At 45.2% G+C, this 65,380-nt stretch overlaps 2 pseudogenes; one reads left to right on the plus strand and one right to left on the minus strand.

Moving 5' to 3' along the window:
• Positions 1 to 241, plus strand: part of LOC126263468 (small nuclear ribonucleoprotein-associated protein B-like) — a 584-nt pseudogene extending 343 nt beyond the window's left edge.
• Positions 242 to 50,871: 50,630 nt separating this feature from the next.
• Positions 50,872 to 50,989, minus strand: LOC126263954 (5S ribosomal RNA; annotated as a pseudogene).
• Positions 50,990 to 65,380: the final 14,391 nt, after the last annotated feature.

The raw sequence follows: 65,380 nt of genomic DNA on the forward strand, positions 1-65,380 counted from the left end.
GCCAGATCTTGAAGCGTGTGGAGTAGCTGTTAGAGGTGTACCCTGTGGTGCCACAGGTGTTTCTGCAGGGTTATAAGGGCCAGTACGAGAAGTAGGAGGCCAATCTCTGCCGGTTATGACTTCTGCTAGCAGAGGAGCTCCTGCTGTTTCTGCACCTCAGCAGATGAGACCTCAGCAGCCCGAACCGCCACCAACGCCTGTCGGTGGTCCACCACCTCCACCTGGCGTGAAAGCCTCTTGAGCAATGTTGCGTGGATGTCCTCCAAGGTCACCTTACTGATGCTGATTGCTTAAGGAAGAGGATAAAGGAGCCGGCCGGTGTGGCCGTGCGGTTCTAAGCGCTTCAGTTTGGAACCGCGTGACCGCTACGGTCGCAGGTTCGAATCATGCCTCGGGCATGGATGTGTGTGATGTCCTTAGGTTAGTTAGGTTTAAGTAGTTCTAAGTTCTAGGGGACTGATGACCTCAGATGTTAAGTCCCATAGTGCTCAGAGCCATTTTTGAAGAGGATAAAGGAAAACCATAATTTGAGGGCTCATTTTCAATTTGGAGTTAGCTTTATGTATGTATCAGATTCCACAAATGTTAAAGTATTTATAAGACTTCTTGTTATGATAAACGAAGGCGCAGTCTTCACATTTTTTTCTACGGCCCGCAAAGAAATCCCTTAATGTTTCGAATCGTCTTCTATTCTTCAGCTTTCGCTATATGATGATCTACCTTGTTAGCTTTAAAAACCATGAATATATTAACGTATATTTAAAGTAATACCTCTCAGTTATGTTTATTTAAAAATCCAAACATATCCCTCTGTATTCATTTGTTGTGATTATCAGCTTTGTTTGCATTTAGTCATGAAAGAAATGGCAAAGTGCTGATGCGGAGCCCGTCCGCCATCGGTGGGACTAGCAAATTACCAAATCTTTTATTGTCCAACAGCTAACCTGTAGTCTCTCAGAAACGAAGTCAGACACTCAGTTAACTATATGGCCTATTGTGGTTCACCGATTGCAGTTTGCAATCTACTTTACGTTGGGCCACGTTTGTAACTTTGCTTTTATTTCCAACACCAGTCTGGAGTAATAGAAATTAACGTTACTGAGTTTACTACCTACGGGGAAGTGGTACGTGATTTTTACCATATTCCTTACATTCTTCATCTCCCTTTCAACTTTTCTACCAGGAAAGGTAGCGGTTACAAGGCTAACGGCTAATCAGTGTGCGGCGTTGAGATTCACGTTGCCCTTCACACACTGTGCCCGTTGTTGTTATCGTTATATATTCATTACTATAATAAACTTCACACCCCACCAGTCAGGATTTTTAGTTTGTTGTTCATGGAACTCCCCCCCCCCCCCTACGAAAGTACAAAAATTTACGACTACACGAATTTTTTCCCCTAGTTTTCCTTTGCTGACTGGACTATTATGGGTGCTTAACTTTTTTATATACTTGTGACATTCGTTTGTCGTGATGGGACATTCACAGTTGTCATTCATCATCAGTGATACAGTCTGCTACAATTGTAAAAAATTATTTATTTCTAGAAAGAAAACGACAACGTGGTTTCAGAGCAAAGCCCCATCTTCAGATGAATATTGAGTACCCAAGGGATGCTTAACTGGGGTAAAAATAGCTTAAAACATATTTAAATTGAAATTTTGTCATATTATGACATGGTTGGAGACGGTGGCTGTTATTTGAAAAGAAATGTTGATGGTGTTGAGACAGAAATTAGTCACAAATTTATTTTAAGTTCCTGTATTCAAAAGGTACCATTATCGGTTTCGAATCATTACAATTCATCGTCAGACGGCTTTCATGCTTTCATTAGAACATGTGGTGAGTTTTATATTAGTTAGTTGCCCTAAAAAAAGCGCAAGACATGCTCTAATGAAAGCATGAAAGCCATCTGACGATGAATTGTAATGATTAGAAACCGGTAATGGTACGTTTTGAATATAGGAAATTTGTGGCTGGTTGCTGTTTCAACACCATCAATATTAAAACTGTGCCAGAATGTGGGCGATCTGCATTGTAATAAACTCAGAAGGAAAACTTCAAAAAGCCAAGATCGCTAGTAAACCATTAATTTCGAAGACCGTTTTCGCTAAGACTATGTTACCATCTTCGGATCTTACGCTCTACAAATTCACATAATTTCCCCCATCTGTGGAATGTGTGGTGTCACATCACGAATATGCTTCTCAAGATCATGAAACTAGCTGGATATCAGCATTTTCATGAACCTCACACGCATGTTCGTGATATGACACGATACATAGCACAGAGGGAGGAGATTATGTGAATCTGCAGAGCGTAAGGTGCGAAGATGATGGTACCGCTCTTCATGAGGATGTTTGGTTTGTGGGTCGCTCAACTGCGCGGTCATCAGCGCCCGTACAAAATCTCAATTTTTTCTCAGTCCAATTTTTTTTCATAGTCCACTCTAGCCACTGTCACGAATGATGATGATGATGATGATGATGAAATGATGAGGATAACACAAACACCCAGCCCCTAGGCAGAGAAAATCCCCAACCCGGTCGCGAATCGAACTCGGGACCCCGTGATCCAGAGGTAGCACCGCTTGCCACTAGACCACGAGCTGCGGACGAAGATGATGGAAACCTAGCCTTACCGGAAACGGTCATAGAAACAAGTGCTTTTTTAGCGATCTTGGCTTTTTGAAGTTTTTCTTCTGAGTTTATTTAACTTTTTTGTCAGAGACGCCAGTTCTACATCTACATTTATACTCCGCAAGCCACCCAACGGTGTGTGGCGGAGGGCACTTTACGTGCCACTGTCATTACCTCCCTTTCCTGTTCCAGTCGCGTATGGTTCGCGGGAAGAACGACTGCCGGAAAGCCTCCGTGCGCGCTCGAATCTCTCTAATTTTACATTGGTGATCTCCACGGGAGGTATAAGTAGGGGGAAGCAATATATTCGATACCTCATCCAGAAACGCACCCTCTCGAAATCTGGACAGCAAGCTACACCGCGATGCAGAGCGCCTCTCTTGCAGAGTCTGCCACTTGAGTTTGCTAAACATCTCCGTAACGCTATCACGATTACCAAATAACCATGTGACGAAACACGCCGCTCTTCTTTGGATCTTCTCTATCTCCTCCGTCAACTCTACCTGGTACGGATCCCACACTGATGAGCAATACTCAAGTACAGGTCGAACGAGTGTTTTGTAAGCCACCTCCTTTGTTGATGGTATACATTTTCTAAGGACTCTCCCAGTGAATCTCAACCTGGCACACGCCTTACCAACAATTAATTTTATATGATCATTCCACTTCAAATCGTTCCGCACGCATACGCCCAGATATTTTACAGAAGTAACTGCTACCAGTGTTCGTTCCACTATCATATAATCATACAATAAAGGATCCTTCTTTCTATGTATTCGCAATACAATACATTTGTCTATGTTAAGGGTCAGTTGCCACTCCCTGCACCAAGTGCCTATCCGCTGCAGATCTTCCTGCATTTCGCTGCAATTTTCTAATGCTGCAACTTCTCTGTATACTACAGCATCATCCGCGAAAAGCCGTACGGAACTTCCGACACTATCTACTAGGTCATTTATATATATTGTGAAAAGCAATGGTCCCATAACACTCCCCTGTGGCACGCCAGAAGTTACTTTAACGTCTGTAGACGTCTCTCCATTGAAAACAACGTGGTGTGTTCTGTTTGCTAAAAACTCTTCAATCCAGCCACACAGCTGGTCTGATATTCCGTAGGCTCTTACTTTGTTTGTCAGGCGACAGTGCGGAACTGTAGCGAACGCCTTCCGCAAGTCAAGGAAAATGGCATCTACCTGGGAGCCTGTATCTAATATTTTCTGGGTCTCACGAATAAATAATGCGAGTTGGGTCTCACACGATCGCTGTTTCCGGAATCCCTGTTGATTCCTACAGAGTAGATTCTGGGTTTCCAGGAATGACATGATACGCGAGCAAAAAACATGTTCCAAAATTCTACAACAGATCGATGTCAGAGATATAGGCCTACAGCTTTGCGCACCTGCTCGACGACTCTTCTTGAAGAAGGGCAAGGCCTAGTCTGACAGCGTTCGTGATCTGTGTATCAGGGCCATTAACACGAAACTCATGTGCGACGAGTGTTGATAATACTTCACATTGTGTGCGCAGTGCAGTCAGCGAGTGCGCGTAACAACACTTCTCATAGCACCTGAAGTTGGTCGCGCATTCCACTTTGTCGCGGGGCTGCATCTCAATTGTGTGAGTGACGCGTGAGGGAAGCGGCCGTCTCCGAGGCCAGGGCGCGGTGAAATGTGGGCTCAGGACAGGAGGACAATGGCTCTTTCCCACGTCGTCGTCCTCGGAGTGGCCAGATGCGTCGGATAGCGGCTCCTTCCGAGCGGGCCACAATGCAAATCGGAAGGGCCCCGGTTTAAAACAAAATATATATACGCGGGGCGGGCGCAGGAAACAGCAGAAAGGCAATTAGGCGACTCGCAATTTGGAGGGCCGCGCCGCACCGCTCGGTATTTATGGTCGGGGGCGGTAATGAGGGCAGCTATCTGATGGCCGGCTTCCCGCGACCAGCGGCCGCGGGATATTTCATTACGCGCCGCTCCTCGCCTCTGTGTGCCACTGTCGCGGGCGTTTTTTCATTAAATAATTGCGCACTCGTCTGCCGCTCCACACGGCGACTGCCGTGGCCGTGGTCGCTACGCGGGGTGCTCCGGTCACGTCTGCACCCTCCCATAAAACACTGAGGGCGCCACTGGGCGGGCAGGACCGGATTCATACGACACTAGAAGCGACTGGCGATATCGCAACCCCATTACGGCACCCTGTACCCATCCTCTTGGCGAGGAGCAGTTTGGTTTTAGACGGAATACGGGCACCAGAGATGCAATAGGGCTCCTACGAATCTTGGGAGAAAGGTTTATTGAAATCGGAAGAGACCTATATATGTGCTTCATCGATCTAGAAAAAGCGTTTGACAATATGGTTCGGGACAAGCTGGCGACTATAATGAGGGAAAAGACAGTGGACTGCCAAACCAGAAGACTTGTAAACTCACTATATCTTAATCAAAAAGTTTCAGTTAAGGTGAGAAGAGAAAGTACAAACTGGATCGGACTAGGAAAAGGAGTAAGACAAGGATGCTGTCCATCACCTACTCTTTTCAACCTCTACTAGGAAAATAAGACTGACCAATGCTCATTAGATGACAAAAGAGTAGAAATTGGAGGAAGAAGAGTAGGGTGTTTGAGGTTTGCTGATGACATGGTCCTTCTAGCCACAGGGGAAAAAGAATTACAGGATTTGGTGGACACCATTGAAACTAACGGAAAAAAATGTGCAATGAAAATTAACACAAATAAAACAAAAGTATTGGCACTAGGAGGAAATAAGGAAATAAAAGTTATGCTGAATGGAGAAATGTTAGAACAGGTGCAAAATTTTAAGTATCGTGGAAGCAGGATAGACACCGACTGGAAGTGCACCACAGAAATTAAAACAAGGATAGCAATGGCAAAAGAGGCGTTTTACAAGAAAATGAGAATTTTCTGCAGCGGTCTGGACAGAGTGTTCTTCTATATGGTGCTGAAACATGGACTATGACGTAGAAAGACAGAGAAAGGCTGGAGGCTTTTGAGATCTGGACATGACGGGGGATGGAAAGAATAAGTTGGATGGACAGAGTACAAAATGAAGAGGTACTGAGAAGAGTGGTAGAGAAAAGACAGTTACTAGATGTAATAAAGAGAAAAAAAAGAAATTGGATTGGGCATATATTAAGAAAGAATGACGGACTGAGAAAAACAGTCCTAGAAGGTAAAAGGTAGCGAGGAAGGAAGATCCAGATACTGGATGACATGATGGACGGTACAACATACAGCAGCCTTAAGAAGGACGCAATGGATCGCAGAAAATGAAGACACATAGGACCTGCTAATATAGCAGATAACTGATGAGAATGATGATGATGATGATGATGATGATGATGATGATGATGATGACCCATCCTAGTTTGAAATTGTACTATGTGTCCAAGAATATATAAATCAGAATGGCACCCACTAGGTTTACAAAACAAATAGTAGAATTCTACGAAAACAGAAGCAGGGCCAAAACTGAGCAAGTGAAATGTATTGCTGCGATTAACGACGATCTTAAAGCAGCCGCTACAACTCACGCAGACTTTACAGATAGGAAAACATTCAGACAAAAGACATTTGATTGGAAAGTTGGTCAGAGGAAAATTAGGATACGGACTGGAACACCGTGGTCTGATGAAAAAAAGAGACATCATTGTCTACCAGGTGCCATATCGGAGAACAGACGTGCTCTATGTGCCAATAAGAAAGTTTTTGTTTCGACTGCCATTAACACTGAGACACGACATTTTATTTGTGGTAATAGTAGTACAGATATACAGTAGTAAAACTTTAGGTGTTAGTACTGAAGTCAAGGAAAGCCATTTTTAAATTAAGAGTGTGAGACTAACGCGAATTCTTTACAGACGAATGGAAAAAATGGTAGAAGCCGACCTCGGGGAAGATATGTTTGGATTCCGTAGAAATGTTGGAACACGTGAAGCAATACTGACCCTACGACTTATCTTAGAAGCTAGATTAAGGAAAGGCAAACCTACGTTTCTAGAATTTGTAGACTTAGAGAAAGCTTTTGACAATGTTGACTGGAATACTTTCTTTCAAATTCTGAAGGTGGCAGGGGTAAAATACAGGGAGTGAAAGGCTATTTACAATTTGTACAGAAACCAGATGGCAGTTATAAGAGTCGAGGGACATCAAAGGGAAGCAGCGGTTGGGAAGGGAGTGAGACAGGGTTGTAGCCTCTCCCCGATGCTATCCAATGTGTATATTGAGTAAGCAGTAAAGGAAACAAAAGAAAAATTCGGAGTAGGTATTAAAATCCATGGAGAAGAAATAAAAACTGTGAGGTTCGCCGATGACATTGTCATTCTGTCGGAGACAGCAAAGGACTTGGAAGAGCAGTTGAACGGAATTGGCAGTGTCTTGAAAGGAGGATATAAGATGAACATCAACAAAAGCAAAGCGAGGATGATAGAATTTAGTCGAATTAAGTCGGGTGATGCTGAGGGAATTAGATTAGGAAATGAGAAACTTAAAGTAGTAAATGAGTTTTGCTATTTGGGGAGCAAAATAACTGATGATGGTCGCAGTAGAGAAGATATAAAATGTAGACTGGCAATGGCAAGGAAAGCGTTTCTGAAGAAGAGAAATTTGTTAACAGCAAGTATAGATTTAAGTGTCAGGTAGTCGTTTCTGAAAGTATTTGTATGGAGTGTAGCCATGTATGGAAGTGAAACATGGACGATAAATAGTTTGGACAAGAAGAGAATAGAAGCATTCGAAATGTGGTGCTACAGAAGAATGCTGAAGATTAGATGGGTAGAGGTCACATAACTAATGAGGAGGTATTGAATAGAATTGGGGAGAAGAGGAGTTTGTGGCACAGCTTGACCAGCAGAAGGGATCGGTTGGTAGGACATGTTCTGAGGCATCAAGGGATCACCAATTTAGTACTGGAGGGCAGCGTTGAGGGTAAAAATCGTAGAGGGAGACCAAGGTATGAATACACTAAGCAGATTCAGAAGGATGTAGGCTGCAGTAGGTACTGGGAGATGAAGAAGCTTGCACAGGATAGAGTAGCATGGAGAGCTGCATCAAACCAGTCTCAGGACTGAGGACCACAACAACAACGAGACTATTGACTACTGTTTCTTGCACAACTCTATTCTTAGGATCAGATATTGCAAAATTTACTGTATATCTCCTTGCATAGTTGAAGGAGAAACTGCGACATCCTCAACAGGTCGATTTCAGATGAAGTATAAGATGGTACACATCAGCTATGGTCTTTCCTTTTTTGAATACACGAACATTTTTTTTCCATTGTTTCGTTCTGATTAAGAATCTTCAATAGCTGCTGTACATGGACAAGTTGAAACACTTTGATCACACTGCATTTGGAGATCTTACACTCCTGCATTCACAACAATGTTTCAGTAGCAACTATAAATCAAAGAAGTCATTTGAATATATCGGAATTACATGGAATGGGTTCTTAGCTTTAGCATACATAAGAATCTTCACTCTTAACTCCTAAGGGAAGAATAATTTCTTGGCGTAAGGACCGTGTCTCACATGTACTACACAATGGTTGAAACATTTTTTCCATGATCTAATACTACGGAGAAAAGTAGGGGCATAAAACACAGTAACGAGAACACAATATAACTGAAAACCCGTTTTGTAACAAAATGCCATTTAGAACGTTTGTCACTTCCAGTCTTTTGTGTCTGCATCCCCTGTCCAAGTTGCATAGAAGAAAGGTTACTTATTAAAATAAGCACTGCAACAAAACGAATTATATGCACTGAAATGAACTGTATGAATCAATAGAGACGACATCAATGTAGGTGAAATGGCATCATGTGATGTCAGTGCAGGCCATTCAGATATTCTGAAAAACTGCAGTATTATGAATATGTAATGACACTACAGTTTAGACAAACAAAGAATAGAAGCTTTTGAACTTCGGTGCTGCAGAAGAATGCTTAAGGTTATATGGTATAACTAACGAGAAGTACTAAATCAACTTGGACAGGAAAAAGGGGAGGACAGATCCTAAGGCGTCAAGGAATCATCAGTTTGTTAGGGAAGCGAGGCCGGGGGTAGGCGTAAAAATTGTTGAACAAGAAAATGGTCTGAATATAGTACGCAAGCTAAAATGGATGTGTTTTACAGTAGTTAGCCATAGGTGAAGAGGCTTGCATAGCGTAGGCTGTTATGGAGTGCTACATCTAACCATTGTTTAGAATAACAACCACGACAACAGCAGCAACATATAACCTCTCCCTAACAGGAATTCACCTTCCACGAAGAACGTTCGTTTGAGCGCAAAAGTTCCTCTTTGGTTTCTCCTCCAGCTTTTATTTTGTTTCAGAGATAGTTTGAATCATCCCCTCATGATTGCGAGTCCAGTGTGCTAAGCATTGGCCACCTCGCTCGATTCCTTCTTTACTCTCAGTGCGCATTGTGTACTTAGTAGACTGTTCATTATATTCCAACATATTACGTTATTCTTGCTCAGTTTCTGAGAATATAACAAAGCCATTACTGAATCTAATGAATACTTATTTCATCCTGAACTTCAGTCCCACATCTGAATCTTTTTCACACTTCCTTCTTCCCTCCTCCTTAACTATACTGAACATATGCGGAATCACATCGATTTTCATATTTAGTGTGGGTATATCCATCGAAAAGTCTCCTCCATGAATTGTGGGAAGCTCTGCAGACAGCTTGCTTTTGCACAGTCAATGAAGCCCATCAGCTTTAATACGTTCTTGAAGAAACCATCTTCAGCCGTCATATATTAGAAATAATACATTGAAAACCACCAGCTGCGCCAACACAACTTATTCATCTGCCGGTTTCGGTTCATAAAATCATCATCACTGGAGGGAAAGCTGGACACCCTGTGTCAATCACATACTTCACTATAACTTGCCTCTGTCTTGGCCCGTGCGACATTTGCTATCACTAAAGCAACTTACGTCAGAAGATGACGATCACAAACGTGAAATATGGCATATGATGAAAAACTTGAAATATGGTTTACTTCAAGTTTCTGATGGTCATCTTCTGACATAAGTTGATGGAATGATTAGCAAATGTTGGACGAGCCAAGACAGAGGGAAATTTCAGTGAACTACAGTTGTACCGACATGCACGTGTAAATTAGTGATTTCCGTCTACCCCTCTAGCGGTTTTACGAATCTAAACCTGTAGAAAAACAAAGTTCTGTCGGTATAGCTGATGGTTTTCAATACATTGTTTCAAAAATGCATCATCGTCAGCTGGAATCACTGCTAGGCTGTCTACGACTTGTGTGTGTGTAGCGAAAACTGATACTCTACGTACTATAAGATGGAAACAGTAATGTTAGTGGATAGACGATGATCTCATGGTGGGAAGTAATCATTGCAACAAAAAAAAAGGAAAAAAAAACAGTTCATCGTACTGCAACACAAACTGTTTTATTGTTCTGACGAAATTGCCACTGTTTGTTACAGCAATCCCTGTTGCACGTTCTACTTTGCTAATATTCTGGGCTAAACATTGATATTTTACAATTTTAAAAATGAAAGAGGAACGAGTGTTACGATTTGCAGAACTATCGTCGCGGAACGTAATGTGTTGGCTGCAGCGTATTTGTGTACAGAACGAGCTGCCCTGGCCGGGCTGCAAGCCGACTATTAATATACATCGGAACTCATGAATTTTTTTCTTGGCCGAGCGTGTAGCACGAACGTAGTTGCGTTGCCTTATTAAAAAGCAATGCCCCGCCTCTCCAAATGAATAATAGAAACCGCCGTGCGTATTTTACGAATATTCGGAGGGCGGGCGCAAATCGCCAAAGTATTTCCGTCACAGTAAACTGAGGACTCAACGCACCAAGATGGACGCCGAGCGTCGCCGTTCCGTACCGTGGACGCTGCCGAAAAAAATTCGGCAAACGCACCGAACTCAAAATCATTCAAATATTTGTTAATATTCATAAAGAAATACTTGAATATTCGTTTGTGTGTGTGTGTGTGTGTGTGTGTGTGTGTGTGTGAGTGGAAGCAGAGCTTTTCAGGAGCTAGTGAAGCGGCGCATATTTGCAATATTGGATGGAAGGCCGGTTCCGCATATATTCGGCCAGCGTAGCCAGCTCAGGTAGCGCTCACGTGTTTTTTTGAATATTTACAAGAAATATTTTACGTAGCGAGCGGCATTAAACGGATTATCGACGGTGGAGTGGGCGCAGCTCTCCGAAAACGCAGTATCCACGGCGGTGATCGGGCCCGAAGTTCGCCTCGAAAACGGGACGTTCTGGTCACAGTCGTGTTTCCTTCTCGTCTTCTGTACTGATTGTCAGAACAAGGGAAGAAAACGTAATGACACGATAAGAGAGAATTTAAGAAATTCAAACGTATTTTATCTTACCTGTTGAGGGAAAGTGTGTGGGAGTCTTTCCTCGCTAGTCTGACAGATTTATCCACGTACATAACAAACGAACTTGGTTCAACTCAAGATGGTGAAGCCCAAATCGTCTTGTGGGGGTATGTTTATTGAAAATTCCGATACCCTTGCAACGTGAGGTCAACCAGCTGGAGGACTTTCTTCATTGCTGTTTTGTCTAAAACCGACATGGTGAGACCGTGGCTGTGTACAATTAATGTAGGTTGATTCTTGCAAAGAAGAAGACAGCAACCAGCCACTATTAACACTGCTATTTATTTAAGTAAATAGCGCCGTAACAGCTTTCGAACGGGCAAGTTCATCATTAGACGGCTGTTCACATGATTTGCAAGATACACTTTACACAATCGTCATTTTTCGATTTTTTTTATTCTTCCACTGTGGCGAAATATTCTTGTGTGTTGGTGCCCTACGGTAGAAAACAGTGTTAGAAGCGCGCTATGTGGACATAACTAATCTCCAAACGATGAAATACGGAGTAAATAAATATGTGAGGTTCAGTGGTTATGATGGAGTGTAGCCATGTATGGAAGTGAAACATGGACGATAAATAGTTTGGACAAGAAGAGAATAGAAGCTTTCGAAATGTGGTGCTACAGAAGAATGTGGAAGATTAGATGGGTAGATCACATAACTAATGAGGAGGTACTGAATAGGATTGGGGAGAAGAAAAGTTTGTGGCACAATTTGAATAGAAGAAGGGATCGGTTGGTAGGACATGTTCTGAGGCATCAAGGGATCACAAATTTATTATTGGAGGGCAGCGTGGAGGGTAAAAAACGTAGAGGGAGACCAAGAGATGAATACACTAAGCAGATTCAGAAGGATGTAGGTTGCACTAGGTACTGGCAGATGAAGAAGCTTGCACAGGATAGAGTAGCATGGAGAGCTGCATCAAACCAGTCTCAGGACTGAAGACCACAACAACAACAACAACAACAACAACAACAACAACAACAAGTGGTTATGGTAGTTACATCGAACATTCCGTGCGATTTTGTTGCGAAGTTGCAAGATTATATTTTTCAAATATTCCAAAATATATGCAGCACTTATATAATTTGTACATCACCATATTGTGCAAAGCACCACACACACACACAAACCAAAAAGTATTTACCACATGTGAAATTATCATAAGTAAATCTGCAATGGTGGTCACACCTCACGTTAATGTCCACTAATAGGTGTCCGTATACTTTTGATGAGTAAGTGTATTTGAGTGTGTGGTGTGACGGCAGACACTTTGTTGCAGGTCGGTGGAGCCATGGGCCGGGACGCCGGGCTGGAGTCTTGAGCCCACGGTCAGCGGTACCAGCTACCCGCCCATCCACAACCCCCGTAAGTACCTCAGCCACGTGTCACAGCAGCTGTTCTCACAACTACCTTACACATAGATGCCAAGCGAGGCCAGCCGTAGCAACACAATTACCATTTACCGACTGTGACTGCTGCCTTGTAAATCTAATCTCTTAGCATGAAAGAAATATCAGTGTCAAATCTGCGAAAGCCAAGTGGAGACAACGGTTCTGCTTTCCCAGAATTGCAGTATTTGTGGATGAAGACGAGAACGTTTAAGCTTTAAAATTCACAGTATGTCGCAAGAATGGCAGCCATTAGAAATTTTTCGAAACTACAGTTATTCGCAATCCTTTGATACACTGCAATGAATTTTATTTTGATTGAAAAATATAAAGACTGTAGTATGTTTTCTTTGTTTGTGGAAAGCCCAGAACGTCAACAATCAGACACCATTACTCTTTTTTTTTTTTTTTTTTTTTTTTTTATCTTGCAATAGCTGCGTTGACTGGAATGCTCTCTTTCAAATTCCGAAAGTGGCGGGGGTAAAATACAGGGAGCGAAAGGCTATTTACAATTTGTACTGAAACCAGATGGCAGTTATAAGAGTCGAGGGATATGAAAGGGAAGCAGTGGTTGGGAAGGGAGTGAGACAGGGCTGTAGCCTCTCCCCGATGTTATTCAATCTGTATATTGAGCAAGCAGTAAAGGAAACAAAAGAAAAATTCGGAGTAGGTATTAGAATCCATGGAGAAGGAATAAAAACTTTGAGGTTCGCCAATGACATTGTAATTCTGTCAGAGACAGCAAAGGACTTGGAAGAGCAGCTGAACGGAATGGACAGTGTCTTGAAAGGAGGATATAAGATGAACATCGACAAAAGCAAAACTAGGATAATGGAATGTAGTCGAATTAAGTCGGGTGACGCTGAGGAAATTAGATTAGGAAATGAGAAACTTAAAGTAGTAAAGGAGTTTTGTTATTTGGGAAGCAAAATAACTGATGATGGTCGAAGTAGAGAGGATATAAAATGTAGACTGGCAATGGCAAGGAAAGCGTTTCTGAAGAAGAGAGATTTGTTAACATCGAGTATAGATTTAAGTGACAGGAAGGCATTTCTGAAAGTATTTGTATGGAGTGCAGCCAGGTATGGAAGTGAAATGTGGACGATAAATAGTTTGGACAATAGGAGAATCGAAGTTTTCGAAATGTGGTGCTGCAGAAGAATGCTGAAGATTAGATGGGTAGATCACACAACTAATGAGGAGCTATTGAATAGAATTAGAGAGGAGTTTGTGGCACAACTCGACTAGAAGAAGGGATCGGTTGGTAGGACATGTTCTGAGGCATCAAGGGATCACCAACTTAGTATTGGAGGGCAGCTTGGAGGGTAAAAATCGTAGAGGGAGACCAAGTGATGAATACACTAAGCAGATTCAGAAGGATGTAGGCTGCAGTAGGTACTGCAAGATGAAGCTTGTACAGGATAGAGTAGCATGGAGAGCTGCATCAAACCAGTCTCAGGACCGAAGACCACAACAACAAAACAGCTGCGTTTACAGAACAAATTTTAGGTTTGGCTTTTTTAAAGTGAAACAAAAATTGCTTTTGTATTACTTTTCTTCCCAAACACATATCAGTACATTGTTGAGGTCTTAGTATGCTGAAGTGTCAGTTACTGTTTTGCTATCCTTTTCTTTTACAATAGCAAATACACTATTGATGATGGCTCAAATGTCATTAAGTATGCTTTCTTCATATACGTTATCAGAACCATGAATTTATTAAGAGTAAGAGAGAGTTCTGTCTCGGCTATTACTGATTGACTTGCAGCTATTTTCGTTTATTGCCTTTTGCACGATTGCTCAATTTCAGCTTTGCAGGCCAGACTCAAATGCTTTCTAAAAATGGAAACAAAAAAATACAAATGTAGAACATTTCACGAAAATTGGCCGTTGAATGAGCATGCTTTCTATTTCAAAAGGACAATGTCTATTACTCATAATTGCATACATACACTGCTAAATATGCTTTCACCTGCCATTGTGGTTATTGCGACCTAAGCCTGCATGCTTTCAGTGTTTTTATACCTTTATGCGTGCCTGGAACCCAAACACATATCATAAAATTTTGTACTTTTGTAGTTTGTTCTTTCGGTTTGTAGATAATACTTGAGAATGATCTGTAAAGCAGGAATTACACAATCGTGGAAAAATAGTTATTAAAAATAGTTGCAAATTAACCAATAACAGCCGAGGTGTGTCTAACTTTTGTTGTCATGAAGCAAGTTGAGATATGAAAACTAACATACTAAGCATTTTTGTTTGGGTAAACAGACTGAACCTAAGCTTATAAAGAGAAACGTGATCAATACAGATGATCTGAGGCATTTGGTTATCAGTATCCTCTTTCTGTAACGTGCCGTACTTTCTTCTTCTTCTTCTTCTTCTTCTCCTTCTCCTTCTCCTCCTTTTTTTATCTTCCTGCTTTCCCAAATGTCTCACTGGTTTACTTTCTGCTCCATGGTTTGACGGCCGGTTATCTCTGGTCTTTCCGCTGACAACTTTGCCCATTACAGGGTGTAAAAAGTTTTGCATGCATATTTCTGAAATTGTTAGAGGAGCTAAAAAGAAACACTTTCGTTGTATAACATAAATGTCACAGGTGCACCATTTTTCCCGCTAGGATTCCTTGAAGGATTTGACGTTGTACTTTCCTTAGGCCAGCCTTCACAGTTGGGTTGACTGCTTCGTAAGCAACGCGTTAACATCGGAATCTTATCTGCAATACGACTATGTCTTCCTGCTAGGAAGTTGAGTATACATTATTGCTAGGAATGTCCACGTCCCTGGACAAACCATTACTTTATTATTGTTTATGTCGTGATTACCTGAAAATCTCTGTTGACCTTTACAGAGTTTTGAAGACTGATTACACTCTAATCGAGTTACCTGACATGCTTATCATTTACGGCAAGGACTACCAAATCAGGTACAACGTCAATAGCCCAATGAATCTGAAGTACGTAAATGAATGATTGAGGCCAAAAAGGTCGGGACTGTTGTTGCGGCGCTGTATCCTGGAGTCTCAGCAAAACGCTGGACTCGTGCATGAGTCACCTAAAAAATGGTTCAAATGGCTCTGAGCACTATGGGACTTAACATCTATGGTCATCAGTCTCCTAGAACTTAGAACTACCAAAACCTAACTAACCTAAAGACATAACACACATCCATGCCCGAGGCAGGATTCGAACCTGCGACCGTAGCAGTCGCGCGGTTCCGGACTGAGCTCCTAGAACCGCTAGACCACCGCGGCCGGCATGAGTCACCTCCCATCCTCTTCACGTCCCTTCGTGTTTTTCGTTGCTACCTGTCTCCGTAGTCAACGTTCGAGCGCTTAGCACGAAGTCAGCCAGACTGGATTCAGGCTGACAGTAGTTTCGAGTGGTTCAATGGCCTGAAGCAATCTTTCAATTGTCTCTCACCTAACTCACTAATCCTATCAGGGAAAGGTTACCTACCGTTTAGCGCGGAACTCGAACCACGTGTCGTGATCATTACATCACTGAGAGGTGACGGCTAGGCGAAAGGCTGACTGAAATATTTTCATGGTTCGACCGAGATTAGATACCGCGACTTCTTGGTTTCCAGTCACGCATTGTACTACTAGAGTACCAGGCTTGACAGTCTCTGGAAGAAAACGCTATCGCTCGAAGTAATCTTGATCATGTTGAGCTCCACAGCTGATTGACAATAATGTTAATGATTAATGAAAGCCGCCACAGCTGCATTAATAACATAAGTTGTGTCACGACCGGTTTCGGTTCTTTTCTTCCGCATCAGGTTACCGAGTTGTGCTAGTATCATGATAAATGTAACTGTCATTTCTAGATTTTCCTCTGACATCACATATGACAACCAGACCTTTTATGTCTTGGTACAGTCACAACTTGGCAACCTGTGATTATCTAAAAGAACGAAACCGGTCGTGGCACAATTAATCTGTATTAGTAGAGCTATGGTGATTTCCATTGGTTATCATTATCGCTGGACTCGGCTAAGGGGAGGAGGAAAGGTGGCGGAACACGTTTTCTGATCGCCGAACTTTGTCTCAGTTAGCTGGATTACAGACCTTTCCAGAATGTGTCAGCATATAACACTGTGCATAGTAATTAATGCGTTAGCAGAGGAAGACGCCATATCTCTAACCCCCCCTTTTTTTTCCTCTGGTGCTACTGCAGGCTAAGGCACAGTACCAGATTTCATCCTCTGCCACAATCCATCAAGAGCACGAAAATACACTCTGCATTTGATAATTACTGACTTCACACACACACACACACACACACACACACACACACACACACACACACACACACACACACACACACACACAAAACAACTTTTAAGGACAACATCACGTAAGATGCAGTATATTCAACACTAAGGAGGGATGGCAGTGTGCGCGAAAGAAGTTAGTTTCTATAGTCAAGTGACAAAAGTACCACATAATTCATCCACCCACAAAAGCTTACACCTTGTGTTTACATCGCAGGTCCCTCTTCTTTCTGTACCATCTGCGATCATACCATTTTGACAAGTCTGCTAATTGCGGCAGCCAACACAATCACGATTCCGAAACTGTTGTGATTTTACTTCTGTCAAAGATAAAAGCGGTCCCGTGTCCATAATATGCGTGTTGGTATACAAAAATTAATTTTATTTCAGATCGAAAATAGTTTGAAAATTTACAGCAGCCAACAGCAAGAAAAAAAGAGAACACATGTAGGAAATACTGGCCTTTATTTGATCAGTCCTCCCACTGTTAGCGTTTTCATAAGTGCAGTAAGGGAACCACACACCAACTCCATCTCCTCCGAACTTCGCAGTTGGCACTACCCATGATGGTAGCTAACATTCTCTAGACATCAGCCGAATCCAAACCCTTCCATCGGATTGCGACAGGGTACAGCGTGAGTCATCATTCTACATCATTCGTTTCCAATCATCCGTTGCCCAGTAGTGCCTCACTTTACAGAACCTGAAGCCTAGCTTAGCACTGACTACAGAGCTATTTGGCTTATGATGAGCTGCACGACCATTATATCCCTTTCTTTTTAAATTCCTACGCACAGCCATTGTGCTGACAGAAGTGGTGGTAACACTTTCAGACCCACGAGTTATTCCTACCGTTGATTTCATGTGATGTTTTTTCAGCCACTCTCCGTTCGGCGATCACTATACGCCAGTGTGTGAAGTCTGCACGGTCTCGGTTGAGCTGTAGCTCTTCCTTCACGTTTCCACTTCACAGTCACATTGCCAACGGTCGCCTTGGCCAGTTTTAGAAGGGTTGATATGTCTCCGATGGATTTGTTACTCAGGTGTCAATCAATGACTAGTTCATGTTCGAAGTCACTCAACTCACCTGACAGACCTTTTCTGCTGTTGCTGCTTCTATACTCAAAATACAATACTAGTCTTGTCTTCTCCTTTTATAATGGCGGGTCAGCTTCTTGTGACGTGTAGTGGTTGACTTCGGATTACGTATGGGTGTCCGATTATTTGTGATCAGATAGTGTGTATCACCAAAGTAAGTGTGCCACGTGTTAAGCTATTCAAGCAGATACGCTGCAGATGTCTTCCTATATTGAGTTGAGACACAGCTACTTCAATTTTCGGAAAACTGACAAGTCCCTTGCACTTGCTCTCAAATGATAACGACAGACACCTTATATAGACACAGAGAAAGTAGCAAAGCACAACGATTCTTGTAGAATATCTTGAGGAAACCAAACCTTACCGTTCCCTCCTGCCATCTGCTGCATACAGCTGGTGATATTAGCTGATCTCCTTAGCACATTGAACGAAGTGCTACAGTGGACGGTGACAAGTCAAATGGTCGTCCAACCACCCAGATTTTGGTTTTCTATGCTTTTCCTAGTTGTTATTTTGTACTGAACAGGAATTTCTTCATCAGGATCAAAGGCAAGAATTTCCTGTTATTATTGGTAAATGCGAAAGTTATTTATGAATAAAAGAAACATGTTTTATACAAGTTCGACCAAGTGTTGAGACAATGTTTGATTTGTTTTTGTTTTGTGTTTTTTTATTTTACCTTTTGTTGAGGAAATAGCGTTTACTTGCGCTATTGATTAATCTGTAATGTTTTCTTTATTTTTGCTACAACATCCCTCTGTTTCACGTTACAAATCATTAATTTCCGAATAAAACCTGAATGAAACATTGACAGTTTCAGTTTTTGTTTATTTTTAAGTAATAGACGGAAGGATAACTATACAGAAAAAATTGTCCTTAGGTTGCCTTGTCCCTTGTATACCATCACTTAGTTTCTGGACGGTTTACAGCTACCGGTTTTTAGGAGGATCTAATAAGACACTGATCGCGTACGTAAAGAAAGCGATCTTTAAGAGCTAACGCCCAACAGGTATGCAACAGACTCAGTGTACAGATAATGTGGGTACGACTTTAACTGACCAAAGGTAGTAGGAAAACTATCGTAGCTCATGCTTATTTATGGAAGTCTACGGAAGCTTACGGTAATCTTACAACTCTAATGGGGAGTCAAACTCCATCCCAGCTTCCTTTGCGCCACACAGTGCATGTCTCATACGAATATGATCTACTTTTGCGTGGTTTATGTACGTTTATCTGTGGGAAGGTTGACACTGTCAGCTGCACTGTATCCAAGAACCATCCCTAATTTTCGTTGGAACGGCACTGCAGTTCCTTAATGAATTTCTCCGCTCTCGACAGCACTGATCGGTAACAAAAGGAGGAAACGCGTTCGAGGCTGCTATCCTCACCCACTGCTGGATTCACTTCCGTCCGGTTCACCATATGGACATTTAACGCTCTCGACTGCCCGAACAGATAACAAAGCTAGACTTTAGAAGCGTAAATAGACACGAGAAAAAAATTTTTCGGCCAGTTTCGCTTTCATCCCAAATCGGTAGGAACGTAACAAAAACTGGATAACACCAGGTAATCTGAAAAGGCTGCCCTCCACTGTACGCTAGATTTCTACTCTTTCGTGAAACCTGTTCGAGGGTTGGCGAGCGTAAATGTCTGAGCCAGGCCGGACCTCTATTTGTGTGTGTTTTTTCTCTTATTTTACGAAAAAAAAAGGATCGGGAGCAATACACGTTTGGGGCCATCGCGCCCGGCGGGATCGGCGGCAACTGCGCGCATTGGCCCAGCCGCCGGCTGACTGCCTGGCTGGCTGGCTGGCTGTCTGGCTGGCCGGCTAGCTGCAACAGCGGCAGAGGCCAGCCCCGGCGAACATGGCACGCGCGCACTGGATGTGTTTCCCAGAACGGTCGCGATCAATCGCGGCACAATGGCCGCTCGCTGGAACAATTCCGAGTCCGCCGGCGCGGTCCCCCCCCCCTCCCCCTCACCCCCAGCGGCGCGCGGCACCCATATGTAGGCAGCAGCGAGTCCTTGATTAGGCTTCTGGTTAATTAATAACCCTGGCCGGGCCGGGCCGGGGGCGGTGCGGGGGCGGGGGTGCGGGGGCAGCGGCAGGGGCTGCGGCTGCGGCAGTGCTGGGGGAGAGCGCCCCGGGCTCGGTGCGCCGTCCGCGCCGCCTCTGCTCTTCGCCGACTCGCCGCCGGAAAAATAACCTGCGGCGCTCTGTTTACAACTGCCCGCCGGTCACCCTGCCGGCCGCCAGATTTTCAGCTGATCACGTTTCCTAACAACACTGCCGACCGGCCGGCCTCTCACAAAGGTCGCGCACTCACCTGGTGTGCTTTCTGGATTTCTGTACGGCTTTCCACTCTGTCGACACTGAAATTGTACTTCCAAAGCTCGCAAGTCAAAATGTTTCTTTATGAACAGTGCAGTGATTCCACTCACACACTACAACTCGACATCAGTGCGTAATGACTGGAGCACGAAAGTCCCAATGGAGGAATGCAGTATAAGGGATAAGGGTCTCACACAAGAATCAGTATGGTGGCCATTACTCTTATACACTACTCGCCATTAAAATTGGTACACCACGAAGATGACGTGCTACAGACGCGAAACTTAACCGACAGGAAGAAGTTGCTGTAATATGCAAATGATTAGCTTTTCAGAGCATTCACACAAGGCTGGCGCCGGTGGCGACACCTACAACGTGCTCCTACGATTGTAGGAAGGAGCTCCTATGTCCGCAGCTCGTGGTCTCGCGGTAGCGTTCTCGCTTCCCGAGCACGGGGTCCCGGGTTCGATTCCCGTCGGGGTCAGGGATTTTCTCTGCCTCGTGATGACTGGGTGTTGTGTGTTGTCCCTAGGTTCGTAAGGTTTAAGTAGTTCTAAGTTCTAGGGGACTCATGACCATAGCTGTTAAGTCCCATAGTGCTCAGAGCTATTAAAGGGAGCTCCTATGATTGTGTACTGAACGACGAACCTGGGTGCACGAATGAAAAACGTCATTTTTTCGGATGAATCCAGGTTCTGTTTGCAGCATCATGATGGTCGCATCCGTATTTAGCGACATCACGGTGAACGCACATTGGAAGCGTGTATTCGTCATCGCCATTCTCGCGTATCACACGGCGTGATGGTATGGAGTGCCATTGGTTACTCGTCTCGGTCACCTCTTGTTCGCATTGACGGCACTTTGAACAGTGGACGTTAGATTTCAGATGTGTTACGACCCGTGGCTCTACCCTTCATTCGATCCCTGCGAAACCCTACATTTCAACAGGATAATGCACGACCGCATGTTGCAGGTCCTGTACGGGCCTTTCTGGATACAGAAAATGTTCGACTGCTGCCCTGGCCAGCACATTCTCCAGATCTCTCACCAATTGAAAACGTCTGGTCAATGGTGGCCGAGCAAGTGGCTCGTCACAATACGCCAGTCACTACTTTTGATGATCTGTGGTATCGTGTTGAAGCTGCATGGGCAGCTGTACCCCTACACGCCATCCGAGCTCTATTTGACTCAATGCCCAGGCGTGTCAAGGCCGTTATTACGGCCAGAGGTGGTTGTTCTGGGTACTGATTTCTCAGGATCTATGCACCCAAATTGCGTGAAAATGTAATCACATATCAGTTGTAGTATAATATATTTGTCCAATGAATACCCGTTTATCATCTGCATTTCTTCTTGGTGTGGCAATTTTAGTGGCCATTAGCGTAGTTCGACGGGCGTTCCATGAGTAATGCAACACATTTATTTCTCGACCCATTTCGGTTAAAAAAAAATAAATGCGGAATTTGTTGTGGGACATCAAGGAATATCCCGCTTCAGTCCCTATAGTTTCATGAAATTCCGATAGGCGGCAGCGCTATCGTAACCTTCAAACTGGCGTCTGTAACAGAGGTGCGTTCCAAGCAGAGAGCTGTCATTGAGTTTCTTTTGGTGGAAAACCGGAACGTCGCAGTTATTCATAGGCGCTTGCAGAATAAATTTGAAGACCTGGCAGTGAACAAAAGCACGGTGTGTCGTTGGGCAAGGCACCAACCATCGTCCCAACAAGGTCGCCCAAACCTATCTGATCCCCCGCGTGCCGGTCGGCAGACACAGCTGTGACTCCTGCAATGTTGGAACGTGCGGACACTCTGATTTGAAGTGAGCGACGGATCACACACAATAAAACATCTCGCTGCACAATTGGACGTGTCTGTTGGTGCTGCTGACACACTTTTCCACCAGTCGAGGGCTGATCGAGACAATATTTTCTCAAACATCGTCGCAGGCGATGAAACACGGGTTCATCATTTCGAACGGTAAACAAGAAGGCAATCCAAAGAGTGGCGCCACACTACCTCTCCTCCGAAGAAGCAGTTGAAGTTGCACCCTTAGATGGTAAAGTATGGTTATGTTATGTTATGTTAACCGGGGACCTAGAAACGACGGAGAGGCTCCGTCCCCGCCGCAGCCGCAGTGGTCCTCAACTCCACGACGACTACCGCAGTCCCCACACCGAACCCAGGGTTATTGCGCGTTTCGGCCCCCCGGTGGACCCCCCAGGGAACGCCTCACACCAGACGAGTGTAACCCCTATGTTTGCGTGGTAGAGTAATGGTGGTGTACGCGTACGTGGAGAACTTGTTTGCGCAGCAATCGCCGACATAGTGTAGCTGAGGCGGAATAAGGGAAACCGGTCCCCATTTGCCGAGGCAGATGGAAAACCGCCTAAGAACCATCCACAGACTGGCCGTCTCACCGGACCTTGACACAAATCCGCCGGGCGGATTCGTGCCGGGGACCAGGCGCTCCTTCCCGCCCGGAAAGCTGTGCGTTACACCGCATGGCCAACCGGGCGGGATAAGTCATGGTTACTATTGTCTCGGATTCTGAAGGCGACATTGTCTTTCGAGTCCTCCCTGGCCGGCTGGTGTGGCCGAGCGGTTCTAGGCGCTTCAGTCTGGAACCGCGCGACCGCTACGATCGCAGGTTCGATTCCTGCCTCGGGCATGGATGTGTGTGATGTCCTTAGGTTAGATAGGTTTAAGTAGTTCTAAGTTCTAGGGGACTTATGATCTCAGATGTTAGGTCCCATAGTGCTCAGAGCCATTTGAACCATTTTCTCCTCCCTCATGGTGAACGATCAACTCTAAAGTGTATTGTGCTACCCTTAGGAAATTGAACATACTGCAGCGTGTTGGTCGCCACTGCGAACGAACGTCTCCTTCTCCATCACAGTGCCAGGCCCCACACAAGTTAGCGCACTAAAGAGGCGCTCACAAGACTTCATTGAACTGTTTTTCCTCATCCACCCTAAATCTCTTATCTCGCACCTTCAGACATCCATCTGCTTGGCCCAATGCAGGATGCACTCCACGGGAAACAGTAAGTAGACAATAGGGAGGTTACCGATACAACAGGACGTTGAATCCGATGTTGGCCAGTAGAGTGGTACCATGCAACATACAGGCCCTTCCAGGAAGATGGCACAAGGCCCAGTCACATTAGTGTAACAACATTTCAAAAGTCTGAATAGCCACCTATGGCAGCGTGGACAACAGCGAGTTGTGCAGGAAGACAGTTAGTGATGTTCTGGAAGCTCAGACGGCGTGGTGGAGCCCTGACGACTATAGTACTGCGGTCAGCTGCGCTAGATTCCTCAGATTAGGGTCTATACGGTGAACAGCCTGATCGAGGGTCTATACGGCGAACAGCCTAATCGTGGAAGTCCCACAGATTATCGGTTGGGAAGTTTCATGGCCAGGGCAGTACGATAAACTCATTCTGGTGCTCTTCGAATCCCACATGTACGCTTAGAGTTGGATGACATGTTGCATTGTCCTGCGGCTTGGCTGCCATTGTAGAGAGGGTAAACAAACTGCATATAGGGGTTGACATGGTGCTCAAGAAAAGATACTTGTGCTCATCCATTGTGCGTTCCAGAATGACGAGATCACCCAAGGAATACCATGAAAACATTCCCCAAACCGTAACTCTTCTCCTCCGGCCTGGACACTTCCGACGCTGGCCGGAGAGTGTTTGCGTTCAGAAGTTTCACACCATACGCGTCAACGGCCTCTGTCCGATGGAGCATAAAACGTGATTCATTTGAAAAGCCCACCTGTCGCCACTCGGTGGACGTTCCGTTGCGGTGCTGGCGTGCAAATTCCATCTTTCGTTGGCGAGGAATGGCAGTCTGCGTGGGTGCATGAACCATACGGATGCTACGGAGGCCCATACGTAACAAATTTCGTTCAATGGTCGTTGAGGGGGCACTGTTGGTAGCCGTTTGGCTCATTAGGGCGGTCAATTTCTCAACAGTTGCACGTCTATTCGTAACTTCCCCACCATTAACTTGCTGCTCGATGGTGCCCATCCTTTATTGGGCCAAACAGATGGAAGTCGGAAGGTGCGAGATCCGGGATGTAGGATGGCTGAGGAAGAACAGTCTAATGAAGTACTGTGAGCTCCACTCGAGTGGGCAGACTTATGTGATGCCTTGCTTGTGATGGAGAAGTTCGTTTGCATATTTTTGGCGAGAAACACGCTGAAGTATGTTCAATTTCCTGAGGGTAGCACAATGCACTTGACAGCTAATCGTTGCCCCAGCTCCGGAGAGGTCCTTCACCCCGTCATATATGACCCGTGGTGCACCACTGTTGCCTCGGCGCTGGTTTTGGATAGCGCCATTACGCTGAGCACAGTATGCTTTGCCTGCGGTTTCATGCGAACAGTTTATAAACTGAGCCGTTTTGGACGTGCTTCCACCGTTGACCCGAAAGCCAATCAGTGATCATGCCCTTTTGAATGTCCATAAATCTCTCCGTTTGCGCGTTATGACAACGACTGCTCTCTTTTCCACATCCTCCTGCACGCTTTAGATGTTCTCCACTATTATACTGCCACCCGCCGTTCGTGAGTGATTATTGCATGCTGACGTCGAACATAGTCGGTGGAGATACTGATGTGACTGGATCGTGTATAACGACTGCCACGTTTGTTAAATGATTCTGTGACGAAACGTGCCGCTCTTCGTTGGATATTCTCTATGCCTTCTGTTAATCGTACTAGTGCGAGGTGTGACTGGAAATTTTTAAGAATGGATCAGCTACAACTTACGGGTTTGGCGGGCAGGTACATTGATGGTGGGAAGTGAATCATTGCCTTGTCCTTGAACGCCATCTGACAGGAAACTACGTTTCCTTTATTCAGTTCGTTGTGGCAGCTGGTTGAGCGTGGGTCTGTTAGGGCTTGTTGCTGGATTCTGCCTGCGTGAAAATGGACGTAAAAACGGAGCAACGAGTTTATGTGAAATTTTGTTTTAAAACCGAGAAATCAGCTTCTGAGACGTACGAACTATTAAAAACAGCTTTTGGAGATAATTGTATGAGACAGTCCAATGTTTTTGTCTGGTTCAACAGATTTAAAAACAGCTACGAATCACTTGAAGATGAACCACGGTCCGGCCGTCCTTCCACCTCAAAAACGAATGAAAATGTTGTGAAAGTTTACGACTTAGTGCGCTCTGACCGTAGACTGACAGTTAGGGAATTGTCTGATGAACTTAAGTTTCTAAGCAGTTAAGACAATTTTAACCGAAGATATGAATATCTACATCTACATCTACATCTACATCTACATCTACATTCATACTCCGCAAGCCACCCAACGGTGTGTGGCGGAGGGCACCTTACGTGCCACTGTCATTACCTCACTTTCCTGTTCCAGTCGCTATGGTTCGCGGGAAGAACGACTGTCTGAAAGCCTCCGTGCGCGCTCTAATCTCTCTAATTTTACATTCGTGATCTCCTCGGGAGGTATAAGTAGGGGGAAGCAATATACTCGATACCTCATCCAGAAACGCACCCTCTCGAAACCTGGCGAGCAAGCTACACCGCGACGCAGAGCGCCTCTCTTGCAGAGTCTGCCACTTGAGTTTATTAAACATCTCCGTAACGCTATCACGGTTACCAAATAACCCTGTGACGAAACGCGCCGCTCTTCTTTGGACCTTCTCTATCTCCTCCGTCAACCCGATCTGGTACGGATCCAACACTGATGAGCAATACTCAAGTATAGGTCGAACGAGTGTTTTGTAAGCCACCTCCTTTGTTGCTGGACTACATTTTCTAAGCACTCTCCCAATGAATCTCAACCTGGTACCCGCCTTACCAACAATTAATTTTTTATGATCATTCCACTTCAAATCGTTCCGCACGCATACTCCCAGATATTTTACAGAAGTAACTGCTACCAGTGTTTGTTCCGCTATCATACAATCATACAATAAAGGATCCTTCTTTCTATGTATTCGCAATACATTACGTTTGTCTATGTTAAGGGACAGTTGCCACTCCCTGCACCAAGTGCCTATCCGCTGCAGATCTTCCTGCATTTCGCTACAATTTTCTAATGCTGCAACTTCTCTGTATACTACAGCATCATCCGCGAAAAGCCGCATGGAACTTCCGACACTATCTACTAGGTCATTTATATATATTGTGAAAAGCAATGGTCCCATAACACTCCCCTGTGGCACGCCAGAGGTTACCTTAACGTCTGTAGACGTCTCTCCATTGATAACAACATGCTGTGTTCTGTTTGCTAAAAACTCTTCAATCCAGCCACACAGCTGGTCTGATATTCCGTAGGCTCTTACTTTGTTTATCAGGCGACAGTGCGGAACTGTATCGAACGCCTTCCGGAAGTCAAGAAAAATAGCATCTACCTGGGAGCCTTTATCTAATATTTTCTGGGTCTCATGAACAAATAACGCGAGTTGGGTCTCACACGATCGCTGTTTCCGGAATCCATGTTGATTCCTACATAGTAGATTCTGGGTTTCCAAAAACGACATGATACTCGAGCAAAAAACATGTTCTAAAATTCTACAACAGATCGACGTCAGAGATATAGGTCTATAGTTTTGCGCATCTGCTCCACTACCCTTCTTGAAGACTGGGACTACCTGTGCTCTTTTCCAATCATTTGGAACCCTCCGTTCCTCTAGAGACTTGCGGTACACGGCTGTTAGGAGGGGGGCGAGTTCTTTCGCGAACTCTGTGTAGAATCGAATTGGTATCCCGTCAGGTCCAGTGGACTTTCCTCTGTTGAGTGATTCCAGTTGCTTTTCTATTCCTTGGACACTTATTTCGATGTCAGCCATTTTTTCGTTTGTGCGAGGATTTAGAGAAGGAACTGCAGTGCGGTCTTCCTCTGTGAAACAGCTTTGGAAAAAGGTGTTTAGTATTTCAGCTTTACGCGTGTCATCCTCTGTTTCAATGCCATCATCATCCCGGAGTGTCTGGATATGCTGTTTCGAGCCACTTACTGATTTAACGTAAGACCAGAACTTCCGCCGGCCGAAGTGGCCGTGCGGTTAAAGGCGCTGCAGTCTGGAACCGCAAGACCGCTACGGTCGCAGGTTCGAATCCTGCCTAGGGCATGGATGTTTGTGATGTCCTTCGGTTAGTTAGGTTTAACTAGTTCTAAGTTCTAGGGGACTAATGACCTCAGCAGTTGAGTCCCATAGTGCTCAGAGCCATTTGAACCAGAACTTCCTAGGATTTTCTGTCAAGTCTGTACATAGAATTTTACTTTCGAATTCACTGAACGCTTCTCGCATAGCCCTCCTTACGCTAACTTTGACATCGCTTAGCTTCTGTTTGTCTGAGAGGTTTTGGCTGCGTTTAAACTTGGAGTGAAGCTCTCTTTGCTTTCGCAGTAGTTTCCTAACTTTGTTGTTGTACCACGGTGGGTTTTTCCCGTCCCTCACAGTTTTACTCGGCACGTACCTGTCTAAAACGCATTTTACGATTGCCTTGAACTTTTTCCATAAACACTCAACATTGTCAGTGTCGGAACAGAAATTTTCGTTTTGATCTGTTAGGTAGTCTGAAATCTGCCTTCTATTACTCTTGCTAAACAGATAAACCTTCCTCCCTTTTTTTATATTCCTATTAACTTCCATATTCAGGGATGCTACAACGGCCTTATGATCACTGATTCCCTGTTCTGCACTTACAGAATCGAAAAGTTCGGGTCTGTTTGTTATCAGTAGGTCCAAGATGTTATCTCCACGAGTCGGTTCTCTGTTTAATTGCTCGAGGTAATTTTCGGATAGTGCACTCAGTATAATGTCACTCGATGCTCTGTCCCTACCACCCGTCCTAAACATCTGAGTGTCCCAGTCTATATCTGGTAGATTGAAATCTCCACCTAAGACTATAACATGCTGAGGAATTTTATGTGAAATGTATTCCAAATTTTCTCTCAGTTGTTCTGCCAATAACGCTGCTGATTCGGGAGGTCGGTAAAAGGAGCCAATTATTAACCCAGCTCGGTTGTTGAGTGTAACCTCCACCCATAATAATTCACAGGAACTATCCACTTCTACTTCACTACAGGATAAACTACTACTAACAGCGACGAACACTCCACCACCGGTTGCATGCAATCTATCCTTCCTGAACACCGTCTGTGCCTTTGTAAAAATTTCGGCAGAATTTATCTCTGGCTTAAGCCAGCTCTCTGTACCTATAACGATTTCAGCTTCGGTGCTTTCTATCAGCGCTTGAAGTTCCGGTACTTTACCAACGCAGCTTCGACAGTTTACAATTACAATACCGATTGCTGCTTGGTCCCCGCATGTCCTGACTTTGCTCCGCACCCTTTGAGGCTGTTGCCCTTTCTGTACTTGCCCGAGGCCATCTAACCTAAAAAACCGCCCAGTCCACGCCACACAACCCCTGCTACCCGTGTAGCCGCTTGCTGCGTGTAGTGGACTCCTGACCTATCCAGCGGAACCCGAAACCCCACCACCCTATGGCGCAAGTCGAGGAATCTGCAGCCCACATGGTCGCAGAACCGTCTCAGCCTCTGATTCAGACCCTCCACTCGGCTCTGTACCAAAGGTCCGCAGTCAGTCCTGTCGACGATGCTGCAGATGGTGAGCTCTGCTTTCATCCCGCTAGCGAGACTGGCAGTCTCCACCAAATCAGATAGCCGCCGGAAGCCAGAGAGGATTTCCTCCGATCCATAGCGACACACATCATTGGTGCCGACATGAGCGACCACCTGCAGATGGGTGCACCCTGTACCCTTCATGGCATCCGGAAGGACCCTTTCCACATCTGGAATGACTCCCCCCGGTATGCACACGGAGTGCACATTGGTTTTCTTCCCCTCTCTTGCTGCCATTTCCCTAAGGGGCCCCATTACGCGCCTGACGTTGGAGCTCCCAACTACCAGTAAGCCCACCCTCTGCGACCGCCCGCATCTTGCAGACTGAGGGGCAACCTCTGGAACAGGACAAGCAGCCATGTCAGGCCGAAGATCAGTATCAGCCTGAGACAAAACCTGAAACCGGTTCGTCAGACAAACTGGAGAGGCCTTCCGTTCAGCCCTCCGGAATGTCTTTCGCCCCCTGCCACACCTCGAGACGACCTCCCACTCTACCACAGTTGAGGGATCAGCCTCAATGCGGGCAGTATCCCGGGCAACCACAGTCTTAGTCCGATCGGGGGATGCGTGGGACGAGCTGGCCGTCCCCGACAAACCCCCATCCGGACCCCCACAGTGATGCCCATTGGCAACAGCCTCAAGCTGTGTGACCGAAGCCAACACTGCCTGAAGCTGGGAGCGAAGGGATGCCAACTCAGCCTGCATCCGAACACAGCAGTTGCAGTCCCTATCCATGCTAAAAACTGTTTTGCAATGAACGTCTGAACTAATCTACAGAGAGCGCAAACAAATCGACAAAATTTAAACGGTTATTAAAATACAAGATTGCCTAGTAAATGCAGTAATGCTGCTACTTGCGCACTGCTGACACACTGCTCGACGGCGGAAGGAGACTACGCGATTTTTCACTATTCAGGTACTAAAACGCGATGCTACAACTCTCAAATACTATAATACGCCCGAAATTTATGTATCAAACAATGCAAGTACCAAAAACACTCAAAGAAATTAAGAATTAAACTATGTAACAAATGAGTGAGCTAGGAGTATACGACTTGCTGCTGCAGCTGCTTATCCAACGGCGGCAGGGCGTCGAGTGTCCGCAAAATTCATTCAAAAAGTGTTGTCAATCGACCAGAGATAATACCGACTTGAAGTGTGCCAGGAACTAATTAATCGGACTGAAAATGACCCCGATTTGTTAAATAGGGTAATTACAGGAGACGAATAGTGGGTATATGGATATGATCCTGAAACAAAAATGCAGTCTTCGCAGTGAAAGACTCCAGGTTCACCACGACTGAAAGAAGCATGGCAAAGTCGGTCGAAAGTGAAGACAATTTTGGTGATTGTTTTCGATTTTACCTGTATTGTGCATCATGAATTTACCCCTGGAGGACAGACAATTAACCAGGAGTGCTACAAATGTGTCCTTCAGGGTTTTCGCGAAAAGGTGCGGAAGAAAAGGCCTGCATTGTGGAAAGACAGGAGTTGGCTGCTACACCATGACAATGCTACGGCTCATCGTGCCTTCTCCATCGTTGAATTTTTAACCAAATTCCTGTGCTTTCACAACCGCCATATTTCCGTGATTCGGCCCCTGCAGACTTCTACCTGTTTCCTAAACTGAAATCTTCATTGAAAGGGAAGCGATTTGACTCTATTGAAGACATCCAGGCAAATACGGAGAGCGTCCTTAACACACTTAAGGAAAAAAAATTGTAGGAATGTTTCCATAAGTGGGAACACCGTAGGAGTCGGTGTGTTTAGTCAGAAGGGGACTATTTTGAAGGAGATGCATCACTGTAGTATGTAAGTACCACCATTGTACAATTACAAGCCCATTCTTAAAACTTTCCAATCACACCTCGTATGGGTCCCAGACTAATGAGGAATTTTCAGCAATTGGTCAAAAATGTCTTTTCTGAGGCACTTTTTCGTCACTGAAATAAATTTCGTTGAGATTCTTTAAATGAATTTCAGCCTGAAATCTGTTTTTCCTACAATTTTTAAGTAGACATTTCGCATTAGGTCATTGCGAATTATTAACCCTAGGCTCTCCACAATATTTACTGTTTTAAGTGATTTGTCGCCAATAGTGCAGAAAAGTAGTAGATTATCTCTACCATTTAAGCGAAATGCTTTAAATTTATACACGTCCAGAGTCGACTGTCAATCCCTGCACCAATCATCGTTCCTTTGTAAACCTTCCCTTATAACTACGAACTATCTTCTGGCGTTCGTATCTTCCTGCAGACAACTGCGTATGCGAACACCCGCATGGACCTTTCGATGTTGTCGACTAGATCATATGTGTACCCAAAATTAATCGCCCTACCATATTTCCATAGGATACCGTGTCATTACCTTCACGTCTCTCGACTTCGGTCCCTCAAGAACTTGTTGTTAGGTTCTATCTGCATGGAACTCCTGAATACAGTCGAAAGCGTGGTCTGATACCCGATAGAATAGTATTTTGTTCAATAATTGTCAGTGCAGGCCAGGATCAAATGCCTTTCTGAAGTCAAGCAACACATCAACTCACGGAGCATTTGAAATTAACGAGAGCAATCTGAGTTCCGCTAGATCTCTATTTGCGGGATCCATATTGATGATTTTCGCTCTCCAGGAACGTGATAAGTCGCGAGCGTAAAAATAGTTCCATAATACGGCAGACTGACGTCAGCGATATAGGCCTGTAATTGTGTACAGCTCTCCTTCGACCCTTCTCGAAAATGGGAATAGCCAGAGCTTTTTTTCCAGCCGCCAAGTAGCTTGCATTGCTACAGCGACCTCAAGCCACCATGTTGCAAACTTCGCATCTAGATCCAAACGAATACTCCGCAAGCGACTTTATGATGTTCGGTGGGGAGAACTCTGAATACTGCTATCACTTTCCCCCACTCCCTTTGCTATCCCACTCCCAAATGCTGTGCGGCAAAGACAGTTTTTACTACCTGTAGGCTTAGGTGTTAGCCTGAGGCCCTCTGATGTTACATTCGCAGTCTTTTCGCTAGATATACGTGCGAGAAAGCAATATCTTCGTTGACTCTTCTAGGAAGGTAAGCTAGCGGAATTTGAACAGTAAGCTATACTACGATGCACAATTCTTCTCTGGTAGCGTGTGGCACTTCGAGTTCGATGAGCAATTCTGTGACGCTACTCTGCCAAAAACTGAAGTTTGAGACCGAGGCTGTGTAAAAATTACAGTTTAGGTATTACGAGAACTTAATAAAACAGAAATCAGTTAGTGCTAATACGCTATTTATTTTTAAAAAACAGCGCCGTTATCTGTTTCAAACGACAATTTTATCGTCAGACGGCTGTTTAAAGTTACATGTAGCTTATGTTATGAATCTGATTTTTGGTGTTTTTCGTTTATGTATATATACTAAAATACGAAGACAGAACCTCGCAAAAGGATTTGTTTGTCAGAGAAGCTATAATACATAAATGATTCAGTACATTCAGTACTTAAAATATACGTCGACTGTGCATTAGTTATAAATGAAAAAAAAAAAAGTAACAGATGTTCCGTTATATGCTGTGTAAAACGAATGTACAACAACAATGATTTTTGGAGTCCTCTATTTATGAATGGCAGTAGAAGTTTTAAAAGCTAGCTGCTTCGTAGGGTTTCGTGCTTAGTGAACCATCGTCTGACGGATCGCTCTGCTCTTCTTTGGAACTTCTGTCATTTTTCTGTTAGTCCCACCTGGTACGGATACCAGTAGCATTCAAATACCGGTCGAACTAAACTTTTGTAACTTACCTCCTTCGTGGTTGGACTACACATCCTGACAGTTCAGACAATGAATCTCAGAATAGCGGCTGACTTATTTGTGATTAGTTTCATACAGTCGTTCCACATTAAATCGCTCTCTACGCACACTCCTTGATATTTCAGAAATGTCACTGCTTACATTAACTGATCTGCAATCTTGTAGTCATAGAATAACGCGTCCTATCGCCAATTTATGCGCTGTCCATCCTATAACGTATCTTTCGTTTAAACACTCCAAACGTCGATCCTCTGAAGGTTATCTCGTATTTCGCTACAATTTTCTAGCGTTTCTGTATACAATAGCATCAAACGCGAACAGCTTCATGCAGCTTATGCCTTTGCCCACTTGTTTGCCTTCTGTAGCAGTTCCTACGTGGTTCAATGCGGGCTGCATTTACGGTCTAGGTGGTCACCCAGCAGCACGTGGCTTTGGTCACATCGTTCTTTTCAACTTTTTACGAAGTGGGGGTAAGGGTAATGCAGGAGTGGCATGCTCTCTTTGTCTCAAATGTCGCGGAATGCACCCATGCTCCGTCGCCTGTGACGACAGGTGTAGGATTGGAGCACCCTCCACCTGATACCTTTTGAAGGCTGCAAACACAATCCCGTTCGCGTACCTTTATACTCATCTGACAGTTGCCGCAGCACTCAGCGACGACATGTTTTCCGGTAGTTTTACATTATAACGGCTACACTGCCAATGCAGATGTTGAGCTCGAGTGAAATCTGCCTCACATCAACGCGAGGAATGGCTTCAATCAATCGAACCTGAGATAGTTCCTCTTATCTTTGTTCATTGTTCATTTCACACATCTGTTCTGCCTTTATCAGAATCTTGCAACCGAACCAGCTACATGTCCTCCACTTAACAAACAAAGGACAACAACTCAACTTGTTGGAAAGTCTGGAAATGAACAAACAGCTGGTCAACTGTTCTGACTTAATATTACATGATCAACGACAGCTCAGTACATCCCCTCTTCTAAACTTCATCTAATCCTCGCAGTCTTCCAATTCTTCCCACTGTATCTATTCCTTTTCATGTGACTGCCTATGTTCTACATAAATTATGTTGTTCCAATTGTTTCTTCTAACTTGTACGCTGTTTCGTTATCACTTTCCATATGTAATAGCTCATCAAACTGTTCTTTAGTACTCTAGCAAAGTACTAATTTCATTTGACGGAGACTGTTAATTACAACTGTTATGTAGGCACTGTTTTTCGTGTTTAGTTCAAATGTTTTTCCTGGTTTTGGGTTGGGGTTGTTCGGGGGAGGAGACCAAACAGCGAGGTCATAAGTCTCATCGGAATAGGGAAGGACGGGGAAGGAAGTCGGCCGTGCCCTTTCAAATGAACCATCCCGGGATTTGCCTGGAGTGATTTAGGGAAGGCATGGAAAACCTAACTCAGGATGGCCGGACGCGGGATTGAACCGTCGTCCTCCCGAATTCGAGTCCAGTGTGCTAGCCACTGCGCCTCCTCGCTCGGTATTTCCTTGCTTTCTTCCTCTATATATTCATTTAATGTTGAACTTTTAATTTTTGAATTGCATTGCCTCTGCACTGTCACAGATTCCATTTACCCTGTGTTCGTGCCTCACTCTAAATGAGCAAGATATTTTCTAATGTTTGTTACAAATATTGTAACTTCTTTTGACGATGACAGTCACTTAAATTCTGAGAATGAACTTCTAAGCCGAAACCGGTTAACAAAATAAATTAATCCTGTATAACATCAACAAATTGAGTTTTCTAATTCTAAATATATTGTTCCACTGAGAAGCGAAGGAAAGCTCAGTTAACGTGTTAAAACGTTGTCTTATACTTGCTGCTTCCTAGACTGTACGTTCGAACGCTTTTGTGATTGTCGTGTGAATAAGCGAAATATAATAAAACTTATCCACCTGCTCACTTAATACTGTGACACAATGGTTATAACAAGTTTGGACCATCGACAAATTCCTGTGAGCCAGTCTTCAGTCGAACGCTGAAGGTACTGCATACGTAACGATAAATACTGGTAGTTCTTTTCGACAATGATACACACTAAAAGTCATCTTTCTCCATTGCTTACGGTAACTTATTTTTCATACATTACAATCGCAAGGCCATGCTATGTCAGCCGTGAATTTTAACAAGCAACAAGCGAAAGCTGAAGCAACTAGGCGAAGCACCTTTGTAAAAACATCCCGAAAAACACCTTTTTTATTGGAGTACCAATTTTAATTTCAACCTACGATGGGTTTATAAAATATTTAATGAAGATAAATCCACGTATACTTTCAGGTCCATCCACGTTTATTACCAACAACAGTTCAGCACAACACATTCTGGCAGGACATCACCATCCCCACCTACCATATGTGTCTGATAATTACCGAAAAGTTAGTTTCAGTAATAAACGTAACTAAAGCGGAAAACCGTATGTACCTCTGCAAATTTCGTAAGATAATCTCTGATCTCAGTCATTTCCGTTATAACATGAGTAAGTTCCAATACTTACCTTGCGTTAATCGTTCGATCAGGTCGTATTCGTCTGCAACTTCTATCACTGTGGCAACAGTTTCGTTCATTCGTTGATTTCGTCACAGAGTTTAATTTTTATTTCGTGTGGCAGGGTAGCTTCCGCATTATTGCTACCAATTTCTCCGGAAACATATCGCTGTTACCATTATCTGTGCAGGTGGTATTGTTACTCAGGCATGAGCTTTCCTTAAACTCTGCCTCCCTTCCTTTCTACCACCTCTTGGCCTCCCATCTCTCTTTCTTTCTCTCGTCCTGAACGCCTATCTCTGGAGTCATTTAATTCCTTACGAGAGCCCTTCCCTCCATGTGGTTTTTACTCTTAACAATCAGCGGCCACAAAGAGCGTGATGTGGAAAACAAAGTGAACAGCGAGAAGGCCGTTTACATTCGTAATGATTGTCTGCGTTGCACGCCAAGCCGTGTAATGATCCAGAATTATCCCGGCTTTATGATTGCGTAATATCAGTGCACGCTCCCCACGATCGGTGGTTATTTCCTCTGTTCTTTCCGAGCCATTATTAGCGGCAGAAAACGAAACTACGGAATGCACGATCCCATCTCGTCCTGCTGCGAAGAACAAAGCAGTCCACGGTGCACACACAAACTATGCAACTATTGATGTAGAGCCAGAAGTCTTCAGTCACCTCTGTGATAACAGAAGATTGTCACTGATGCAACGGTCGTAGATTTATTGATGTGTACGTTGTTTAAAAAGGATTAATTAAATGATACCCCTCGTCATTCCCGAAGCACTTTATTTTCTGTGTCTTTTCAATTCAGTGTAGTAACAGTCTTCTTTTTTACGCGAAACGACTGTACTGCGATAAAAAGATTTAAGATCGAAGGTGATGAAATGAGGTAAGAGGTAATCGCCATAACGACGAAGGCTAGACGAGTATGAGGGTGGAAATGAGGTAATGGTCGAAGTCTTCTTGGAGGAACCACGCATATTTCCTTCACAGAAGCACAAGAAATCTGCCTGACTAATATTTGATTTTAAGCTTCTATCAACATTGAATTCAGTGTCTTACTTATTGAGCTACAGGGGTTGGAAAAAAACATGGCCGGCCGAAGTGGCCGTGCGGTTAAAGGCGCTGCAGTCTGGAACCGCAAGACCGCTACGGTCGCAGGTTCGAATCCTGCCTCGGGCATGGATGTTTGTGATGTCCTTAGGTTAGTTAGGTTTAACTAGTTCTAAGTTCTAGGGGACTAATGACCTCAGCAGTTGAGTCCCATAGTGCTCAGAGCCATTTTTTTTGAAAAATAACATGTAAACACCGCCAAAATGCATGCTTGAACATACACTGCTGGCCATTAAAACTACTACACCACGAAGATGACGTGCTACAGACGCGAAATTTAACCGACAGGAAGAAGATGCTGTGATATGCAAATGATTAGCTTTTCAGAGCATTCACACAAGGTTGGCGCCGGTGGCGATACCTAAAACTGACATGAGGAAAGTTTCCAACCGATTTCCCATACACAAACAGCTGTTGACCGGCGTTGCCTGGTGAAACGTTGTTGTGATGCCTCGTGTAAGGAGGAGAAATGCGTACCATCGCGTTTCGGACTTCTATAAAGGTCGGATTGTAACCTATCGCGATTGCGGAGCGCCTGCGAAGGTGAAACTCAATGACGAACCTGGGTCTTTTTTTCGGATGAATCCAGGTTCTGTTTACAGCATCATGATGGTCGCATCCGTGTTAGGCGACTTCGCGGTGAACGCACATTGCAAGCGTGTATTCGTCATCGCCATACTGTCGTTTCACCCGGCGTGATGGTATGGGGTGCCATTGGTTACACGTCTCGGTCACCTGTTGTTCGCATTGACGGCACTTTGAACAGTGGACGTTACATTTCAGATGTGTTACGACCCGTTGCTCTATCTTTCATTCGAGCTCATGAAAACCCTACATTTCAGCAGGATAATGCACGACCGCATGTTGCAGGTCCTGTACGGGCCTTTCTGGATACAGAAAATGTTCGACTGCTGCCCTGGCCAGCACATTCTCCAGATCTCTCACCAATTTAAAACGTCTGGTCAATGGTGGCCGAGCAACTGGGTTGTCACAATACGCCAGTCACTACTCTTGATGAACTGCGGTATCGTGTTGAAGCTGCATGGGCAACTGTACCTGTACACACCATCATCCAAGCTCTGTTTGACTCAATGCCCAGGCGTATGAAGGCCGTTATTACGGCCAGAGGTAGTTGTTCTGGGTGCTGATTTCTCAGGATCTATGCTCCCAAACTGCGTGAAAATGTGATCACATGTCAGTTCTAGTATAATATATTCGTCCAATGAATACCCGTTTATCATCTGCATTTCTTCTCGGTGCAGCAGTTTTAATGGCCAGTAGTGTATGACAGATGGTTTTGAAGCCAGTTCGTTTAAATCATTTCGTAGGAAACTTCTTAGTAAAAGGAGAGCGTCCTGTGTTTGAGTCTCAGTCCAGCAGACACTTTTTATCGGTCAAGAAGTCCCTGTAAAAGACTTGCTGCGATCCTTCATTTTTGCCTTGTCGTTTTATTTTATGGAACGGTGCACTGTAGCGTTACATTTATGGCAGCCGTAAAACCTCTCCACCTTAGAGGACGTCCGCGCACAAATTTAGGACGGTGTAAAAAGGCATCATCGCGGAAAGAAACGGCGCCACGACAAAAGAACGCGACCGGTGCGCGGCGTGCGCGCGCAGGTGTCGCTGCCGTGGCGGGCCGGCGTCAGATTAAACATTTGCATACATAATGATTTAACAAACCGTTCCGTTCCGCAGGTGACGGGGCGCTAACGAGTGCCGCGTGGCGTCGCGTGGCGGCAAACAGTTTGCGCGCGGACAACAGCGGCCGGCGGCGGCAGGGGGGCGGGGGGAGGGGGGCGTTGGGGGGCGGCGGAGGCGGCGTCGGGGGCGGGCGTCGCGGTGCTCATTGTCCTGCAGCGCGCGCGCGTCCATTTTTGCGGCGGCCGGCGGGGTAATGAAATATCGGCCGCGCCGAGCTTTGTGACGTGCAAATGAGATGCCCGGCCGCTTCGCTCTCCAATCGCTGTGCTCGCTTTAAATGCACATACAATTAAAGTCGCTGTAATTAATTTGGCTGAAAGGCGAACGGACGCCGCCGTCGCCGCCACCGCCGACGCGAAGCCGTGCGGCTGTTTTCCACTGCTGCTGTCGCCGGCGGTCACATCCGCGGCAGCGGGTGATTCGGCAGAGTCGATCAGGCGGCGGGCCCGCACAGTGTTTGGCGAGCAGGCGGCCCTGCGTACGCACGCGATGCTGCGATTCCCGGCCGCCGACCGCTTTGTTCAATGTCAGCCACCAGCAAGCGGGCGTGCTACACGCCGCTACAACCAGTCCAGACGTCTGGGCGGTCTACTTTGACAGCATAAGTCTATCTTTTCTGCAGTTGCTCACGAATCTTTTGGTGAAATGTTTGAGCGGAGCGAGTACAACACCGCCTAAAAATTACCAATGGTTGCTTGTCTCAATTTTGATAGCCAAACCAAGATTAGGAAACAGAAAAGGGTGTAAAATTGACCAGGGTAAATTACCTTTCCTTGACGTCTTTGTCAAGAGAAGGGCTGACGGCACCCTAGGTCATGGGGTGTATCGGAAGACAACCCACATTGATCTGTATTTGCACGCAGACAGCTGCCACCACCCTTCACAGAGGAATGGGGTACTTAAAACTCTAGTACTTAGGGCGCGCACTATCTCTGAGTCTACCCCAGGAATTGGAACAGCTGAGAAATGTATTTCGAAAAAATTGGTACTCAGAGTGGCAGATTCAACGTGCTTTCCGCCCAACCACTACAGCACAACCTGTGGAGATGGATGAAATCACGAGGGAGGAGGTAGGTACTGCGTTTATTCCATATACAGGCGCACTCTCGGGGAAAATCGCCCGCATTTTGAAGAAACACCGGGTCGGAACTGTGTTTTGTCCTCCGAATAAAACTCGTGCACTGGTGGGGAGCGGCAAAGATGACCTCGGTTTGAGGAAGGCCGGCGTGTACCAGATTCCGTGTCAATGTGGCAAGTCGTATATTGGTCAGACGATGCGTACCGTCGAGGATCGATGCCGTGAACACCAGAGGCACACTCGACTGATGTATCCGAGCAAGTCGGCGGTCGCTGAACATTGTTTGTCGGAAAATCACGCTATGGAGTATGAACGCACGAGGATTCTGGTACAGACGTCGAGATACTGGGACAGCGTTGTTAGAGAGGACATCGAAATTCGCACCAATGACGACCTCATAAACCGTGACTGTGACTATAATCTTAGCAAGGCTTGGGAACCAGCGATTGGGTTAATAAAGAGTAAATCGACCAAACGTATAGTTGTGATGACCACGGCGGACAGAGCCATCACACCTACGTCATCTCAGACGCCGTCGCAATCTGTTCCACCGCGCGACCGTGGCGCGGGGCGCGGACGGCGGAGGGAGCGCGCCGCGGGCGGAGGGTATTTAAATCTGCCGCCGCCGCGACCGAACCCAGTTCCCTCTGAGCAGCCATAGCGTACGGATCTCCGTGCCGGCACGTTCACAGGAGCTCAGTCCGTCAGTTCACCTGATGATGGCGACATGTATGATCGCCGAAATATTGTGCCCGTTGGACACTGTAGACCGGCAGTACACCCGTGGATATTTTGATTATCAAATACGCCGGGAGAAACTAAAGAATCACAGTGTCATGTCTAGTTTTGTGAAATTATCAGCGTAATTAAGAATATATTAATTAGTGATTTGAGCAAAAATTTTTGTCCGAAATTGACAAATGGGGTATCAGATTAACCGTTGTGAACTCTAGGCGTGCAGGGAGAGGTTTCCGTACTTAAAAGTAATAAGGATAATTAAGAAAACTTAATTAGTTTTTTCAAGCGAAACTGAAATATCTCACGAACTTCTAGCTATGTAACTGAAGTGTCAAAAAGTTTAGCTCTTCATCGCCTAGCTGATTTGTGCATTCAATATTGGATTTGTGTGATATTTAAGTGTCAAATAAAAAGTTCTGAAATAAAAAAATCTAAAAAAAGGTTAAATATTTTTCGCAATTCTGTCGCTTGCGCCTTGTCCCGCGATTACGCAGGGTCGGCCATGGTTAACCGGATTTGGCATGTTAATGCTTAAGGCGTGGCCGGATGCCCTTCCTGCCGCCACTCCGTACCTCCCAGGACGGAAATAGTGTACCCCCAACTGTCTGCGTCTAGTGTAAATTGTCAAATAGTGTGAATGCGTTGCAAATGACTGTGGGTCGTGTAACTGAGGGGACCAGCCCGGTATTCACCTAGTAGGATGTGGAAAACCGCCTAAAAACCACATCCAGGATGGCCAGCACACCGGCTGTCGTAGTTAATCCGCCGGGCGGATTCGATCTGGGGCCGGCGCGCCTATCCGAGTCCAGGAAGCAACACGTTAGCGCTCTCGGCTGTCCTGGCGGGTTAAATATTTTGTGAAATGATTTGTCTAAAAGTAAGAAATAAAAAAGATTAGCGAAAGATTTGACGCGCCTCGGGGGAGGGGGGGGGGTGCGGGAGGGGGCGCATAGAGGGGTCATCGGTCCCGTCGGATTAGGGAATGATAAGGAAGGAATTCGGCCGTGCCCTTTCAAAGGAAGCATCCCGGCAATTGCCAAAGCGTTTTAGAGAAATCGCGGAAAACCTAAATCAGGATGGCCGGACGCGACGACGAAGATCTTTCAATCTCATTTGCTGTACTTAACATCGAGCCTCATTCAAAGATTGTCAAATTTTCTTCTAATCTGTTTTGTTTCTCACTTTTAAACAAGTAACTTCACAAAAATACGACAGAATTTGTTTCCAGATTTTTTAAGCAAGAGTGCCAGTGACACGTGTCCACATACAGTAATCACCAACGCTAACTAACGGACTCATAATAATTACGATATTGCAGTGCCTCTGTGCTTCAAAAGTACGATGCAACGTTCCTTTGAACATGCATGCTTGTCCATAGGAACAGACACTGCGGGAAATACAACTGTTTTGAGCTACACGAAATGTCTTCGCAGTAGCGAATGTGGACAACCATCAGTTGCATAATGGAATGACAACGACAATTTGTACCATTCCGGGACTCGAACCCGGATAGACCCCTAATCGCGAGCGGTCGCCTTTTTTTCCCTCTTAATTTTTTTCGGTATTGTTCGGTGCGTTTTGTCTGGGCGGACAGTCACACGACATGCGTTCATGTTGATCGTTGACTCCTTTACTCAGTTTTTTTTATTACAGAGGGCCATCGGCTCTCCGACCGAACACGCTGAGCTGCCGTGCCGGCGTTATGTTAGACTATCCGAAGACGGCTCACTGCCAGACTCAAAGTTCCATTTGTCGTCAGCCATGTGACTACAGCCTGCACTCGTACACGCATTATGTGTATTCCCGTAAAGGGGAGACATGTACATCTACATCCATACTCCTCAAGCCACCTGACGGTATGTGGCGGGGGGTACCTTGAGTACCTCTATCGGTTCTCTCTTCTATTCCAGTCTCGTACTGTTCGTGGAAAGAAAGATTGTCTGTATGCCTCTGTGTGGGCTCTAATCTCTCTGATTTTAGCCTCATGGTCTCTTCGCGAGATATACGTAGGAGGGAGCAATATACTACTTGACTACTCGGTGAAGGTATGTTCTCTAAACTTGAACAAAAGCCCGTACCGAGGTACTGAGCGTCTCTCCTGCAGAGTCTTCCACTGGAGTTTATCATCTCCGTAACGCTTTCGCGATTACTAAATGATCCTGTAACGAAGTGCGCTGCTCTACGTTAGATCTTCTCTCTCTCTTCTATCAACTCTATCTCGTACGGATCCCACACTGTTGAGCAATACTCAAGCAGTACTTGAAACTCGCTTGTGCGATGTCGGCGAATAAATACGACATTGCAGTGCTTTTGTTGTTCACAAATACGCCGTAAAGTTCCTTCGAACATGCATGTCCGAGGGAACATTGCTTCGTATTTTCGAACAACAATACATTACTGTGTTCTTGTAACTGTCTCTCGTCAACGATGTTCTGACCAGCAGAGTCCTGTGCTTGTGCCATAAGGGTGTGCGGAACCACCTTATAACCGATCGTAGGGTGGCTAATGTACAGTTGGATCCCGATTGGGCAGACCTCATTGTATGGCGCGTTGACACAGTACGCGTTGTCGTTGAAAATTGCCTCCTCCTTTGGCCGATTGGTTCTAGGCGCTTCAGTCCGGAACCTCGCTGCTGCTACGGTCGCAGGTTCGAATCCTCCCTCGGGCATGGATGTGTGTGGTGTCCTTAGGTTAGTTAGGTTTAAGTAGTTTTAAGTCTAGGGGACTGATGACCTCAGATGTTATGTCCCATAGTGCTCAGAGCCGTTTGAACCATTTGAGTTGAAAATTTTGTGGCGCGCGGGAGTAGGACTCGGTGGTCCTGGGGGAAACGAGCATTTCAGCCGCTTGGAGTAACGTCTCGACGCTACCACGCTTAACACACGAGCGCAGCATTCACGTGAAAAGTTTAGTTTCCCTTCCTTTTTTTCTGTTTTGCTACCTTTTTCTCCCCGACGCGATAATACACCAATTAAAAATTCCCCTGCGCTGCGTCGTATCTCACATTATACAGTATATAGTTATGCTGGGTGTGGCCTATTCCAGGCAGCTGTACCCTCCACGGCTGTCTGGCGGCACAATTAATTACGGTCGCGCTGCAGCTAAGGCGAGTGTAAGTATGCATAGCGCGGTGGCAGGACCGTAAAACGCGTGAAGGAGCCCGGGGTGTGACGTGTTTGGCTGCTGCACCCCCGCTGTCCGGAACGCCTGCAGGTAGCACCGCTGCGGATGCTGTACGGACGCCTCCAGTTAATCTGCGGCTGGCGCCTCACCGCCACAACTGCAGCCTGCGTACCTCAACAGCGCCACCAAGGGCCGCGCATTGAAACGAGTCTGTTTACTGAGACTTACGTTAGAAGTAGCATTAACAGTGGTAGTAAAAGTCTGTCCGAGACTCGGACCATGAGTCGTGAGAACAAAGATGGAATCGGGCACTGCCGTCCTAGACGACGTTCTGATGGAGGTGTTTTTGTTGTTGCCTCCCTGCATTTTGTTACGAAGCATAGGTATGCTGTGAACTTCCCTTCGTGAGCTTTGTTCGCAGAAATAATTATCAGATCTCGATTTTTATTAAGGCAGTGATTTTACATTTGGCACCAAATACGACATAACTGCTGCTGCAATAAAAAAATCAAGATTACAGACTGTTGATAATTGTGGTGTGTGTACTGTAAGACCTTCGGTACACACATCATGAGATTATTTGACTTGTCGCTCTGATGAAGTAGGCGAGTCTCCGCAATATGTCTTGTGGTCTTATCATGGCGTGTTTATCTTCTGCCATTAGGTCAGACGATAGAAATGCCACTTGCACGCTTAGAGTAGCAGATTGATGGTGACCAACTTTAAACAGAACTTGATTAATTTTCACACACATATATTAAAATAATAAAAAGCGTAGACATCACTAACTTGATTCTGGATGCTGTTTGCAATTGACAGTCTGAAGTTCCTTTGGTCTTGGTACGTTAATCTTATTCTCACGTTATAATACCTCGCGCGTTCAGGTATCACTGCACGAGTGTGATCAGCGAGGAGAAAAGGTTCTACGTTAGCAGCAATCTAATTGGCTGCGTTACATATTAATAGGCGGATCGCGCGGAAGCAGAATTTGGTCCGTCTCTAAGGCAGCGCCATCTAGTAGTGCGGAGACAGACGAGCGCTGCGCCTGCGCTGTTGTGCTTGGCGGGGCGCGCTCTAGTGGGGAAGTTGCGTACGCGTTGACTACGCGGAACTATGTAAACAACAATAATACAATAATATCAAAGGAAAAATCAGGATTCAGAAAGGAACGTTCGTGTAATAATGATAATATGTTTATAATAAGACATATTATTCAACAAAGGTCGGGCATTCAGCTTAGGAATGTATTTAGCATTTATTGATTATGAGAAATCTTTTGATAAGATAAAAAGACCCCCTTTTTGGAAAATAATACAAAAAAAACTACCTCAGTAATAACATCAGAGTTTTTTAAAAGTTTTAATAACCAGTGTGTTCACAAGGGCGCAGTTTATCACACACTTTATTTAATTTATACAGGATGAGTCACTTACTATTTCCACCTAGAATAACTCCGAAAGTATGATAGTAGCTGAAAAGTTTGTGGGACAAAAGTTGCACGGGACAACGTGGGCCACAATATGACGTTGGTTTTTTGTTGCTAGGTGGGGTCGCATTAGAGATATGAAGATCAACTTCTTTTTTTAAATGGCATGGTATAATTTGGTACTTCTTTTATAATAGCAGCTATCGAGACGAATCCAGTTATGTGTAACAGTAAGGTCTTTGAAAGTCAATGAAGGTCAAAAAGGTGGCACGAACGTCCATTTACAGGTGTTCGAAGTGATGACAATTGGTATTAGTGCAGTGCTGCATTCTTCTTATCATGGATTGACTGGTATTCCTTATCACTTCGGCACTTATCGATGCACATGCTCTGACAATTGTCTCTCGTATGTCGTACAAACTGTAAACATTCACCGAATACGGCGCATCCATCAAACGTGCCATTGACCTGTAAACACCATTCGACGGTTTCGCAATACAATACTAATAGGAACGGTAAGACTAGTATCGTGGAATCAAGCGAATGTGAATGATGCATCCTTTCGAAGAACAAGTCGATATGCTTGTGATTTACGGAGAATGCCAACGAAATTCAGTGATAGAGTTAGAGACTTACGCGCTGAAAGATATTCTCAACGTACTCACCCTACACGTCGTACATTTAAATATGTGTATGATAAACTGAGAATAACTGGATCTTTAACGCATCGGAAACATATACGGCAAAGGAAAGTTACTAATGAGAAAACGGAAATTGGTACTCTTGCCAATGTGGTTCGAGATCCTTGTGCTAGTTCGTATCAAATCGCAAGGGAATCTGGCATGAGCCAGAGTAGTGTTGTTCGTGTTCTGCATCGCTATAAATATCATCCTTACCATATCAACCTCCACCAAGAATTTAGCTGATACATATTGTATGCGTCGCACTGAATTCTGCCCATGCACTCAACTTCAGATTCAGAGGGATTTATTAATATTTACAGACGAGGCTACATTCACGAAACATGGAAATGTAAATTTGCATAACATGCATTATTGGGCAACAGACAATCCATTTTCGCTGCGTCAAGTTGCACACCAAAAACCGTGGTCGGTGAATGTATGGTGTGGGTTTCTGGAGGATAGAATTGTAGGCCCCTATTTCATCGAAGGAAATGTTAATGGTAGGAAGTACACCACATTCCTGCAAGAAACGTTAGTTCGGTTTTTGGAAGAAAGACCTTCAGGAACAAGGAGCAGAACGTGGTATCAACACGATGGGTGTCCGGCACATTTTTCGCTGATGGCTAGAAATGAGATGCACAGACAATTCTCAAATCGTTGGACTGGCTGGGGAGGAGATGTGTCGTGGCCGGCTCGTTCGCCAGACTTGACGCATCTGGAATTTTTCTTGCGTAAAAGACACTGTTTATAAAGACTACACCTGAAGATTCGCAAGAGAGAATAGTCAGAGTATGTGCTTCGATAAGTGCCGAAGTGATAAGGAACACCACTCAATCCATGACAAGAAGATTGTAGCACTGCATTTGTACCAATTGTAGTGGACTGTTAAGGCAGCCAGTCCAAAGTGAAGTAGCCGAAAGGGCACACGTACACACACGCCGACTGGCGCGAAGTCTGGAACAGGATACGTGATGAATGTGATAAAGAAAAGAACGTAGCTACTAGAACACGTCCTTTGGTATACTGCATTCTGGATGATACAAGTGAGACTCTATCTTGAGGTACATGCAACGTTACAAATGGTTAATGGCGCCTTGCTAGGTCGTAGCCATTAACTTAGCTGAAGGCTATTCTAACTGTCTCTCGGCAAATGAGAGAAAGGCTTCGTCAGTGTAGTCGCTAGCAACGTCGTCGTACAACTGGGGCGAGTGCTAGTACGTCTCTCGAGACCTGCCGTGTGGTGGCGCTCGGTTTGCAATCCTGACAGTGGCGACACGCGGGTCCGACATGTACTAATGGACCGCGGCCGATTTAAGCTACCACCTAGCAAGTGTGGTGTCTGGCGGTGACACCACACCAATGGTAATCACTTCTAACACCTTTTAATGGAGATTCATGCCACATTTTTTATCTTCAATAAACTTCAAAGACCTTACTGTTACACATCACAGGATTCACCTCGATAACCGCTATCAGAAATTAAGTACCAAACTATAGCATTCCATTTAGAAAAGCAAAGTTGACCTTCATATCTCTGACGCGTCTCCACCTAGCAACAAAATACCAACGTCACATTATGGCCCCTGTTGTCCCATGCAAAGTTTGTCCCACAAACTTTGCAGCTTCTATCATACGTTCGGAATTATTCTTGTTGGCAACAGTTAGTGACCCACACTGTACACTGACGACCTAGTTGTTAAGTGGGAAGATGAAGGACAATTAGAAACTAAAAGAGGATCTAGCGTATAATTAAATACTCTGTTATATGCTGATGACCACATAATTATAGAGGAAACGGAAGATACTTTATAAGAGCAGTGTATAGATTGAGTCAAAATGAGATATATCTGCAAATAAGACAAAGGTAATGGCTTGCAAAGGAAGGAATCGAGTCCGTTCGAAAATAATGACAAAATTTTCGGACAAGTATCGCACATCAGTTATCTAGGATATTATATTAGTTTTAACTTCGACAAAGACATTGAGAAGGCAGTAAATAAATTCAAGTTACATGCGGAAAAATTCGAAGAACTTTTGGAAGAAAAATATGTAAGGTGGCACGAAATTCTATAAATTTATGACCGTACCTGCTCTTGTATATGGTTCTAAGTCATGAACAGTGACAAAGAAATGAAAATCGCGCCTACAGGCAGAGATGAAGTTCAAGAGGTCTGTAAGTGGATGTAGTAAAATTTTCAAAATTAGGAGCGAAAGGGTACCGAAAAAGGTAATTCATTATCGGCCAGCTACAAAGAGAGGACTAGGTAGACCTCGTAAGAGGTACATAGACGCTCGACACAGACCGTGATAGATTGCTACAACACCTAACCCCTGGAAGGAGATGATGATCATGATTTTATGTTTGTTTGACACTCACAATAGAGCTCCTTGGGACGTGATCATAGCTGTCAAGGACGCAAATTTCTAGGCTCTTAGAGCTGGAGATGCTCGATTTTATTGGTCGTAACAGGGAGCTAATACAATGGGTTTCACTAATCGGCGTAATGTAGGTTATTATAATGATTCACAATGCATATTGGCTATTGTGGTCTTACGTCTGTTAGACTTGTCTAAGGAGTTACCTACACATTTTCCGGTGACGTCATGTCTTCTCTCAGTAATGGGGTAAATCGAGTAGGAAAATAATGTGAGAATTCCTGCCGGGAGAGTGCGTTTAAGGAGAAGAGCTATTACCGCGAAAAAGTGAATGACCAATATCAGTTGCGAGGTGCCGGGGCTAGCAGTGTATTTGACACTAAATTCTTCTTGAATCTACATATGTAAATGATGCTCTAAGCCCCCCCCCCCCCCCTATTCTAACTCTGACTTTTGCTGTTGCACAAGGATTAAAAATTATACGCGAACTGACTGTAATCAACCCTGCAAGTGGAGTAGAAAAGAGTTTGGCACCTGCAATAATTTAATTTGATAAATAAGTTAAATAAACGAAGGTTTCATTAACATAGTGGGAAATGATGGGTTGCTCTACCGATTAACAGAATGAAAGTTCTGTCCAAAATAACAATATGATTTACTAAGACTAAACACAAAATAATAAAAAAAACACATGAAATATTTATAATACATCAAATTGGCTCAAATTGGAGACTCATACAAACACTGTAAAGGTGAAGTTGTACCTAAACTAGATCGTGAGGTTTAAGACGAAGTGGTATGTGGAGCCAATTCCTTGCCACTCAAATCTCAAGAGAGACACACAGCTAACCCAACAGTAATTGCTGCTACTCAAGACAGAACAAAGTTAGAAAAAGACGAACAGGCGCGCTCTGCTGAGCTCTGATTGACTAGGAAAATCCCTATCTGCCGGTGCTGCGGACATACATTACCAAACTGTCTTCTTGACTTCCAGAACACGATCTGGCGTATCGGCGGCGATGGCTGGTTGCTTCGACGTCCTCGACCGAAAGGCGAGAGCCGACTACCTAGAGCACCCGTACAGGCCGAACACACAACATTCCCGCCCCCACGACAGTGGCCGTGGTTAAACGTTCCAATCAGCAACTCGAAAACCGGCGGAAAAGTCCACTCCATTGCCGGAGCACTACCATTCCACCAATGGAGATTCTTGGCGCCAATTTCTGCGCTGATTTTGCTACGTCACGGAGCTATGCCCTGAGCAAGCCAATCACAGTTACTATTTTGCAGAAAGCGCGGGAATTTTCCCGCCACAACTGCCTGGGTACACAAGTCATTCCCACGCCTCGCTGCTAGCCCGCCAGAAAGTGTTTTCGCTAAGTTTCTGCGAAGTAACGGAACCTCTAGCCCAGCCGCTACTTCAGGCCCCGGCGGGCGTGTCTCTTGGCAATGTCGGCGTCTGGAAAGCATTCACTCGACTGCCTCCCACCCGTCGGCTTAACCCTCTCGAGATCAGTGGAGCCCGCCTGTCACCGGACCACCTGGGTGACGAGAGACGCTGCGTGGGAAGTCCGCGTGTGAAGGAATAGCAACTTTCCACCGCATGCAATTAGAGAGGAGAATCGTAAGATAGAAATATGAGAGGGGGCTCATGCCACCTCTCACAGTGCCCTAATTTTTTATCTCAGACTTGATTGTATCGAAGACCCGAATACATAAAAAAAGTCACGCACGTGAAGCATCTACAAGTTGAAGCGAATGTCGCTCGACATACAGTGTCATTCCGTGATAATTTTACAAACTTTCAGGGATGGTGGAGATGGGTGAAGGTATACATCTGATGTAAAGATCCCTGCTCCGGAAATGACAAGGTCGAAAGTTATAACAGAAAATCGCTCTGTTATCTTTTACTGCGAACTCTTTGCTTCCCATGTTTTAGGAGGACGTAGAATGGACCAAAACAAGAAAAAATTGTCTCGTAAACATGAGCCCTTATGTTGCTCCCCCGGTCGGAGGTTCGAGACCTTCCTCAGGCAAGGGTGTATATGTTGTCCATAGCGTAAGTTAGTTTAAGTTAGATTAAGTAGTGTGTAAGCTTAGGAACCAATGACCTACGTAGTTTGGTCCCATAAGACCTTACCACAAATTTCCAATCTCCATGAGCCCTTAGACGCATACCTTGAGCGTTATGAGCACTTCTTCAGTAGAAGAGATCTGTTTCACAGAAGATCACAAGTGCTCATAGCTCTTACGGTATGCACTTTGGAGCTGACTGGACTTTTTTCCTTGATTTGGTCCGTACCGCAACATCTCAAATATAGAAAGGAAAGTGCCTGTCGTAGAAGAGGCCTACTGTCACAGGTATAAGAACGATTTTCGCTTATAACTTTTGACTCTGTCGTTTCCGGTCTAGGATCCTTACCTCAGATTGATACGTTTACTTTTCTCCATCATCCCTGAGAGTCTGCAACATCAACACGTTATCACACTGTATTATGTCGCAGCCTCATGCCACGGTAAATCCCTGCCCTTTCTAAACCGACCTGGCCTCCGAAATGCATATGCGGGTATGGCTGTTAATTCACTATTCTTGAAACGTGTGTTCGCTGCCGACCTCTGCTTACCGTGGTACACATGAAGATATAATCAACAGCGTTGCTTAACTCTTCTTGCACCTAAATGTATTGCGAAGTGTTTTTTGATTTGACACTGGACATTAGAAAAGCATTTGGTGATTAGGAGCTTTATATAAGTTTCCTCGGCGTATCTCCTCTTTCCTCCTTCCCACCAAATTATTGTGATGTGAGTTCGTCACATACCCAGCGTCCATCAACATCGTCCTAACGTGGCTTACGGAGCCCGTCTTTGGAAATGGAGTTAGTAGTAGCGTAGAATATTAGTAGTAGATAATATTTTCATGTTAATCACTTTGTTCAATCACTCACATTATTTACAAGTGTAGAGATTCCTACTCAAAATTCCAAATCCTTCAAAATGACAATATTTTTTGCAAGTGATAGCGCGAAAAGAATGAAATGTTTCAGCGTCTTAAATACATGCATTTGTCCCTTACCGATGTAATTCAGCAGCTGTGATTTTTAATGGAGCAATATATTATTTTTAATTCTGGTAGAGAATTGTTGTCAGAGAGGTATATTTTATTTTGTAGCTCTCTGCTAGTAATCTACAATCTTGTCCTTAATAACGATCACATTTACCGTTATTTTCATAATAAATTATTAAGGAGATTTTAAATTAATAAACAATGACGGGAAAACTCATTACTAAAATCTTGTGTAAAAGTATAACTCAAGTGAACGGTTGCCAAAAATGTAACGTAGATGGTATCACTACTTCCAATTTAACATCTGCATTGTTTACAACTGTTTCGCCAATTTAGCACTCCGTGTTTAGGCCACGAGTGGCCCATCGGGACCATCTGACCGCCGTGTCATCCTCAGAGAGGATGCGGATAGGAGGGCGTGTGGTCAGCACACCGCTCTCCCGGTCGTTACGATGGTATTCTTGACCGGAGCCGCTACTATTCGGTCGAGTAGCCCCTCAGTTGGCATCACGAGGATGAGTGCACCCCGAAAAATGGCAACAGCGCATGGTGGCCTGGATGGTCACCCATCCAAGTGCCGGCCATGCCCGACAGCGCTTAACTTCGGCGATCTCACGGGAACCGGTGTATCCACTGCGGCAAGGCCGCTGCCTGTTTTGCCAATTGCAAAAACGAAAAATCTAACCACGGTGTTTGCAAAGAAACCTGAAAATTGGTGTAAAATATATGTGAGATAAAAGGAAACAAGAATTAATAGATTACAGTTAAAATACCAGCCACGTCATGAGCATTTTGTACAGATAGCCAGGAAATGTAAGAAATACGGTGACGATCGCAGACGGTGCCCTATGGTTGTGTAGGCAGCAGTTGAAGAGTAGCTGCGTTGTACTGCGCACCTGGACCATCACTTCTTGACATCTGTACGACCACTTTTGCAAAAGATATGCTGGAAACTGACAAGTGTTTTGTGATACCGGTTCACCCTTCATGACGTATAAAATACTGTTCCAGATGTACACATTTACATTTACGAGTATTCTTGAAGCAGGCGGAAGTGCTGTAACATCAGATTCGACACAAAAGTTAACAGTGAATTATTGTCTCGTTTAGTGTCATCAGTTTCCGGTAAAATTACTACAATATTTGTAACAGTGCGTGAAACATTAGAGCGGTGGACGTTAACTGGAACATTTGAAGGCATAGGGACTGTGAATAACGGATCATATAACTATTACAGTTACGTTAGTGTGGCAGGAATTCTGAAAAATTTCAGTTACATATTTTACTGCGCACATAGTGCGTATGGACTGTTAAGGGACGGGAAAACAAGCAGATTCTGACAGGTTTAGCTGTTAAATTTAACATTCGCAATAAGGAGTGGGATAGGGTTCATTATTTAAAAAAGAAAAATTGATCAAAATACGTCACAGAAGTTAACGAATGGTTATTTCTGTAAATAACAGAAATACCAAACGCAGAAGGATAGGTCTAACCTCTTGATGAGGCCCATGGGTCCGACTTCTGCCGCGTATTTATTTCCCGACGTAGGCTGCGCACGCACGACCTACGCAGCTAATTAAATTTTTCCCTACAGGTGTTTGTTAAAATTCCTCGGACGGGGGTGGTCTGCGCGGGACGGCAAACATAATTTCACATATTTTGTGGCTTCTCCTCGTAATGTCGGGGAAAGGGATGCTAGTTTCAGTAGGAGTTTTTATTTTTATTTTAAAATCCTGTTTAGAGTTCAGGCCGAGCAGCGCCTGAAACGCGACAAAACAGCAAGATGTCCTGTAAACTCTTACTTTTTCTTCTTCTTCTTCTTTCACCTTCCTGAACCATCGTTCACGATTTTGAGAAAGTGTGTGTGTGTGTGTGAGAGAGAGAGAGAGAGAGAGAGAAGGGTGAATAAAATTTTAATATCATGACACCGGTTTACGACGATATCGCAGAAGCTATTTATAGATTCACATACTCGAGATTCTTTTCCTCACTCATTTGTACTACACTGCTTCCCCACTTCAAAGGAGTAGTTAATGTTAATTTCGATGTAACAAGAAAAGTTTCACATAATGGTTCTTTATTACGAAGAGGCCTAACTGCTTCCGCTACCGTAAATCACTTGAAAGACATGTTCCAAAAAATCCGTCGCTCACTAGCAGTTCCAGAATGACATCTCTGTATGAGAAAACTTGAGTGATATCACTCTTTCGTATATCTGGCAAGAAATTACGGAGTAAAAATACGTGAGACATGGGGGTTTTTGCGCTGTTGTTCCAGCCGTTTAAATGTCTCGTCGCCAACAAGCTTACCCCGCTCTTTTTGCTCTTTCTTGAGTGACGTCAGAATCACGTATCGCTTGCATCTGTACAGCTAGTTTCCGCAGAAAGTGATGTAAGCTTTGGGGTGTCTCATTCAAATGACCGCAAAATAACATAAAAATCCCCATTTTTCATGTATTTTTAACTCCGTAAATTCATAAAAGCTCTGCAGAAAATTCTTTTTAATGAATTTGCCTCTTACAGATCTGTTATTCTCGTACAAAAAATAGCAGTTTCGTTTTAAAATACGCCCGTGACGTTTGTATATTTTACAATATTTCATTCAAGAGATTTTCGCTAGTCTATGTAGGCTTCTGGAGCCAGAAAATCTCCGACTAGAGCATTTTCTTTACCCATCAAAATGAGGATAGTTATTGCATAGGCTAGAGGGAGGTGAAATACACAGGTGGGTGCGTAGTAGGCCAAGAACGGTCAGCAACTAAAGCGGACAGCGTTCGGTAACAGTGTTACCTGTTTGGTGGATTACTTACTGCTAAAGATTTGTGTGATTTTAAATCGAAGAGTGGTTGTTCCTCTATTTCACAACTGATGGAGCACACTGAAGTCCCATAGAGGTATGTATTTTTTTATTTATCGATTTATTTAACCTGTCAGTCATGTGGTATAGTACGAGGATGTTTACAGTCACTGTAGAACAGCATTGCTGTCACAGATCACAGGGTCCCTGGACGCTTTTTAAATCTCAGGTACAGTAATACTTTCTGGTTTTATACTCACTGCTTACTAAACACACAACAGATGTTGTCATGATAATCTAGTGTCCAAACTGATTTTGAAAAAGATAATTCCGTATACTTCCGATGGATGAAGTCATTCTTAAAAGGCTTCATTCTGAGAATTCAGATCTTCGTAATTTCCTCCTGCTGAACATAAATTACTAAGTTTCTTCTATATCATATTGTGTTCTCCACTGATGCAGACACCTGTTCGATTTTAAAACATATTTTCGAGTCTTCTTCTTCTTCTTCTTCTCCTCCTCTTCAAGAAGTGGTCTCCTCTTCTCTTACGATTTTGGTTTAACTGTCACTTCCAGAGCCTTTCGGGATCACGTTTACGTGGTTGATAGTAGTTCACTAGTTGTTTTGGTATTTTTCCTTCTGATATATTGTGGAGAAGTATATTGTCGATAAGTTCTAGTCTTTTTACTCTGTTTTGTTTATTTATTTGTTTACACGTCAAGTTCCGTAGGACTAAATTGAGGAGCAAATCTCCAAGGTCATGGAACTTGTCAGTACATGAGATTACAAAAGTAGTAACAGATAAAAATAAATGCTCATGAACCTGAAAAAAGTCAGTCCATAAGTTTAAGTAAACGCTATCAGCAATACAATAAGAATCAGCTTAAATTTTCAAGGAACTCCTCAACAGAATAGAAGGAGTGACCCATGAGGAGACTCTTCAGTTTCGATTTGAAAGCGCGAGGATTACTGCTAAGATTTTTGAATTCGAGTGGCAGCTTATTGAAAATGGATGCAGCAGTATACTGCACACCTTTTTGCACAAGAGTTAAGAAAGTCCGATCCAAATGCACGTTTGATTTCTGCCGAGTATTAACCGAGTGAAAGCTGCTTATTCTTGGGAGTAAACTACACTCCTGGAAATTGAAATAAGAACACCGTGAATTCATTGTCCCAGGAAGGGGAAACTTTATTGACACATTCCTGGGGTCAGATACATCACATGATCACACTGACAGAACCACAGGCTCATAGACACAGGCAACAGAGCATGCACAATGTCGGCACTAGTACAGTGTATATCCACCTTTCGCAGCAATGCAGGCTGCTATTCTCCCATGGAGACGATCGTAGAGATGCTGGATGTAGTCGTGTGGAACGGCTTGCCATGCCATTTCCACCTGGCGCCTCAGTTGGACCAGCGTTCGTGCTGGACGTGCAGACCGCGTGAGACGACGCTTCATCCAGTCCCAAACATGCTCAATGGGGGACAGATCCGGAGATCTTGCTGGCCAGGGTAGTTGACTTACACCTTCTAGAGCACGTTGGGTGGCATGGGATACATGCGGACGTGCATTGTCCTGTTGGAACAGCAAGTTCCCTTGCCGGTCTAGGAATGGTAGAACGATGGGTTCGATGACGGTTTGGGTGTACCGTGCACTATTCAGTGTCCCCTCGACGATCACCAGTGGTGTACGGCCAGTGTAGGAGATCGCTCCCCACACCATGATGCCGGGTGTTGGCCCTGTGTGCCTCGGTCGTATGCAGTCCTGATTGTGGCGCTCACCTGCACGGCGCCAAACACGCATACGACCATCATTGGCACCAAGGCAGAAGCGACTCTCATCGCTGAAGACGACACGTCTCCATTCGTCCCTCCATTCACGCCTGTCGCGACACCACTGGAGGCGGGCTGCACGATGTTGGGGCGTGAGCGGAAGACGGCCTAACGGTGTGCGGGACCGTAGCCCAGCTTCATGGAGACGGTTGCGAATGGTCCTCGCCGATACCCCAGGAGCAACAGTGTCCCTAATTTGCTGGGAAGTGGCGGTGCGGTCCCCTACGGCACTGCGTAGGATCCTACGGTCTTGGCGTGCATCCGTGCGTCGCTGCGGTCCGGTCCCAGGTCGACGGGCACGTGCACCTTCCGCCGACCACTGGCGACAACATCGATGTACTGTGGAGACCTCACGCCCCACGTGTTGAGCAATTCGGCGGTACGTCCACCCGGCCTCCCGCATGCCCACTATACGCCCTCGCTCAAAGTCCGTCAACTGAACATACGGTTCACGTCCACGCTTTCGCGGCATGCTACCAGTGTTAAAGACTGCGATGGAGCTCCGTATGCCACGGCAAACTGGCTGACACTGACGGCGGCGGTGCACAAATGCTGCGCAGCTAGCGCCATTCGACGGCCAACACCGCGGTTCCTGGTGTGTCCGCTGTGCCGTGCGTGTGATCATTGCTTGTACAGCCCTCTCGCAGTGTCCGGAGCAAGTATGGTGGGTCTGACACACCGGTGTCAATGTGTGCTTTTTTCCATTTCCAGGAGTGTAATATTGGCAACAAGAAACGACAATAAGCAATCTATATATTTAGAGGCCAATGTCAAAATACCCATACTCGTGAACAGAGGTCGACAAGAGGTTCGTGAACTCACACCACTTACTGCCCGAACCGCCCGCTTCTGAACCAAAAATATCCTTTTAGAATGGGAAGAGCTACTCCAAAATATAATACCATACCACGTAAGCGAATGAACATAAGCAAAGTAGAATAATTTTCGTGTCGAAGTATCACTCACTTTTGATACCGTTCGCGTAGTAAAAACAAGATCCTTACTATCTATGTGAGCACCTAGAAATTTGCCGCGCGGGATTAGCCGAGCGGTCTCAGGCGCTACAGTCATGGACTGTGCGGCTGGTCCCGGCGGAGGTTCGAGTCCTCCCTCGAGCATGGGTGTGTGTGTTCGTCCTTCGGATAATTTAGGTTAAGTAGTGTGTAAGCTTAGCGACTGATGACTTTAGTAGTTAAGTCCCATAATATTTCACACACATTTGAAAATTTGAACCTAGAAATTTGAACTGTTCAGTTTCACTAATAATATGCTCGTTCTCTGAAATTAAAAAGTCAGGTTTTGTTGAATTGTGTATTAGAACCTGTAAAAACTGAGTCTTACTGTGATTTAGCGTTAGTTTATTTTCTACAAGCCATGAACTTAGGTCATGCACTGCACTATTTGAAGCCGAGCCAATGTTGCACACAACATCCATTACTACCAAGCTAGTGTCTCAGGAAACAGAAATATTTTAGAGTTAGCCGTAATACTAGAGGGCATATCATTTATATAAATAAGGAACAGTAGCGGCCCCAACACTGATCCCTGGGGCACACCCCACTTTCCAGTACCCCACTCAGATCCCACATCACAGCCGTTATCAACATTATGAATAATGACCTTTTGCTGCTTGTTGCTAAAATAAGAGGTGAACCAATTGTGAGCTATTCCCCGTATTCTGTAATGGTCCAACTTCTGGAGCAATATTGTGAGATCAACACAGTCAAATGCCTTAGTTAAATAAAAAAAACGCCAAGAGTTCGAAACTTTTTGTTTAGCCCATCCAGTGCCTCACGGAGAATAGAGAATATAGCATTTTCAGTTGTTAGACGACTTCTAAAGCCGAACTGTATATTTGATAGCTTATCGTATGATATAAAATGATCAATTATCCGTACATACATAGCCTTTTCAATAACTTTTGCAAGCACTGATGACATAGAAACAGGTCTAAGGTTATCTACAGTATCCCTTCTCCCTTTTTATAAAGCGGCTTTACTACTGAGTACTTTAATCGCTCAGGAAACTGACCATTTCTGAAGGAAAAATTACAAATATGGCTAAATACAGGGCTAACATGTGGAGCACAGTACTTTAATATTCTGCTAGACACTCCATCATAACCATGAGGGTCCTTAGTCTTCAGTGATTTAATTATTGACTCAATCACTCTCTTGTCTGTATCACAGAGGACTAGGCACTTTCTAAGAAAGTTATATCATTTCCTGTAGAAACTTAATTAATATTGTTACATGAATTCATTAACCGAATAAATTCCAAACTCAGATCTGAAGTTTTCATTTCTTATCCGATTCATCAGGCTGCTAGCTCTCAGACTTACCAAAACAGATGAAGCTAACTTGCAACAAATCAGTTTCTAAAGTCAGGTAGATCAGCTGGTAGCGGAGGCACATGCACATGATACTTTATGAACCCTCGAAGATAAAATGCGCTCAGCGTCACACCCTGTATAAACGTGGAGATCGTGCAAAACAAGCTCTGTCATCCGACCTCTTGCAGCAAATCCAGCGTTCGGATACAACGTCGTTTAACCAGTCGCGAACTGCGTTTACACCAGTGAGGCGGCAGACCATATTATTGCCAAAAAAGTTTGTAATTCAGCTCCTACAGGTTGAGAAAAGAGCCATAGTTCTAGGGCAACGATGTAAGAAACACCAGTTGCAGTTGCTTCACGGTAAAAGAAAGGCACTCAAACTTTCCCCTGGGCTATGGCGCAACATACATTCATTTTAGGGGAGTCTCATTACAACTGTACCATCTCGTGGGATTTACTGACCCCCATACGCGCACTTTCTGTCTGTTCACATTTCCATTTAAGTGAAATGTCGATTAGCCTCTTAAAGAAGATACGATCCAGAAAATCTTCGTCGTCATGCAGCAACATTTCGTTTGCAAAATTGGCACATAAACCGTAGTCTGTAGGCTTCAGAGCCTGTATCAGCTGCAGACGTTAAATACGTAGTTGTAAGCATCTAATTATACACTCCTGGAAATGGAAAAAAGAACACATTGACACCGGTGTGTCAGACCCACCATACTTGCTCCGGACACTGCGAGAGGGCTGTACAAGCAATGATCACACGCACGGCACAGTGGACACACCAGGAACCGCGGTGTTGGCCGTCGAATGGCGCTAGCTGCGCAGCATTTGTGCACCGCCGCCGTCAGTGTCAGCCAGTTTGCCGTGGCATACGGAGCTCCATCGCAGTCTTTAACACTGGTAGCATGCCGCGACAGCGTGGACGTGAACCGTATGTGCAGTTGACGGACTTTGAGCGAGGGCGTATAGTGGGCATGCGGGAGGCCGGGTGGACGTACCGCCGAATTGCTCAACACGTGGGGCGTAAGGTCTCCACAGTACATCGATGTTGTCGCCAGTGGTCGGCGGAAGGTGCAACTGCCCGTCGACCTGGGACCGGACCGCAGCGACGCACGGATGCACGCCAAGACCGTAGGATCCTACGCAGTGCCGTAGGGGACCGCACCGCCACTTCCCAGCAAATTAGGGACACTGTTGCTCCTGGGGTATCGGCGAGGACCATTCGCAACCGTCTCCATGAAGCTGGGCTACGGTCCCGCACACCGTTAGGCCATCTTCCGCTCACGCCCCAACATCGTGCAGCCCGCCTCCAGTGGTGTCGCGACAGGCGTGAATGGAGGGACGAATGGAGACGTGTCGTCTTCAGCGATGAGAGTCGCTTCTGCCTTGGTGCCAATGATGGTCGTATGCGTGTTTGGCGCCGTGCAGGTGAGCGCCACAATCAGGCCTGCATACGACCGAGGCACACAGGGCCAACACCCGGCATCAGGGTGTGGAGAGCGATCTCCTACACTGGCCGTACACCACTGGTGATCGTCGAGGGGACACTGAATAGTGCACGGTACATCCAAATCGTCATCGGACCCATCGTTCTACCATTCCTAGACCGGCAAGGGAACTTGCTGTTCCAACAGGACAATGCACGTCCGCATGTATCCCGTGCCACCCAACGTGCTCTAGAAGGTGTAAGTCAACTACCCTGGCCAGCAAGATCTCCGGATCTGTCCCCCATTGAGCATGTTTGGGACTGGATGAAGCGTCGTCTCACGCGGTCTGCACGTCCAGCACGAACGCTGGTCCAACTGAGGCGCCAGGTGGAAATGGCATGGCAAGCCGTTCCACACGACTACATCCAGCATCTCTACGATCGTCTCCATGGGAGAATAGCAGCCTGCATTGCTGCGAAAGGTGGATATACACTGTACTAGTGCCGACATTGTGCATGCTCTGTTGCCTGTGTCTATGTGCCTGTGGTTCTGTCAGTGTGATCATGTGATGTATCTGACCCCAGGAATGTGTCAATAAAGTTTCCCCTTCCTGGGACAATGAATTCACGGTGTTCTTATTTCAATTTCCAGGAGTGTATCTCCACACAGACATCACTGAAATTACTAATTCAGGACTAATACTTCGAACCGATTTCTTGGGCTTACACGTGAACGATTGTCTCTTGTTTAACACGTCCTTTATTCGCCCCTGGTTGTTCCATACTCTTCCCTTAGCGTACAGGTATAAAAACGAAACTTAGTTGCTGTTTCATTTGGTGCAATAAATTCTTTAACTCGTATAATCATTTGGAAACGCCTTGTATGTAGTGTATTTAATTTTCAGGCTGGTAGCCTTGACACAACCTAATAAATTAAAATGGAAAACTTGTTCAAAGAAATTATTGTTCAATATTACGATAGAATATAATAGCGGTGTATTTTCCATTAAAAGCGATACTCTTGGTTCAAATGGCTCTGAGCACTATGGGACTCAACTGCTGTGGTCATAAGTCCCCTAGAACTTAGAACTACTTAAACCTAACTAACCTAAGGACAGCACACAACACCGAGCCATCACGAGGCAGAGAAAATCCCTGACCCCGCCGGGAATCGAACCCGGGAACCCGGGCGTGGGAAGCGAGAACGCTACCGCACGACCACGAGATGCGGGCGCGATACTCTTATGCTGCCTATCAATCGAAGACGTAATGTCTTCATTCAGAATGCCCATCTCGATCGCGAATTACAATATAGTTCACAATGACCAACGACATACTGCCTTCATCAGATCTATTACAAAATGAAAAATAAAACGCTAATCTGGCAATAATGAGATCAATAGGCCGAAGGGAAATACACTGCTGGCCACCGTAAATGCAACACCAAGAAAGACAAGAGGTAGCACAACAAAATTTATTTTGTAGATAACATGTTGACCAAGTATCAAATGATTACGTTTACAGACGTCTGTGACATGTGGTTCCTGCCAGAATCAGTAGCCAGAGTAGCCGCCATTGTTGGAGATCACCGTTGCCACACGTCTCGGCATTGAGTCAAAGAGACGTTGGATGTGTTCCTGGGGTACAGCAGCCCAAGCAGCTTCCACACGTTGCCAAAGATCATCTGGTGTAGCAGCTGGGGATGTAATCTGGGTCACTCGTTGAGCAACCATGGACCACATATTTTCTATCGGCGAAAGATCCGGAGAGCGAGCCGGCCAGGGAAGCAATTCAATCTGGTTATTGACGAAGAACCTTTGGACAATGCGTGCCACGTGTGGTCGCGCATTATCCTGTTGAAATATGGCTGTGGCCGAGCCCTGAAGGTAAGGAAGGACAACTGGCTCCAGCACCTCGGATATGCAGCGCCGGCTATTTAAAGTACCGGCAATGCGTACTAGAGGCGTGCGAGAGTAATATCCAATAACGCCCCATACCATAATACCCGGTGCAAGACCAGTGTGGCGGTGCATAATGCAGCTGTCCAGCATCCTCTCTCCACGGTGTCTCCACACTCGAATCCGACCATCGTGGTGCTGCAGACAGAAGCGTGCCTCGTCAGTAAAGACAACGTCATTCCATTCGGCCGTCCACATCCGTCTGTCATCACACCATTGGCGACGGAGACGTCTGTGGTTCTGTGTCAATGGTAGACGAAGCAATGGACGTCTTGCGGACAGACCACTCTGCTGTAAACGGCGTCGAATGGTACGCGCAGACACTGGACGATGCGTTACAGACGCAATGTGCTGTGCTATGGTTCGGGATGTCACTGAGCGATCCGTCACTGCCATGCGCACAATTTGCCTATCAGCACGTGCAGTGGTGCACCGAGGTGAATGCGATCGACCACGTCGGTCCGTCGTACCCTCCTGCACCCAACGGTCACATATCCGCATTACAGTTGTTTGGTTTCGTCCAACACGACTAGCGATTTCTCTGTATGATAATCCACAATCTCGGTAAGCCACTATCCTTCCTCTGTCGAACTCGGATACTTGATCAAAAGATGTTCGCTGTTGTCTACGAGGCATAACTGATCGTCTTGTGAAACAACCACAAGGTAAACACACGTGCCGAACGTACACTCGTCGAAATCGCCAAGCCTTAAATGGCGCTATGAGGTGGCGCCACAGGCGCGCGTGATGTGCGTCTGCGCTGAAATTCTAATCAGTTGCATATCTCATCGCTGCAAACCCATGGTGTAAATTTCACTTGATTCGGATGCTTCCTTCAGGGTGTTGCATTTACGGTGGCCAGCAGTGTATATAGCAAATTTAAGAATCCATACAACAAATAAAATATATAAAATATAAGAAAACATAAAAAGTTGTGTTACATTTGCTGGCTAGCAGGTTATTGAACTTATTATTGTCACATAAGTGTCTTTTTTTACCATTTTGTAACAGATCTGATGAAGGCGTTTGGCTGAAACTGGTCACTGTGAATTTCGTTGTTATATATTCTGTCATGTCATGTCACGTGCGTAACTGGTAACATTCCTGTCCTTGTGCTACCTTTGCTCTTGGATTTGTGAAGATGGAAATATTTCCGAAATGTGTCTTACACAAATAAAGCCATTCTTTACCTGCTGTATGACTTTCGTGCGACCCTGCTTAACTACAAATCTACGAATATTTACTAGAATGTAATCTTATCCATATTTCGCAGCTTAAAACGTGACTGTATTCAATAAACTGGAGGTATGAACTGAAAATGCATCGTGTACTTAATAAAATACCAAAAGTTGTGACTGAAGGCATTTCTTAATTCCTACCTCCAGTTTACTAGAATGATCGGAAGCCTCTTACGTGACTTTAAGTCATACGTTTATCGTTATATGCGATCAAGAAAGACAGTTATACGTAAATGTGTCCATTCAGTGAGAAATATTACAGTTGTAGCCGTTGCATATTTGCTCTAAACAATGCTTACCTCGAAACTGTCACGGACGAATACGTACCATTTTAGAAGTCGCCGAGTCAATTTTCCTAATTCTTGATCTCTGGTTGACGAAAGAGCTCACTTTTGTGGATTTCAGCATAGATGGATTTGTTTGACTTCGCTACATAGCGATTGGCCCTAAAGGTTGTCTCTGAGCAACGCGTGTTTCTCTGGCGCGCGCAAGGCATCGTCGTGCAGCGGTGTGTGGTCGTTTTAACTCGCGTCCGCGCGTTCGTCAGAAGCTCTGACACGCCCCCTCCCTCTCCTCCCCTCCGTGCTACCTCACCGGCTGTCACTACCCACCCCCTCACCTCCTACCCCCACCCCCTCCCCACCCCACTTATCTGCCGTGGCCCCATTGCCTTCCCTGCAGCGGGCGTGTTATTCAAAAGAGTCGTTCTAATCTTAACAAGTGTCTAAATGGCTTTCAATTTAGTTTTTGTGTTCGCTCTAATCGAATTGCGTCATACCGGACGGGCCATGTGTCAAAAGAGCAAGCGAGAGCGCTGGTTAATATGCTGATTGACCTATTGAGAGGAGCGGAGAGGAAAATGGTGGTAGAGTATAGATGCAGGTTGGCGGGGAGGTGTGGGAGGAGGGGGCGGAGGGAGTGTGTGCTGGATGCAGCAACGAGAGGAGGGTGAGGGGGCGGGCGGACGAGGAAAAAAAGCAAGCAAGGTGGATGTTTAAAGTGGCGGCGCATTCCAATAGAGAGCGGCGCGCCGGCTGATTTGGCGATCTGCGCGCGCTAATGGAATCGTGGCGCTGGGTGGATAACATTGGAGTCGGAGCTGCCGGCGGGTGGCGCGGCGTAGCGCGGCTAAACGCTTTGCAGGCGGGCCAGCGCGCTGACAAATTTATTCGTTTCATTAGCACCTCGCGCCGCGTGAAGAAGCCAGCCGCCAGCCGCTGCCAGATCAAAGGGACGCACACCTCCACTCCCACCTCCACCGCGCGCCGTCGATTGCTGCGTGTTTGCTGCCGCCGCCCGCGCCAACTGTGGGCGCTCCAGCGACTGTTCGCCGGGCCCGCCGTCTCGGCGCTGTGACACTCGCGTGGCGTGTCTGTACCCGAGACGACATCGTTAAACGTGACGAGGCGACCCTGGCAGGTAGTCTGGTTCCCTACGCCGCCTCCAATAGAAAGCTAAAAGCAGAGGTCGCAAAACAAATGTGGAGCAGTAGCTGATTGTCAGTACGAAGAGCAAAGAACGTCCTCGGTAGGACAGGAAAAAAAGGCGCCGAGTCATAGATATTTAGGGTGTCCTACGTAACGTGAAAATGTCTAACATTTCATAAACGTAAAATACCGTCGACGACGAAGCAATTATCCGAATGAGGCGGAAATCGGTAGGTCTCATATACATGGACAGACAAACAAATGATGATACTTTCAGAAGAACTGGATGATTTATTCAAGAGAAAGAGCTTCAAAAATGAGCAACTCAGTGAGTTGCTCCATCTCTGACCCTTATGTAAGCAGTTATTCGGCCGGGCTTGACGCTTGTAGGGACGCGGGGACGTCTGTTTCAAACGTGTAGCTCGTCGTTCGCGCCGAGGCCAACGAGAAAGGCAGGCCGAGGCGCGCACGTCACGAAGGTAGGCCATCGGTCGCTCAACTCAGCAGACAAACTACGATTCTACGACTGATATTGTATGGAACTGGGGACTTAGAAACGACGGAGAGGCTTCGTCCCCGCCGTAGCCCGCAGTTGTGGTGCACAACCCCACTACAGGCTACATCAGTCCACTCAACCCACCGCCGCCCCACACCGAACCCAGGGCAATTGTGCGGTTCAGCTCTCAGTGGAACCTTCCCCCCCCCCCCAATTCGTGCAGACAGTGTTTGCGCAGCAATCGCCGACATAGTGTAACTGAGGCGGAATAACAGGAACCAGCCCCCATTCGCCGAGGCAGGTGGAAAACCGCCTTAAGAACCATCCACAGACTGGCCGGCACACCGGACCTCGACACTAATGCACCGGGCGGATTCGTGCCGGGGACCGGCACGCCTTCTACGACTGTTAACTCGTAACTAGCTGTGTATGCACAAACGAGAATTGTATCGTCTACTGGAATCCGCCATTGTGGAATCTTACTGTTATTAGTCCTACAATGACCGAAGTCCATAGGCCTACTTATGATCTGTTACGGCTGTACTGGGGTACAATAAAATTAAAGTCGTATCAAAATGACTATCAGTTGCATAAGGCAACAATTCTTGTATGAAATGAGGACTGATAAGCAGAAGAGACTAAATGCTATAAACAAGCGTTGACACCATTTATATCGAGTATTGATCTTAAATTAAATTTTGTTGTAGTACTGTCAATCAGTAGGACTTCATAATGGCAGATTCCAGTAGAAGATGCAATTGTCATTAGGATGTACACGCCCAGCAGCGAGTTAACAGGTTTAGAAAAGCATTTCGTTTGCTGAGCTGAGCGACCGAGCGAGTTCAGGTTAGCTTCGTGACATACGCGCCGCGGCCTGTCTTCGCGCCACGTGACGTCACTCGGTTCCGTGGCGTGACGGAGATGCCCAACTTACCTTCCGCGCATGCGTCACTCGGGCTGTCTCTCGAAGATTGCAGACGCTGCCATTACATCAATAAAAGCAGAACTCCGTGCCAGCTCGGCAGTCAAAGATTTTAACTCCTGATGGCGGAGACTGCTACCGACAGCTCGGGTGTTTTATTCGAAGTGACGCGGCTGGTATAACAGAGGAGATTTTATTGAGGCATAGCATCGCGAAAGACTCCATGGACACACATGTGATACTTCATTTTGTAATCTGAGCCTTTCCGGCTGTGTGAAGTAGACTTGGCCACTGTTTCTATGTTTCGATACAGTGTATCGATACGTGGAACTGTTTCAGTGTTTCGGAACGGCTGTGGTTCACTGTTTCGAAACAGTGGTGTTTCATTCCGGCCTTGTCTCGGATAACTGGACCAGATTCGATCTAGAGCCAGACATAGAAACTGTATCGTTGTTTCAAAATAAGGCTGTTTCAGTCCACCTGTGCTTAGAACGGACTAATTGTATCGAAACAGTGATGTTTCATTCCGCTCTGTGTCGGACGAGATTCGGTTCCGGCACAGGCACTGAAACACAACATACCACTTCATGAAACACTTTCA

Source organism: Schistocerca nitens, chromosome 6 (assembly GCF_023898315.1).
Source record: "Schistocerca nitens isolate TAMUIC-IGC-003100 chromosome 6, iqSchNite1.1, whole genome shotgun sequence".
NCBI classification, from domain to species: Eukaryota; Metazoa; Arthropoda; class Insecta; order Orthoptera; family Acrididae; genus Schistocerca; species Schistocerca nitens.